This window comes from Triturus cristatus, chromosome 7 (genome assembly GCF_964204655.1).
Source record: "Triturus cristatus chromosome 7, aTriCri1.1, whole genome shotgun sequence".
NCBI lineage: Eukaryota > Metazoa > Chordata > Amphibia > Caudata > Salamandridae > Triturus > Triturus cristatus.
Window position 1 is genome coordinate 243,839,905 of NC_140590.1, and position 72,089 is coordinate 243,911,993.

The following is a 72,089-nucleotide window of genomic DNA, read 5'->3' on the forward strand; positions in this document are numbered from 1 at the left end:
CATGTGCCGCCTCCAGTGTACGGAAGGCAGAAGCGGCATCCATCGCAGGTCCTCTTGAAGACTGTTGTAGCACTAATTCTACATTTTGGAACTAGGGCATTTTAACCTTGTTGTTCCTGCCAGATACAAAGAGAAGATCCTCTGTTATTCAGTGCCCTCGTTACCTTTTCTGTGGGTAGTGGTGCTTGTCACTTCGCTGCCCCGCCGGTGCACACGACTGGGCTCCCCACCTCGTGTACCATCTGCAGGGCCTCTGCCCTCGAATCACTGGTTTCGGTTTCTGGAGTGGCAACATAAACAGTTGCTTCCAAAGGACTAGCCTGAACACTTAGATGAATATTCCCTGCCCCAGCATTCCGCAGAAATTCTTTCCTAGCTCTCGCACGTCGACAACGATGTCATAATAGCACGGCTCCGATTGCAACACCGTATGACATCATAGGAGCCATAAGAGGACCTCGTCGGCGTGCTGACATCAGTTCCACCCATTTTTTCCGTGCCACCGAGATGAACAGGTGGGCCGACTCATTTTCACATGTATACATAGTATACTAAATATATATATGTATATATATTACCTACTGGCGGTCGCCAGTAGGTAGTTATAGTTAGGACCTATTTTCCATAGGAAATCCGCAACATTCTATTCCCAATAAGCCTGGCGCCGGTTGACGAACCTTCGCAAAATTTTCCAAACTTCTGGCCAGATCCGGTCCGCTCCTATCCTGAAAGATTCGTGGTGATTCGTCAAGCGGGGGCTGAGAAAAAAGGGGGGTCCCAAAACGCGTTTTCCCCATGCAATTTCCCATAGGACCTGAAGACGCAGCTACAGTCCGAACTGCTGAACGGAATTACACCAAATTTGGCAGAAAAGTAGACCTTGGTTCAGAGTCGTGCCTTTTGCTTAAATGGTGTAAATCCGTTCAGTAGTACCTGAGAAAATCAAAAGTAAAATCACATATATATCTGGGCGGAGCCTAACCACACATCTCATCGTGAGATCTGATTGGCTGTCAGTACTTCATCCAAGAAGTGTTGGCAGCCATCTTGGCATCTTGTCATTTGAGATGTCATCAGTGATGTCATCAGTGATGTCACTGACCATGTCATGAATGATGCAATATGTGACATCATCAGCAGTGCATTGAGGGCGCGTGAGTTATAGTTAGCAGAACTCACTATAACGGAGGAAATTCTATGGTTTTGTATGAGTGAAATGGGCAGCTAACTATCACACCCCTGAAACCTATGGTTTTTTCTGTGAATATAAATATGTTCAGCTCCAGATGTGTCCATCAGTTGAGTCGTACTCGGCCAGCAGCAGCAAGAGAACTCTCTTTCCATAGTATGGACGGATACCGCTTACAGCCATCAACAGCCTCCGTGTAGGTTTGCCTGACACGTTTCGAAAGCTCCTCAGCTTTCTCTTCCGAGGCTTTCACTGAAAGGATGCGTGCATATGACGTTCCCATTTAAATACGGCACTCCCTCCAATGGGATGGTCATATGGAACTGTGCATTATGGAAAGTATAGTTCGTAATCGATCATCCCCCAAATGGATGCACGCATTATACTCTGTTATTAATAGGTCACATGGACCCCGCAAGCGGGTCCGTCCTAAATCCTCTGCTGTTGGCCCACATAATCGATTTGGTGAATACCTTGTCGAGTGGCCCCCAGTTATCGCAGGGTGGTGCAAACTCCGTGGCAGGACAGCCGCAAATACATTCAGCTCCAGATGTGTTCATCAGTTGAGTTGCACTCGGCCAGCAGCAGCAAGAGAACTCTCTTTCCATGGTATGGACGGATACCGCTTACAGCCATCAACAGCCTCCGTGTAGGTTTGCCTGACGCGTTTCGAAAGCTCCTCAGCTTTCTCTTCAGAGGTTCACGGAAAGGATGCGTGCATATGACGTTCCCATTTAAATACAGCACTCCCTCCAATGGGATGGTCATATGGAACTGTGCATTATGGGAAGTATAGTTCGTAATCGATCATCCCCCAAATGGATGCACGCATTATACTCTGTTATTAACAGGTCACATGGACCCCGCAAGCGGGTCCCTCCTAAATCCTTTGCTGTTGGCCCACATAATCGATTTGGTGAATACCTTGTCGAGTGGCCCCCAGTTATTGCGGGGTGGTGCAAACTCCGCGGCAGGACGGCCGCGAATACATTCAGCTCCAGATGTGTCCATCAGTTGAGTTGCACTCGGCCAGCAGCAGCAAGAGAACTCTCTTTCCATGGTATGGACAGATACCGCTTACAGCCGTCAACAGCCTCCATGTAGGTTTGCCTGACGCATTTCGAAAGCTCCTCAGCTTTCTCTTCAGAGGCTTTCACGGAAAGGATGCGTGCATATGACGTTTCCATTTAAATACGGCACTCCCTCCAATGGGATGGTCATATGGAACTGTGCATTATGGGAAGTATAGTTCGTAATCGATCATCCCCCAAATGGATGCACGCATTATACTCTGTTATTAATAGGTCACATGGACCCCGCAAGCGGGTCCGTCCTAAATCCTCTGCTGTTGGCACACATAATTGATTTGGTGAAAACCTTGTCGAGTGGCCCCCAGTTATCGCGGGGTGGTGCAAACTCAGCGGCAGGACGGCCGCGAATACATTCAGTTCCAGAAGTGTCCATCAGTTGAGTTGCACTTGGCCAGCAGCAGCAAGAGAACTCTCTTTCCATGGTATGGACGGATACCGCTTACAGCCATCAACAGCCTCCGTGTAGGATTGCCTGACGCGTTTCGAAAGCTCCTCAGCTTTCTCTTCAGAGGCTTTCATGGAAAGGATGCGTGCATATAACGTTCCCATTTAAATACGGCACTCCCTCCAATGGGATGGTCATATGGAACATTCTGCTGAATTCAGAGGGAGATGAGTCTAGAGCAGATGACTTCATAACCTGGCTGAATCTCCAGGACACGCTCCTTAAATTTACTCATACTATGATCAGATCTAAATTGGTGTTCCTGGACTTCAGCATTATCGCAGCTAAAGGCACCCTAAAAACAAGCTTTCACTCCAGGCATTTAAAAGACAATCTCTCCTTCGGCAAGTTCCTTAGGTTAAGGAGGAACTGCACAGAGGTCAATGATTTCAGAACACAAGCCAAGAAACTGACAGACAAACGTCTGGCAATGAACTACCCAAAAAAGTTAATGTCTAAAACAATGAAAAGAGCAGTGAGTAATCACTGAGATTCTCTGCTAGAAACACGCCAAAACAGAACACTGTTGAAGACAAGAGACCAATCTGCATAACTACCTTTAACATAGCCTCTGATGGAGTCACCAACATCATTTGACAACATTGGCGTATTTTGAACAGTGGGCAACTTAACATCCCAAAACCACTGTTCTCCCACAAAAGGGGGAGGAATTTGAGAGACATTTTGGTACATACACACCCAAAAACAGGAACCAACTGAGAAAGGAACCAAACTATGTTAGTAACACCACCCACGGGAAATTATCCATGCAGGAATTGCAGTGCTTGCCATCTTACTACCACCACCAAAAATGTGTCCTTCAATAATGGAATGATTTGGGAGTTGCGAAAGCTAACAAACTGTAACACAGCAGGAGTGGTATATCCCATCACTTGCCCCTACAACTTACATTATGTGGGTATGGCCACGAGAAAAGTAAGCACCAGAGTGTGCGAACACTGCAGTAACATCCGGTGTCAGCGCATCACCACAATGATGTCCTCACATTACAAGGAACCGAAACACATACCCAATGATTTGAAGTGGGTTGTCCTTGAACACTTGTGTTACAGTGATAATCTGGAACACAGACTTGTGGAAAAAGAGCAGCGGTGGGTGTAGAAACTCCCCACTCACACCGTGGGATGATAATATCCTGTGGGGCTTCTTATGTTCAAAATGCACAACATTGAGACTAGTGGTGACATCTTTAGGAGTCTCTATAACTAAGTATAATAGCCTACTTTTTTAGAGTACGCGATCACACGAGGACATAACAGTTTGACAACCATCTAACAATAACAATGAAAAAGTCCCACACCAAAATATTGTGTTATACAGACTAGACACTTTTAAACAGTGACCCCCTGCTTGTACATGATTAGTAATACCAGATAACACTGGGAATGTATTATTGAGAGATTCTAACATGCATCTGTCTAACAATGGTACAATTGAGCGTGATAAGGGTGAGTTACTATTCACCGGCAATGCATCGTTGAGAGATCCTTCAGATAACATCTGTCCCATAATGAGACATTTTAGCTGTTAAATAGAACCCACGAAGCAAATGTTAGTTGAAATGTGTATAGTAAAATACTATGATTGAGAGGAACCCCAATGATAAAGCATGCCACCTAGGGGCAACCTTGGTCGGTGAGAGGTCTCTAGAAAAAAAATATTTTTTCTAGACAAGGGTTTACAACAAATTCTTGCTGTATACAATCTAATTCCCTAAGGGCAGGTTTTCTACGATATACTTGATTTTTGTCTAACTACGTAACTGTCGGGAGGATAAACCTAGCCTCTACCTCTGCCTCCCTCTCTACTTTGGCAACCGTATTGTAACTAAACACAGAACACTAGTTTGTGAAATCTGCATAACTTTAGGTGAGCCCAGAGTTCATTACTCTGTCCTTTAATCACTTTTGTTTGTGTGGAGGGTTCTCTCTTTCTATTCTTTGTTCTGATTCTTTGATGGGTGCCAATCCCTTTCATGGTGCATCACAAAATTATCTGGTCCTTATTATTTGTATTTTTGAGAATGATTTCTACATGTCTCATATCATGATTTATATAATTGTCACATATCTGGATTAATATTTGACTACTATAACCTTTGAGAATCTGTATTTGTTTACTATTTATGTACCATGATCTTTTCACTCTTTTAGGTGCTTTACCTCAAACTGACCTTGGTGATGGTTAAATATGTGTTATGTATACAATATATTGAACCATATGTTCCAAAAAAGGTTCAGATGGATCTCATCTGAATCTAGAAAAATGTTCATGCATGCCCTCATGAGTAGCAGACTGGACTGCGACAAAGATCTCTACGCCTGGATCAACATGAAACTACATCACAAGCTGCAGACTATCCAGAACGATGCAGCCAGACTGGTCCTAGACATCTCCCGCCACCACCACATCACCCAACACCTCTGCGATCACCACTGGCTCCCTATTAAATGAAGAATAACCCTCAAGCTCCTCACTCACACTTACAAGGCCTTCCACAATATCAGACCAGCATACCTAAATGACCACCTCTCCCCCCACACACCCAAGTGGCACCTACGATCAGCTGCCCTCTCTTTTGCCACCATCCCACGCATCTACAAGACCAGAGTGGGAGGAAAGTCCATCCCCTACCTCACAGCCAAGGCCTGGAATGACCTTCCCCTGCCACCACCAGCAAACCCCCACACTGCCTCAGTTCAGGAGGTCTGCAAGACCTGTCTCTCAATGGAGTTGCCTCCACCAGCGCATTGAGACCCTTGCGAGTATTTGCACTTAACAAACCTGTGATTGATTGATTGATTGAATTATTGTTCTAGCCTTGATGAGGTCTACTGGTGTAATAAACTGCAGAGATGAAACACGTGTTGGCTAGTGTGTGGTGAAAACAACAGAGAATTACTGACTACTGTCTACAAAAAAAGAACATAAGACGACTGAACAAAAACAAATTAATTAGTGATTGTTTTATAAGTGCTTGAGATCTTCTTTGATCTAGTCGCCCGCCAAAGTCGAAAAATATGACTGGTCGCGTTGGAGTGAGGGTAGGATGCAAAAGGTGAATAGGGCCCGGTATGCTCTTACCTTTCGACTTAGGAATTTCAAAGAAAGGTTTCTGAGAAGGAAAAGTTCAGCGGGCCAAGGCTGCCGGCTTTGTTCGAGGAGAGAGTTTTGTAGTCGAGGCGCTGCTCGACGAAGTCACAGTGAAGAGGTCTACGTTTGGACTCGGTCACTTTCTTGGAAGTTCAAAATTTTTAGCGGGGCGAAGCGGGAGACTGTAGCTGACAAGAGTTGCAGGAGGCCAGATAGCTCTTTGGTGAAGGCCGCTGAACAGGATTTGCTGCTGTAAAGAACGTAGCCATAGCTGCTACAAAGTCAGACTCACTTGTGATGCACCTTGGGTAGATAGCCGATCAGGTTGGTTCCAGTCTCCTCTTGGTTCTCACTTGAGTTTTTAGTCAAAAAATTTCTAGGTTCCAAATTTTGAATTTCGGCTATCTGGGCACCCAAAGCAACACCACCAAGGGTCCAGATGGGGATTAGGACTCACTCAGGTGGGTCCAGGTGTGGGTTCAAGATGGTTGGAGCCTTTTCTGTCCCTGATGCTCTGATCAGAAGGCCAAGCAACTAGCCTTAGTAGTGCTGGGTTCAAGCAATGAAACTGGGTTCAAGCAGCATGGCAGTCCTCTAAGAGTTCAAGGCATGCTCTAGGAGCCAAAGAATTCCTTGCAAGTACAGCAAAGCAGTCTAGTGGAGTACACAGCACACCACAGCAGCAAGCATTCCTCAAGAGTCCTTCTGCAGGTCCAGAAAGTGAACTGAAGAGTGGGTCTGAGAGTCCTCTTTTTATACCTGGTGACTTCTTTGAACTAGGGAAAGTTTCTAGAGAATTCCCTCTCAAGTGCTTGGTTACCAGCTTTTCCTGCTCAGGTTCCAAGTAGGCCTGGGCGAAGCACTACGCTACGCTCGCGTAGTTTGCGAAGTTCGCGCTACTTCGCACTACGCGAACTGCATGTAGCACAGTGCGAACACGCGTAGCGTAGTGTTGCGTAGTGCTACGGTCCTTTTTTGCTTGCTCGCGGTCCTCAACGTCAAGTTGGCGACCGCGAGCAAGCAAAATGACATCCCGGCGAGACTTTTTCCTTGTTCGCGATCGCGAGCATGGAAAATAAACCTCCCGGCGAGATTCCCAACGCGAGGAGGTCAGGTTTCTCATTGCGAGGGGTCGCGTATGCTCGCGACGAGAAACTACCAGTTCGCGTTGAGAAAGCTGCCGCTCGAGTAAAAATCTACTCGAGCAGTAGAAATCTACAGCTCGCACTGTGCAAGATGCCATTTTCAATGATTGCACAGTGCCGGTTGCTTGTCCGCACTGTGCAATCATTGAAAACAACATCTTGCACAGTGCGAACATGTTACTACGCAGTTCGCGAAGTGCTACGCGTAGCTCGCGTAGTGCGAACTTCACTTTGCGTAGCTTCGCGAAGTGCTACTTCGCGAACTACGCCCACCCTTAGTTCCAAGCTACCTGCATGAACAGTCTAGGTGTGTCATGTTTTTTGTGTGAGGGCAGAGCAAAACCTATTCAGTTGCAAGTGGGGCTGTGCCCAGCTCCGTCCTCCAATCTTGCCAGTTGATGACCCACCCAGGCACACTTAATCACACTATTGTGTGGCTTTCTTGGAGAAATAAACAAAGTCCAACTGTCAACTATATCCAGCCATGTGACCCAGTAACAGTCTGCAGGCACCAAAGGATAAGGGCAGGAAAATGGCAACTTTCTAAAAATGACATTTTCAAAAGTGTAACTCAAAATCTGGCTTTACCATTAAAGAGGATTATTAATGATACTTGCTCAGACAACAAACATGAAATGTTCACCTGTTCTCGATCAAAGGTTAGCACTTATAACATGTAATAAGGCAATTCAATGTTATTCTACGGGAGTGGTAAGCCTTACAGTAATGAAAAATAATTTAGGAGTTTTTCACTACCAGGACATGTTAAACTTAAAAGTACATGTCTAACCTTTTAATTACAATGCCCCCTACCTTCTGGTCTACCTACAGCCTACCCTAGGGGTGACTTATATGCAATATAAGTAGGGGTGGGCAGAACTCATGGAGAATTCCGTGGAGTAACATAAAAGCTCCGCCCAACTCTAGAAACATCACATCACCTTCATTCACCTGGAAATAATATGAAGAACAATATGTGTATGTTTATATTGCGCTTCATCTTGAAGATCTGTGGTTCCTAAGTGCCTCAAATAACTGATTTTACTACTATTTCCGCACTCAAATGTTTTCTTTTCTTGACACTTTTATGTTACTTGTCAATATTTCCTAACTCAATAGCTTTCTTTGTATCTACCCCAGGATAACAACAGCCCAAGTTGTCCTGACTGTGATGCAGACCTCTGACCTTCACACTACCCACAGTGATCTGCAGAGGAATCACTTAGCCATTTGACCAGCTAACAACCGGGCTTGAAGGAGAGGTGAATCCACAAGAGCCGGGATTCACACACACCGAGGTGTGTCGACTGCCGAGTAAAGTCAGCATCCCTTACTCCACCGCAAGAAACCAAGGAAGACTCTGATACCTGACTTAGGGTTAGGGAGAGATACCACAGCATCCCTTACTCCACCGCAAGAAACCAAGGAAGACTCTGATACCTGACTTAGGGTTAGGGAGAGATACCACAGCTCACGTGACAGGAACTGTTCGGCAACATAAAGGAGGACCCAAACCGACTGAGCTATCTCAACAGCTAAAGTGAAGAATAAGTCAGGGAAAATCACCTTGGATGGGCTCAATGATTGGGGCACGTGGAATAAAGACCCCCTCGTGACCAAGGCGCCACCAGCCAATTGGGCCAGGCCCTAGGAAAGTGGACGCTCACTTTGGTTTCTCATCTATTCCCATGGTTACCAAGAGTATATTCACTTTGCTTTACCTATTGATGCTGCAAACAGATACTAACTCCTGCTTAATCAGGGGAATCCAAAAACTGAATCTTTACTTTACGCTTGAAAAATATATGTTATTATTACCTAATGATAGTGATTTTATCTAGTTAAGAACTGAAAAAGAATAAATTCTTACAGAGTTTCAAAAAAGCGATTTTCAGGGTGCACAAAATATATGCAACATGTTCTTATCCCAAGGAGCTATCTCACTAGCTAAATTAAGGATTTGAAAAAATAAACTCAGTAGGAGTCTGTAGCCGAGGTAAGTGAAATTGTGAGGCCAACCGGGTGCTTAGATCTGGACATAGTAGTCTTTTCTGATCTTATGTCTCCTTGCTTGTGGCTATTTGAGGGCAGGATGAATGGGAAACCTCAGATAAAATGCATATTTCTTACCTGAAATTGAACATATAATTACTACTTATATTGCTACTCACTGCACTGCCCTGTGAACCATAAAAGACTCGATGGGCCCTGCCAGGGTTCGATCCGGCCTCCACAAGGTTAAACCAGATTGTGGGGTGGATGCATTGGTCTACTGGGCCACCAGACCCGTCACAACTCAACCCAAGGATTATTCATCTTTTTCATCTTCAAAAGAATGAGAAGATGAACGAAGGATGGATATTCGTCAGTTAGTAATAGTAATGTTAGCCCCAAGTTTCCTAGTATTTGTCTTAAAATTTTGAACACGGTGCTAGATTCATACGCTGTAATTTCAAGGAAACTCAGACGCATGCAAGAAAGTTTTGAAAAAAATATTACCTTTTCCGAGATGCCCTGAGGAGCTCTAGGTGACAGGGCAGAGTTCAGATTTGTGAGTGCAGCAAGCAGTGGGATCCTTCATGCACACTCTGAGCACTCATCTTGTAAAGTTGTGCCCACTGAGGGCTTAGTTACGAGTCTGCTGGTTTACGGACCGCCAGACTCGTGGGGGCACGGCGGTGGCAGTCTCCTGACTGCTCTATTACAATGACCGCAATAGGCATGGTGGGACTGCTGCGGTTCCGCCAAGCATCTTCCGAGTTTTCTCTCCGCTGGCAGTATCTTGGAGGTTCCTACTCCATGAACACCGTGGCGGTGAGGAAACAAAGGGAGCTCTGCATGGCCCCATGTGTCTCCGCCATATGTGGATGCATACAGGTGGGTACAAAATGTGCCCCCCTGTGTGCATGCACCCCAGTTCCTGCACAGCATGGACTCAATAATCCATGCCATCCAGGAACTGTTTTTTGTATTCCCATTGCGGTTCCCATTTTCAGGGCACCGCCATGGGAACATCCCTAAAAAAGTCCACCAGACAGGAGGAAACTCCTAATCTGACGGGCGGCCCAACCACATCTTTGGCGCTGCAGCAGCGGGGCGAATCCGGCACTGCACCACAAATGCCATAATCAGGCCACAAATGTCCAGAATGTGCCTCTGTAGCTGTCTGTATGGCACAGGGTCCTCTTGGAAAAAAAGAAAACTACGTCACAGCCAAAGTAGGCCCCCAGAGAGACTTGCTAATGGCTTTTCCGGCACGCTCTGAGCAGTGCCCAGAAGAACCCACTACTTCTGCAACCCGTCGGCAATGATAGAGTTAGGCAAGCTCACATGACTTGTGAATGTGCAAGTTGAATGGAAGAAGGTTTGGCAATAACAAAACGCAAAGGATTACAGTGACACCACTTTATTCATAGCATGAGGAATATCCACACAAGGATATTACAGAAGGACTAACGTTGAGAAGCCTCTGCTCTTGCTGACCATACGTGAAGCAATAACAGTTTTGCCTGATTATACAACGGCAGCCTTTTTAGACACAGCAGAAGATTCGAGTTGGAAGTCACATGACCCTCACGAGATGGAAAGACCTTGCAAAACATCTATGGTCATACTAGTGACCTTGTTTAAAGGATGACAGTTCAGTCTGAATGTGTCAATTACTTAGGCCCTACTGAATTCTGTTTGTGCATTACATTAAAAAACCCCAGTGAGGTGAAGAGCACCAGAGATTCACGGCACACCCTCAGCCTTACCAGTGACCTTCAATGAGAGGTGCAGGATGAGTATGCAGATGGAGAGCACGCAGCACGTTCCTTCCAAGTGCAATCAGTCAGGGCTGGATCAGCACCCCCTGGCACTGATGGAATTCTACTGTGCTTCACTTCCCTCACATGTTTTTTTTTTTTACAAATGGTTGGCTTCAAATCATTAGCTGGACCTGAACCTCAGGCCCAGGAACGGGCATTGCAGGCCCTGATGGGGGATGGCTGCGGTGGCATTAGGCTCTGTTGGGAGGCGGTTGGGTTCGGGTGGGGGAAGCTTCCGTTCCAAAAGGATTTACGGAGGGTGAGGCAGGAGTCGGCTGGGACAATGTTCAGGTAAACCAGCGAAGGGGGTTTGTTGTTTCTTCGATGCAATGCCAGAGCTGTTTGATTTGTGTGCATGCCAAAGATCTTTGAAATTTTGAAAGCAGTCGGGTGGGTGGCTGTGCCGGCATACTCCGCTCTTCCAGCGGTTAGCAGAGCATTTTTTGCCAAACTCTGTGCTCCAAGCGGAGAGCGAAGGGGCAAAACTCTGCAAACTCCACCGGTGGAGTGGAGTATGCCACCCAACCCTACATAAAAGGGGCGTTGAAGGCTTGGCAAGGGATTTATATTGTGAAGTCAAATTAGCAGTTTAAAACTGCATTCAGGCTGCAATGGCAGACCTAGGACATGCTTTATGGGGCTACTTAAGTGGGTGGCACAATAAGTACTGCAGGCCACTAGTAGAATTTAATTTAAAGGTCCTGGTTGTATCATATATCACTCTGTAAGGGACTTATAGGTAAATTATATATGCTAATCAGGTGTAAGGCAATTTTATTATGTTTTGAGGAGAGTGCACATGCACTTTAGCAGCACTGGTTAGAAGTGATATAGTGCACAGAGTCCTAGACCCACCAAAAACACATTTCAGCAAAATGTGGAGGGGAAAGGCAAAGCATTTGGGGGAACCTTGCAGGGATGACCAAGTCCAACAACAGTACCATCAAGGCTTCCTGTAGCAGAGTTGAAGAAGAATGCATGCAGTGAAAATACATTTATAAGACATGATCCAAGGGTAGATACTCCAGATGTTTGTGTTGGAGTTTTTGTAGTCATGAGTTCCCAGGGAGAACTACCAGGCTGAGCTGGGACAGGCCGGGCGTAGCTTCAGTTGGGATAATGGGTCAGACCTCAAATGCATTCTTGGTTCAGAAGTTGGGTCTGAGGGCCCTGAGTTGGGTCTGCTATGTTTGTTTTGGCATTTCTTGTTGTTTCACTGAGAGATTTTAACTTGTTCATTTTTTGGATCGGAATCTTAAAAATATATGATGACTGGTTTACCCAAAGCCTAGTAAATCTGTACCCATAATTGTACTACTTGAATGGTTGCAATTTGTTTACTTTTTTGAATACACAAATATTGGAAGTAGAAGACCTGGAAAGCTGCACCAGTCTCATGTTTCCAGGCATACTACTGGCTATCAAATTTCCAAAAGGTGATCGGATGAATGCCTGCAAATAGTCTAACCAGTGGTAATCTCTCAAGGTCGCATACCAAACCCTTGTTTTCTGCCCATTGTGCCACTCTAGGCAGAGGCCCACCTAATATTCTTCTTTGGAAGAACTTCTGAGAAAGTTCTTTGAATTGCTTCTTCTTAAACCTATACGGTTGGTCTTTTCTTTTTCTGGCATTATGTTCGTTTGAAAAAGAATATGATTTTTTGTTAAATGTTGACATATCTTGAATACAAGTTACATCTGCAGAAGAAAGTTTACATGGTTTTTATAAACTTTTTTTATAAAGGACTGGGTGCTTTTACCTGATTTCCATGTTTTCTTTTTACCATTATTTCCTTTCTTGGCTGTATTTCATGTTTGCAGACTTCTTGGTAGTTCTGCAGATTTCTCTTCTTCTTTTTGTGGTTATTCAATGGGATCGGTAATTGGTTGTAAACTGTATAGAGAAAATGAAAGACAGATAATATTTATTTCCACTTATCATACAGTTATTACTTAAATATTTGTTTATGTTGATGGATTATAGGAAAAACTGGGCCCTACGACAAGATTTAAAATAAGGGCCTGATTTAGATCTCGGCGGATGGATACCTCCTTCACAAAGCTGATAGATAACCCGTCAGCCGAAATATAAATTCCATTCTATCCAGTGGCTCTGTAACCATTGTGACAGAGTAACCTGTCCAACAAGATGTAAATCAGTCCCTGACTACAATTTGGTTGTAGTAGTGTTTCATGAAGAAGTAACTCTTTCTTATTCAAATCAATCCAGAGTCCCTTTTAGACAAGCACAGAATCTCTCTTAACACCCCTGTACAAGTTAAATGGAGGGTGCAAAGGGCTTTACTAATGAAGCCACGAATATCTACGGATGTTTTCTCAGAATAAAGAGGATGTTTGTTTCAGTTCACAAACAGATATCTGTTTAGTGACACTTTTGAAGACAATAAACGATCTGTCTAGAAGGATCCATAAAAACAATGGGCCTTATGTTATCACATTTTAACAGGATGCAGATTATGTATTGTTCAGTTTGATCAGAGAGGGGCTACTTTTCTTATAAGTGTATACAGGCTAAATGGTTCTTTATATAAAACAACATTGCCTCTCTGTTGAGACATGTGTTCATAGCGAAGTCTTGTGAAAAGCTTTACTCAGAACGCCATACCTCTCTAAAGATGTTTTGTCTGAGTGAATAGGGTGCTTCGTTTACTACAGTAAGAGCACCCTATATAATGATTCATATGATCAGAATTACCAGTCTGTGTAGAAGGACTATATTTCAGCATACTATACAGTCTGCACATTAGAGTTTGATCAAACAGTGGTCTAATCTCATCCTACCCTGCAACAGCAGTCTCTCTTAGTGACAGCTCAATAGTGAGCTATTGCTTTGTGTAGTAGACCTTAGAGAACTAGTACCTCCTGTTTTCTTAGCTTTATAATAAGCAAGCTGTCTAGTGATACCTCTAAACAAACTAAACGGAGTGTGTGCAAGGCCTCAGACGAACACTAGCCCCTGTGCTACTACATTGTATCAGGGAGGAGATGGGGGATAGTAAACTTTGATGTAAAAGCAGAGGTTTGTAATACAATTGCATACATAGTGATTGTCTTTTGCTGCCAGAACATTCCCTCTCTACTAGTAAGTCTGTGCTTCTTATTGGTTGGGGGTCAAAGGCTTTAGCGAGTAATCCTGCTCTACACAAAGGCATCTCCTCTGAGAGAACATGGTGTATGAATGGGTTTACTGACAGCAAGATCTCTGCTGATATCTCTGAAGAGAATGAAGGGTTAGTGTACAAGGTTTAAGACACACATAGGCCCTTTCCTACCTGATTTAAACAGAGTAGAGTTTTGCTTTGGTAGTGTTGATGAAAGAGTTACTCCCTCTTATACAAGTCCATACAGAGGGACTTATTCACTTTTATAACATGACACCATCTCTCATGACACCCCTCTACAGGTTGAAAAGTGGGTGTGAAGGGCTTTAATAATGAAGCAATCTATTTAAACAGAAGTTTCCTGAGAGTGAAGATAGTTTTAGTTTGAGGTGAGAAAGAGCTATCCGTCTACTGACATTTCTGGAGAGGATAAAGGATGTATGTAGAAGGATCTATGCAAACACTTGGCCTAGCATTATCACAGTTTAACAGGGCACAGACATTGTATAGTACTGTGTTAGGAGAGAGATGCTAATTTTCCTAAAAGATGTATACAGGCTAAATGCGTTCTTTTTTCATATAAACATAGCCGCTCTGCTGAGGGTTCTATTCAATGTAAAGGGTGGGTGTGAAAGGCTTTACTGAGAAAGTCATCTCTCTGTAAAAATGTTTTGTCAGAGTGAATAAGCTGTTCAGTTCAGTACAGTAAGACCACCCTCTGTAATAATTTCTGTGAGCGCAATAGAGAGTTTATGTAGAAGCATTGAGAGAATAAGTAGGCTATGTGCTTCTATACATTCTGCATGGTACAGTTTCATGAAACAGTGATCCTGCTCATGTTTAATGAAACAGTGATCACTGCGCTGTAACCACAGTGTCTCTAAGTGACAGCTCAACATAGAGCTAATGCTCTGTGTAGACCTTGGAAAACAAGTACCTCCTGTGAGACATGAGTTTATAAACAATAAGCTGTTAAGTGATTTCTCTGAACAGACTGAAGGGCATGTGTACAAAGTATCAAACAAACACTAGACCCTGTGCTACAACTTTGTATCAGAAGCAAGATGGACAATAGTAAAGTTTGATGTAGAATGAGAGGTTTGTGATAGAACTGCATACAGATTGATTGGCTCACTTTCTTCAGAACATTCCCTCCCAACTAATAAATCTGTAGAGGTTATAGTTGGATGTAAAAGGCTTTACTCGGTAATCCAGCCCTGTACAGAAGCATCTACTCTGCGAGACCATGGTCTATAAATGGGTTACCAGACAGCCACTGAAGAGAGAAAAGTGTTAGTGTACAAGGTTTAAGACAAACACTAGAACTTCTTCTATGAGATTTAAACAAGGTACAATTTGGTTGTGGTAGTGTTTCATGAAAGAGTAACTGTTACTCGTACAAGTCCATACAAAGTGAATGCTTCCCCTTTGTAACAGCACGCCATCTCTCCTGACAATCCCCTACAAGTTAAACAGTAGCTGTGGAGGGATTTACTAACAACGTGGACATTCTACTGAGACCTCTCCACATGTTAAGTGCTGGGAGTAAAAGGCTTTTCTTAGAAGCCCACCCCTTTACAAAGACCTTTTCTGTGAGTGTACTGCATGTATGATTGCTTTATCAACAGAACCCTCTCTAATTACAACACTGAATACAACACATTTTAACAGTGTGCAGATTAAATAAGGTGCAATTTGATAAAACCTTCAGCCTATCTCATACAACTTTATTGACCATGAATGCTTCAGATTACTGTCAACATGCACTCTGTAGAAAACATATCTGTACAGAGTGAAACCTGATTGTTAAACAGTTTAGTAAGGAACGTATTTCTTTTGCTAACATATTTACTCTGAGTGACCTGCATTTATTATATAATTCAGTTGTTGCACACTCTCTAATGTGAAACAATCCTGTATATGTCTACAAACTTTGAGTAAGGAAGTAAGCTCTCCCCACACATCTTACTTTCAGTAAAAATTGTTAATAACAGTTTGAAAAAACAGCCTCAATACTTACACATCACTACAGTGTAAAACGCTATGTAGGTTCTATAACCGAACGACTATGCTCAGGCTTTCCAATTTTAACAGGGTATACAATCTCTACAGTACATTTTTCATACATTAAACATTTTCGTACCTTAAATTCTTATCTTGAAAATCTACACAGGGTGAATAATTCATTTTTATGACAATATTTCCTCTTAGCTCACACTTGTTACCTAGGTACCATACCCTTCATTGAAACATTCTCTCCACTTCAAACACCTTTTATAATAGTGAACACACTTTCTCACTGTGTTTAGGACACCCACGGTCCAAAAATATATATAGTAAACACAATACTTGGAATATATATCAACCATTCTGGAGAGACACCTACATCTCAAAACAAAAGAATCTGCATAACCATTTATAAACCTAACAACATATCAAAGATAGAATTAGATAAGGTTCAATAGCAAGCACTGTTCATTTATATTTGCTTTTTAAACATTCAAATTATTAGAACTCTCATAATAAACAAATATTTTTAAACTGGATATATTATTTAAGTATATAGTGGCAGACTTTATCGTTTAATGTCACTATAGACCTCATCGGACAAGCGTCTGACTGCCATCGCCTTGGGCAGGTGTCCAAACGACTATATGTCGACCGTCCCACCTGTCCGATTACCATGCGAACACCTTGCAAGCAGTCGGAAAACTGCTCTTTTACATTGCAGCTTGTGCTGCGGCCCTTGAAAAGGGCCACAGCACAACCTGCAGTGGATAAGGGCTTTTCTCAAACACTCATGCACCATGTGCCAGGCACGATCTGGTGCCTGGCACACGGTGCATGGATGTTTGGGTAGCCACCACATGTACGCCTCTAGGCCCACAGCAGAGGCCCATAGAGGACATGGGCCCTGCTAGGGGCCCCTAAAGTCCATACCGCCTGCCTTTACATGGCGATCAGACTGCCATTTAAAGGCAGAGGGAAAAGGGACATCATAATGTCTATGGCGGTGCCTCCGCAAGCACTGCCCCCATTGTAGGGATTACTCTCCAACCGATACTCTGACAGGCTCCTGGAGCCTGTCGGAGGCGTCTATCGGTACCTCTGCCTGTTGCACTCTGACCAACCAAATCATTATGCGGTCGTCAGACCGCAGCCTCAGATGTCGTACAGACTGCCACCGACAGCCTGTTGGTGGCGATCCGCCGACATCATAATCGGGCCCTACAGTTTTAATTATCTGCAAATAAAGCTGTATATTGAAGGTAGATGAATACATCAATCTCCTTTTCTTAAAAATCAAATGACCTCTGCAGAGCACAAGTCAAAGAGATTACACTTCCTTCTCCTCCAACTCGACATGGGCAATCTCAGGTGTCTGAGGTTCTACAACAGATAGAAGTGTCTGAACCGTCAAGCCTTGCAGCCAATCATGCCATAGTTTTTTAAAAACATTTTGTAGAGGAAATGTCACCTATTGACTGACCCTAATATAACTTCACTACTGCATTCTTTACACAACAAATGTTTCTGTTCCAGAGTACATATACTAAATGTACCATAATCCCCGTTAATGGTTCTCTAAGCATTTAATCTAGCTCAAATATTAACATTCACAACCTCTGCTTGAAGACCTGGTTGTTCGATGGATAGCCCTCAACAGCAGATCTTTCCCCCCTCAGTGCTTGGATAACCTCATGGGTGATAAGCAGCTCTCTATAAATCCTGATTGATTGATTGGTTGTGTTAACCAGTTGAAAGCACTTGTAGTGCAGAAAGATACAATCTTTTCTCTTCTTGTGCAATCAATTTTGTGAGGCTCTTGCGAGATCGAGCGAATACCGCATGGCAGGGCCACTCAGTAAATTTCCATGTAACTCTCGCAAGAGTCTCGCGGGACTGTACGAGCCCCCCACATCGAGCTTTACTTATAGAAGCTTGTAATTGACTCTTGCGTGATCATTGAATGATTTGAAAATCACCCAATAGAAAGACTCCTCCTGTTTAACAAGTGACTCTGCACCATACAAACATTAGCTAATACCAACCTAAGCCACTTTTCTAACTGCCTCCCATCCATTTTTTCTCGTTTCTTGTAAGTCCATATTCCTTCTGAAGCGTACTCATTCTGCTGGGCACTCCTCTTGTGACTCAAATATCCATACTGAGCCATAGTTGGCCTTCTGGGTTTTTGACACAACTTTATCCACTGGGCTAGAGAATATGTCATTAATTGTGGTATTGACAAGAATCTAGGATTTCCAAACTTGGACATCACTTGGATTGGCCATAAAGGTATGAATTTGCATCAGTTGTTACCAATGGTTGATAGCATTTTGGATGGTGAGCATCCAGACCTAATGAGAGTGCACTGTGGTAGCATTGACCTAGGGACAATCACAGGAGTTGCGTTTGAAATCCAAATCAAGGAGACCTCTTCACACATGATGGCTTTCTTTTCTCACACTGCCTTTGTATATTCTAATTTACGTCAAAGAGTTTTGGGAAAAATGTCAATGGTCAAAAGAGTTTTGTCCTAAGATTGAGAAATCCAGGAAACATGTCAATAAAACATTTTCTGCATTTCTTCATGACCATGGCATTGGCTCTATATATCATAACAATATACATTTTGATATGGCAGGTGTCTATAGGGGAGATGAAGTACACATCACTCCAGATTGGAACAGGATTTTCCTAAATAACACCAAAGAATGCATTCAGTACTATGTGTAACTGAACACTACACACTATAATCACAAAGTCTCTTTCAAAGCCACCCTATTCTTGCATCATATTATTATTTGATGTTATAACTCCACTTTTTGAAAACAAATACTGACACCTGCAAGACTTTCGCGAGAGTGGGAGCACCCAAATGCCTGCCTCAACCTGTATATTTGTCTAACTCTCATGAGAGTCTTGCAAACTCAAACACTTAGCATATATCTGATGGATTACAGCCATGTATTCTTGGGTGTGGGTAGTAGAGTGTACAAGCACATAAGCTTCTCTGCTGAGACCTCTCTCATCAGGCAGATTTTCGCTACGCCTCCCTACTTATTTCCGCTCACGCAAGAGGGTCTCGCGAAATCATACATTTCTTTTGTAGACATAATTTACACCCTCTTTTATTACAGTTCCTTAGAGTTCCCACTACTAGGGTATGGGCAGAAAGTAGTCTCTTTACTCAGAGCTTTCCAGATTATGACAGTAGTGTATATTAGCGAGACTAGGCTCTATGATGACACCTCTCTGCAGGGTGACTAGTATGCATGGTAGTTTGTGGGAGGGACTGGCCTCTCTGCTGAGACTTCTTTCTCAGATGATGGGTGACCATAGTAGGGTGTGTGAAAGGACTGCCCTTTTTGCTGGGACCTCTCTTGGATGACAAGTGTATGTAGTAGGGTATTGGGAGGGACTGGCCTCTCCATTGAGACCAGTCAGTCAGATGACAAATATGCATAGTAGGATGTGGAGAGGGACTGGCCTCTTGTTTGAAACCTCTCTGTCAGATGACAAGTGTGCATAGTAAGGTGAGTGAAGTGACAGCCCTCCCCGCTGAGACCTCTCTTTCAGATTAAGGGTGTGCGTAATTAGGTGAGGGGAGAAACTGGCCTCTCCTTTCAGTCCTCTCTCTTAGAAGAGGGTTTGCATAGTAGGGTGTATTGCGGAACTGGCCTCTACTTTCAGACCCCTCTCCCAGATGACTGGTGTGTGTAGTAGAGTGTGTGGAGGGTGTGTAGTAGAGTGTGTGGGCCTCTCTGCTCAGAACTCTTCTGTAATGACAGTTGTGCGTAGTAGGGTTTGGAGAGGGACTGGGATCTTCTTTCAGACCTCTGGCTCTCAGATGAAGGGTGTGTGTAGTGGGGAGTGAGCAGTGTAGGAAGCTGGCTCTGTATATGCTATACCAAAGTAAGGTATAGTGCGCACAGGGTCCAGGAGATCCCCAGTGGTATAGCAGAATCAAAATTAGATAATCACTAACAGTTCTCTTTGTGGTAGTATGGTCGAGCAGTTAGGCTTATCGGGAGAGTGTGTTAAGCATTCATTGCATTCACTCAAACAAGACTGAAGGCACACACTCAGAGACTAAATCAAGACCAATTAGGTAAGTATAAAAAAGATATACTTATGTTTTATTTCTAGAACCAAGCAGGACTTGGTACGGGTAGGTAAAATATATTTTCAAATGCAAAACGTTACAAGGAAATGCAGTTGGGAAAGGAATTGCAATCATTGCAGGTTTGTATTTACCGTAAAATACAAAGAAATTACTCTTGCTTACTTTTGCGTTGCTTTTGGATTACAGTGACTATTTGGGGTGATATGCCTAGATATCACAGTGGATCCTACAGTACACTGGTAATTAAGACACTTTCTGGTTTAAAGAACTGTTGCTTCTGGTCCATACAAAAACAGGTCAACACACATTTTTACGAATAAAATCTTGTAACATTGGTACCTATGGGGAAAAGAGGGTTTTTGGTTTGCAGGTAAATAAATGACCTGCAAGAAGAGTTTTTTGGGGTCAGAACCAAGGTTCCCTAAGGTTCACTTAGGCACTCAAATTGCACCTCCAGCGGCACAAGGGCGGCCAGGTGCAGATTGCAGGGGCCCATTTTTTCACAAATGGGGCTAGGGGGTCTTCGGTCAGGGCCGATCACGTGTTGGAACAAATCTCCTTGGGTCACCCAAGGGCTTAGGGGCATCAGGTGCAGGGGTGTCTTTTGGTGCCTGGTCTTCTTACCAGCTCCAGTCGCGGTCGGAAGGACCTTTCAGGTTGAGGCTGCATGCGTCAGCTTGAAGTTCGAGGTAGGTCAGGGATCACCAGATCCTAGGTCAGGATCGCTGTGGAGACCTCCTCGTGGGCTTGGGCCAATCAAACTCGGTTGTGGGAGTTGATGCACAACCGCAGAGCCGCCTGGGTCTGGGTTCTGTGTTGGAGTCTTTGTTGAGCAAATCCGGTGCTTATGAGAGACAGAGTCTATGAGATGAGTGCAGGGCACGTCCTCCGGGTTCGGGGTGGAAGATGGCTGATGGACATGCTGGGGTTTCTTCTGTAGGCAGGTCGGTGTCCGGACAGGCCAGTAGGACTGGGGCCAAATCAGTTGGTCTCCACTTCTTCCTGGGGCAGAATGGCTCTTTGGTCCCGCTTCTTTCTTCCTAGAATCTGAGGAGGCAAGGTTCAGGGTCGCCCCTGAATAGTAAATTTAGGGGCGTTACAGGGGTGGGCAGGTTGGGACCAATAGGTCTCTTTCTTGGGGTGAGCACACCCCCAATTATGCCACCCTCCAGAGGGAGGAGGCATGAGCCTCTCACTATTTGTCCGGGTCCCCTATTCTTCAAGATGGAGGGGACTGAGATGTGTGCTTCACCTTGCCTTCCCCACCTGAGGGGTGGGGTTGGCAAAGGTGGGCACACCTCTCCTGCTCCTAACTTGGTTTTCCTGCCGATTCTCCTGCCCAACGTAGGGGTCAGAACCGGTGGGAGCCAGTTGCTGGGTGCCGCAAAAGGTAGGGATATCTTACAAAGACAGCAGGCCTTTAAATCTTCCCCTTTGTGGACCCAGCCCATCCTGGGGGAGAAGGCATGACACCTCTGCCCAGGATGGGCATTGTTTCTTGACCCAGAGTTCAGAGGCCCTCTACTCAGGGGTCCAGAAACCTGTCTGGTGGTGTCAAATGGCGGGCAATCATTCAGAAACCACACCAGGGCTGGTCGTTTTTCAGGGGGCATCTCTAAGATGCCCACTGAGTGTATTTTACATTAAATCCCACACTGGCATTAGTGTGGGTTTACTGTGCTGAGAAGTTTGCTGCCAATCTTCTCAGGTTTCAGTAAAGCCATTATGGAGCTGTGGAGTTTGTAATGACCAACTCCCAGACCATATGCTCTTTATGGCTTTACTGCACTTAAACAATGTCAAAGAATGGACTTCGACACTGTAGGGGTACCGTGCTCAAGCAACTGTACCCTTAGGGGGCTAGTGCACCATGCTAAAGTGGTGACTTACCTAGGCCCAAGGTAGTGGGTTCCAGGCATGACGCACAGGTATATGTGTGCTATGTTGACCCCACACTTTTCTCCGCACTAAAACATGTAGCCTGCAATGGCAGTGTGTGAGTGTGAAGGTGCAGGGCTTCTAAGGGTGGCAAAAGAGGTGCTGTAGCCCTTAGAGGCTATCACTGATCCCAATGCCCTTGGTAACCATAGTAACTTTTACAAAAACCTTACCTGTGGCCAGAGATGTGCCAATTGTGGGTACAAAGGTACAGGTTTGGGAAAGAACACAGGTCATGGGAACCTGATTGGAAGGGACCCAGGGCACATCAAGTCAAGTTGCATCAAATGTTAGGCAAATATGGGGGGTAACCATGCATAAATGGGCCCTTTTCTACAGGCATGGACTGGCCTCTCCTTTAAGACCCCTATCTCAAATGATGGGTGTGCGAAGTAGGGTGTGAGGAGGGACTGGGCTCTCCATTTAGACCCCTCTCTCAGATGATGAATGTGTTTAGTAGGGTGTGTGGAGGGAATGACCTCCCTGCTCAGACCTCTGTCTGTAATGACAGCTGTGCGTAGCAGGGTGTGGTGAGCGACTGGCCTCTCCTTTCAGACCTGTCTGTCAGATGACAAATATGCACAGTAGGATGTGGAACAGGACTGGCCTCTTCTTTCAGACCTCTCTGTCAGATGACAAGTGCGCATAGTAAGGTGTTTGAAGCGACTGGCCTCCTTGCTGAGACCTTTCTCTCAGATGAAGGGTGTGTGTAATAGGGTGAGGGGAGAAACTGGTCTCTCCTTTCAGACCTCTCTCTTAGATGATGGTGAGAGTAGTAGGGCGTGAGGAGGGATTGGCCTCTCCTTTCAGCCATCTTTCTCAGATGGCAAGTGTGCATAGTTGGGTGTGGGGAGGGACTGGGCAGACCCCTCTCTCAGATGACAGGTGTGCATAGTTTGGTGTTGGGAGGGACTGGCTTCTCCTTTAAAATCCCTCTCTCAAATAATGGGCCGCATAGTGGAGTGTATGGGGAGCAACTGGCCTCTCCTTTTCAGATTCCTCTGTAAGATGGTAACTACGTAAGGTGTGTGTATGGACTGACCCCTCTGCTAAGACTATTCTCTGTAATGATGGATGTGCATAGTAGGGTGTGAAGAGGGACTGGACTCTCTTTTCAGACCTCTTTTTGAGATGATGGGGGTGCATAGTAGGGTGCGTGGAGGAACTGACCTCTCTCCTACGACCTCTCTCTGTAACAACAGGTGTGCATAGTACAGTGTGGAAAGGGACTGGGCTCTCCTTTTAGACCTCTCTCTCAGATTACTGGTGTGTGTAGTAGGGAGTGGGCAGGGTCTGGCTGCTTCTTTCAGACCTATCTCTCAGATGACGGGTTGTGAATAGTAGGGTGTGGAAGGGACTGGCCTTTCCTTTCAGTCTCCTTTCTCAGATGCCGGGTGTGAATAGTAGGGTGTGAAGAAGGATTGACCTCTCCTTTCAGGCCCCTCACTCAGGTGATGGGTGTGTGTAGTAGGGTGTACAGGGAGGGAGTATCCTTTACTTTCAGACCTCTCTCTCAGATGATGGGTGTGTGTAGTAAGGTGTGTGGAGAAAGACTAGTCTCTCCACTCAGACTTCTCTCTTGGATGAAGGGTATGCATAGTATGCTGTGGTCAGGGACTTTCCTCCCCACTAACAGCCCTCTCTTTGATTATTGGCGTGCATAGTTGGGTGTGGGATGAGCCTTGATTCTACTCACAACTCTTGCCAAGCCAATGGGCATAAATAGTAAACTCTGATAAAGACCATCTCCTGTAAGACTCCTTCCTACAGTAAAAAGTGTATACTACAGTGTATTCAAAGATGACCTACTCCTTCCTATTTTTCATGATCCTTCAAGAGTCTTGCAAGGTTGTACAGTTTAAAAAAACATAACCTTCTATTCATCATAGTACTTATGTCTTACCCACTTCCTCTCAATACCAAGGGCCAGGATATGTATTTCTACTAGTAGAATGTATTGAGAACTCACCTACTCCTTTTTACTATTCAACAGCCTGCGAAAGTCCCACGAGATTATATATATTTTTTTAAACAATGTACATTTATTTTCATCACAGCAGTAATGCCTTAGAGAGACCATATTTCCAAATCTAGGAAGACAGAATGCCTTTCTGCAGCCCTCAGACAGCTGTTTTACTTAATTTCCACAACACCTGCAAATTTTCACAGTAAACAGTAACGGCAGACATTTAATTTCTAAAACTCTAACAGCCAGCCAATTGGAGCCTTTGTGGACTCGCAGGAGTGCATGAAGGCTCACCGAACAAATTGGCCTCTTGCCCAATCACAGAGCTCCATTTTTTAAATTTGTGCTCTTGTGGGATGCTCGTGAGCCGACTGTCCAAATATATATTTTTTGTTTCCCCTATATATTTTTAAAAAGACGGAACAGGTTTACATGAAATCATAAAAAGCACAATGTGTGGATCAAAATTTTGCTTCTTTTCAAATTTGGTGCAATTCCGTTCAGCAGTTTTTGCTGTAGCCGGTCTTAATGAAGTCTGCAGAAAATGCATGGGGATTTTGTTTTTTTTCGCGATCCACTTTTTTCTCAACCCTTGCTGGACGGGATCACCCCCAAAACTTTCCAGAAAGGTGGGAGGTTTTGTGAAGAATGATCAACCGGGCCTAAAGTTATTAGCAACCCAAAAAAGATTCTGTCTTTGGAAAAGCAAAGCTAATTATTACTACGTTATGTTATGTTATGTTATGTTACTGGGTACTTATGAAGCGCACGGCTACTCCATAGAGTGTCTCTGCACTGAAAGGACCCTGAGACAGGTAGTGTACACAAAGGCAGATAGACCTCATTCTACTGTTGGAAGAGCCAGGTTTTAAGTTTTCTCCTGAAGACAAGGAGATCCTGCATCTGTTTTAAAGACAGGAGCAGGCTGTTTCAAAGCTGAGAAGCAACCACTTGGAAGGAGCGACCACCCATATGAGAGCGCCAAAACTTTGGAATGGATGCCAGCTGCTGGGCAGAGGACCTCAAGATCCTTAGTGGGGTATAGTGCTGAATCCTGTCCCTGGTGTAGGCAGCCCCCGAGTTGTGAAGGGCCTTGAAGGCCAGAACTAAAGCTTTAAAATGGATCCTCTTCCGTACCGGCAGCCAGTGCAAGGATCTTAGGTGGGGGACATGTGTGTCCTGGGTGTCACCATAAGTATGGCTCCGGCCGCCGCATTCTGTACTACCTGCAGGCGGCCAAGTTGATAGTCCGGAAGGCCAAGTTACAGGACATTGACGTAGTCCAGCCTAGATGTGATCAAGGCCTAGACCACCGTCTTCCTGTGTTGGACTGGGAGCAAAGGGAGGAAATTCCTCAACCTTTTCAGTACCCCAAAGCAAGTACAGGCCACCGTTTGGACCTGGGACTTCATGGACATGTCAGCGTTCAGTTTGACCCCAAGATTTTTCACTGAGGTTACTGAGCTTGCCGGGGGAGACATATTTCGAGGCCACCATTGGCGCCATTCCTCGCCTGGGTTATGGCCGAAGAAAATAATCTCCGACTTTTCTGGATTACACATCAGTTGGTTCTGTCTGAACCAGGCAAATACCTTAGTCAGATAGGCATTAATCTCACTTCCTCTCAGCGCGATGCCTTTTTCGCAAGTGAACAACAGTACTTGTCATCAGCATATGATATTATTTTTGCACCGTAATCTTCTACTAAGAGCGCAAGGGTGGCCATATATACATTAAACAGGGTGGGACTCAAAATTGATCCCTGTGGGACTCCGACTTTCATAGGGGGGATGAGGGACGAGAAATGAGGGGACCATACTGTTTGCTGGCGACTATCCAGAAAGGAGGTAAACCAACTGAGGACCGTGCCCCCGATACCGCAGTTCTGCAGTCTTTGCAGGAGTCGATCATGGGGCACGGTATCAAAGGCCACGGAGAAGTCTAATAGTATCAGTACCGCTTTTCCCCCTCTGTCGAGTATTGTTTTAATAGTTTCAGAGACTTCCAGTAAGGCCGTCTCTGTACTGAAGTTAGCCCTTGGAGAAGAAAGGTAACAGGTGACCACCAGTAGGTAAGATATATCTAGATCTATATCTATATATCTACACCAAAGGTTACAGGGACAATAAAGTTAGAAATTAGCATTTTTAAAAAAACCTTAGAAATTCACTGAAAAAAACACAGGTTACAAGCACGTTATAGTTGGCAAATAGAATTAAAAAAACCTTATCAAGCTACTAAAACAAAACAAAGTTTACAGGGACGTTATAATTAGGATGACAGTTCACTCGTACAAAACCAGACAAATTCAGCCTTTATAGTTAGTTGAGTTATCTATAACTCACACCCATGCAGTGCACTGCATATGATCTCACATATTGCATCACTCATGACATGGTCAGTGGCATCATTGATGACATCACTGATGACATCTCAAATGAAATCACTCATCAACGGGGTTGTGTGGGGGTGGTGGTCCTCAGGGCTGCAAGGGGGGCTGGAGCCCCACCATGCATTTTTTGTAAAAATAGCCCCTGGTGAGGTGACGCTTCCTGGGGCTGCAAGGGGGCCACGTGCCTGCCACATTTAAAGAAATTAGCCCCAGGGAGGTGGCAGTTGCTGGGGCTGCAGGCACTCACACTATTTTAGATTGCCCCCAGGACCTGGCCCACATGGGGGCCTAAAGCAAACAAAGCACTGGAGCATTCTTTTTTTTAAATTTCTGCCAGATTTGCGGATCCACTGCGAAGTTCGACAATTGTATTTAAAATATGGCTTTTTTGGGGCTTGGGAGTCCCTGTGCGACTCCCTGAAGAGGCCTTGGGGGTCAGGGAACTTCTACCCTTCCCCCTTTTCTTATTTGTTCACATTTTTGCTTTTGAATCGGTTCAACTGAGTCACAAGATGGCTGCTAACATTTCTTGGTTTGAAGTGTTGGCAGCCAATCAGATCTCAGGCACAAGATCAAGAGGGTTCAAGGATCCAACGAGGCCACAGTTGTATATCTGAGAAATGTACACATTTCTCAGGAACAACTGATAGGATTTACACCATTTAACAAAAAGAGTGCTTTCTCGACCAAGAGCTATGTTTTTGCCAAATTTGATGTAATTTTGTTCAGCGGTTCTTTCTGTAGCCTTGCCTAAACTTTATTATGGAAATTAACATGGAGAAAAGAGTTTTGGGACCCACCCTTTTCTCTGCTCCCACTTGACCAATCACCCCAAAACTTTCAACACAGCAGCTGAAGTGAGTGGAGTGTTAATTTTGAAAATTTTGCGAAGATACGTCAAACGATGCCAGAGATATTGGCAAAAGAAAAATGCTTTTCCTATAGAAACTAGGTCCTAACTACAACTACCTACTCAAGCACCCACTCGGTGACCCAGAACATTACTCACACAGCCCCTCACACATCCATACAGCCACTCACACACCCACTCAGAGACCAAGAGAACCACTCATGCATCCAGTCACAGACCCACACAAGTACTCAAACACCCACTCATACACCCACGTACACATCACACAACTCACACACCTGTACAGCCACTCACACACCCATTCAGATTGATACTCACACAGCCAGTCACACACACACTCACATTGCCATCTACACACTCACACAGCCATTTACACACCCACACAAATACTTACACACCCATACAGCCACTCACACACCCACTCACATACCAATACAGCCACCCACGCACCCACTCAGCCAGTCACACATGCACTGATACACCCACCATACACTCACACACCCACTTACATACCCACACAACTACTCCTACAACAACTCATACACCTAGGTCACAGGGATGTTATGGTTAAGAAATAGCATTAAAAAACTGAAGAGGTTCACTGGAAAAAAACAAAGGTTACAAAGACGTTATAGTTAGGAAATATTATAATTTTTGGGGAATCATTTTTTTGATTGTCCGCAACCTAATATTATTAGCTTCTGCATTACAACATATTTCAATATGGATAATACAATAACAGTAGTTTGAATGGCTTGGGCGGGATGCCCGGAGAATTCCTGCCACCGATAAGGAAGGTCCATCATGTACTCTGTGGCACCAAACATGTTCATATTAGAGTGCCTCTACATACAGCATATTTACAAATTTTCAGTACATCAAAAGGTCTTTCTTCAAAACACAAAGCAATTCCGTCACGAATTCACATGCAGGCATCAATGTAAAATAATATATAAAGAAACAAAACTGTAAGTCGATCTCTGCATATGGGTACAGAACAGAGTGTATCTGTCAGTATAGCGTTTCAGTGGGTATCACATTTATAATTATTTGCGCACGGTGTATCACCCAGCATGGGTTTGCCAATGGAGGGGCAATGGGGGGAGAGAGACAAAGGAGGGAAGTCAGCAGGAGGAGAAGGGGGAGAAGGAGGAAAAGGAAAAGGAAAAAGGAAAAGGGGGGACGTTACGCCGCCTACGAGGGGGGACCCGTCTCGGCCAACTTGATCTCAACCAGTACTAGGTGACCCCTCCACTGAGTAAGAGGCTGATGCAGGGGTGCTGGCGCCTGTGAAGGTAGTGCCCGCTGGTTTGTGTGTTCATATACTAGCACCCTCTGGAGAGCTAGCAACCACGAATGCACGCTGGGGCCCGTCTGGGCTTTCCATGTCATGGCTATTTTGAGGTTGGCTAGGCCTAGAGCTAGGTCTAGAAACTTATTCAGACCTTTAAGTGATGCAGAGCGCTTTGTAGCACTCAGTAGTAAAAGAGTGGGTTGTTCTGACACCTGGATTTCAGCTGCTACTGTGAGTACAGAAGCTATTGTGCTCCAATAACATTGTATGCATATGGATGTCCATACTATATGTGTGAAAGTGGCCCCTGGGTCTTGTCATCTGGGGCACCTGTCAGTGGATGTTGGGTACATGTGCGCTAGCCTGTATATCGCGTAAGATACATATGGTGTAGGTAGTTAAATTGGGTGTATTTCAACCTAGCGTTGGTTGAGACCGTTTTTGGATGGCCGAGACATTGTGCCCAATGTTTGTCTGATATAGTGGTTGTCAACTCAGTTTCCCAGTACTCACGCAAGGCTCCAATATTGTCAGATGATCCCAGGAAATGGCCTCCATTATCAGATCAAGAAGATTGTTCTTACCTAGCCATCTCATTGGCCATAGCAACTGTGCTGCAGCATAGTAACTCTAGTAATTTGGAGCGCCCAAACCGCCCTCCAACAATGGCAGATAACATTTATGCAAAGTCACCCTGGCCCTAGAGTGCCCCCGAATGAGGGATATCAAAAGAGATTCCATATCTTTAAAGAATTTCCGTGGCAGGCAATATGGTAGAGTATAAAAGAAGTATAGAAGACGAGGGAGGATCAGCATCTTGGAGATCGCCACCCGTCCCATAGGAGATAAGGGAAAGTTTAACCAGAACGGAAGGGTTGATCGGGCTTTAGTGATAGCACGTCCCAGGTTACCGTGTATGTTATCGACCCCCTGTATCAAACGCCCATTCCAGCAACGTTTGTGGTGCGGCCTGTCTCTGGGTCAATGATGTAGGTGCCATCGGAAACACCACCGATTTAGACCAATTAACTCGCAGTCCCGCCACCAGTGCGTGGTCATTCCACAGGTCCATTATCTGTTGGAGTATCTTGGTTCAGCCGCGTAAATAAATTAAGGCATTGTCCGCATATAGCGACACTATGTGCCATCGGCGGTCTGCAAGCAGACCCCACTCCACTACCCGCTGCCGTAGTTTACACACCAGTAGCTTCTTAACCAGTGCAAAAAGTATCGACGAACAATGGCAACCCTGATGCGTGCCCCGCGATATCTTAAAAACTGAGGAAAAAAAATCGACCTGTCTTCACTCTGGCCTGCTGTCTGTGGTACAACAACTGTATCGATCTTAAGAAATTAGGGCCAATGCTGAACCCCGACAGCACAGTCAACACCTTGTATGCCAGGCGGGCTTGGGCCAGGGAAGGGCCAACTTGAGGGTCGTTAGGGATGAGGGAAGGGCCAACTTGAGGGTCGTTAGGGATGAGTTGCTCACATCTCCGTATTTCTGTCTCGTGAGTCTGAAGTGCGTCTGTCAGTGATTTACAAGCCCCATACGTGGTTTTAATTACATGTCCTCTAAGGACCACCTTGAAAACGTCCCATTCTATGCCTATGGAAGAGGCTGTACCAGCATTCGTGGAAAAATATGAGTCGATGTAGTTCAAGAGAATAGCCCGGTATCATGAGTCAGCTAGCGCGGCGCGTGGCAATCGCCAAGTCAATATGTCAGGACTTTTCGCACCCCAGAACAGGCTTATCGCTAACGGGATATGATCAGATAGTGTTCGAGGTAATTAGTCCACCTGTAAGGTGTTGCATAGTGCATTATCCAAACAGTAAATAATGTCTATCCTAGTGTACAGTGTGTGCAGCGCAGAGTAGTGCGAGTATGTGCATGTCAAAGGATGTTTACTATGCTATACATCATGGACTAGCATGTTAGAGACCCATTCTCTCATGTGTTGTGTCAGCTTGATGCATTGTGCCCCCAGGAGAGGGGGGCGAGAGCGGTCATGGTCATATACCTCGTTAAGGTCTCCACCCCAATATACAGAGACCTTGGGATCCAGGAGCTGGGGCGGCGTAAGTGTTTGTAAGAATAAGGATTGTCCTGAGTTTGGGGTGTATAGAGATTCTAGCACCAGTGAAGATCCGTTCAATTGGCCCTCCATGACAACATATTGGCCCTGTGTGTCCACCAGGGAATGTGTGATCTGGAGTGAGGTCCCCGGAGCCACCCATATTGGCGCACCCCTAGCACATCCCGAGTACTTGGTGCCCAATACCGTGTTCCTCCAGCGTTTACAAAGCAACACAAGTGTTTGTGTGATAAGGTGTGTTTCCTGTAACAATGCAAGCGTGATCTTAAATACTTAGCAGGTATTGGTACACTTTGTGTCGCTTTGCGCAGCCCGCCAGGCCCCTAATGTTCCAGGTCAACAATTTATAACCCTCCATCATTATTAATCAACAGTGAAGGGAACATCCGACACATAGTGGCTCCCTACTGACCAGCCCCCAGCCCCCCAACCCCCTGCTCCCCACCCCCGCACATGACGCAAATAAGGGAAAAGCCCACATTTTCTGCTTCTTAACAACAATAGAAGAGATCGACATATTAAACTCATGAAAAGAAAGTTCTCCAACATCCCACCCCAGGCCAGCTTGCCAATGGGCAATTGGCGATTCGAACTAAGATGCAATTCAAACGTGCAGAAAAATAACACAGTACAAATAGTAACAAAATTGGTGCTGTATCACCTACTTGGTGCTGTATCACCTACTTATCGCTCGCTGAAGGGGGCGCAGCATCGATGTGCCGCCTCTTGTGTCTGGACCTGGTAGCTTGCGTAGGCGTATATGGTGTAAAGTCCAAACAGAGAGAGCCTCAGTAAGGTCCAGAGTGTTCATCCCAGGGCGTCCACAGTCTGTGGGGTGAGGGCCAGTCCGCCCCCTACAGTGCCTCCTGTTGTGGGGCCGTGAGAGGTAATATTTGATGCATTGCTGCATCAGAGTCCGAGTCCAATTTCTGGGAGGATGTGGGGCTGCCTATATGTTCTGCCATCTTAATGGCTTGAGCACACTCCTGCGCCAGCTGGACTTTCGTTAGTCGGCGAATCCGTTTTGTACCACGGCCCCTGCGGGTGCAACCAATTGCCAGGCCTAGCTGGGGTCTGTTGGCGGTGATGATGGTTGCCCGTGTGCTAGACCCTGCTGTTCTATCCATGCCCATACCTCTTCGGGTGTGTTGCAGAACACCGTGCTCTCCTTGTGACGAATGTGATGGCGCGCCGGGTATTGAAGTGAATATTGGATTTCATTGTCTCTCATTCACTTCTTAACCTCCAAATATGAGGAACGATGGCGTTGCACCAACAGAGTGTAATCTGGATAGAAGTGGACCATTGTACTATCAACCTGCCATGGGCACCGAGCCCGAATGACCTGCAATATGTGGTCTCTGTCTCGATAGTTAAACAGTCTCGCCACCACCAGTCTGGGGAGAGCGACGGGGCACGGGGGGCCCCTGGATCCCTGTGTGCGTGTTCTATCGAGAAGAACTTTGAGGATATCTTGTGAGAGCCATTCTTCCTGATACATTTCCATGTTGAGGCCCTTTGCTCGTTCGAGGAGACCCACGATATGTATATTGTTCCCGCATGAGCGCCCCTCCTGGTCTTCCACGCACTCTCTCAGGTATTCCACCTCCTGCTGAAGGGACTGCAACTGGGTGGTCATGGCAGTCACTGTGGGGCTCAGTGTCGCCAGTGCGGATTCGAACTCCTCTACCCTGCCCTTCAATTTCTTATGGTCTTCCCGAAGATAACCCATGTCGATACTCAGTGAATCGATCTTCGTACCGAGGATGGTTTTAATGTCCAGGATCGCCGCCAGTAACTTGTCAAATCTGTGCGAGTGATCATGGCGGTCAGTTGCGGTAGAGGGCTCCAATCGTTCCGTAGGCTTCTCACGGGGGTACCTGCTCCGCTTCTGGAGGCTGAGCCCAGGACTTCTCTATTCTAAGCTTACCCATTGTGTCGCCGGTGAGGGTCCAGTTGCAAAGGGCATACAGCGGCAGTGTGATCATAGCAAGGGTCCAGAGATGCCGGGCTCTTATGCAAGTCCACGCAGTGAGGCCTCGCCCCTGTCTTTTTTCCAATGAGGGTAGAAGGAGTGCACAGAGGAAATGTCGCACGAGGCTGGGATAGGGACACTCATCTGGTATGGCAGGCCTGTCAGGGAAACACACTTCCATGAAGCGATGATGATAGACCCGGAGTTATGTGGCTCTGTGGGATGGTGAACGTTCAGTCCAGTGCCTCATCTCTGCCAACAAGGGCCAAATGAGGCTCCCACCAGCACTGTCGGCAATTCTGTGAAAGTATAAGCCAGGGAGTCAGTGTTGGCAGTGTGGGTGGATCGAAATCAGTGACTGTGTACCGCCACTGTGTGCCAGAGATTAGGCCAGGCCGTGCTGTACAGTCGGGCGAGGAATGGGGCTGAGGAGACAGAGTCGAGTTCCCCACACCGCCCCCTTCGCCACCACAAGGAGGGTCTCAGCGTCTCTTCACTGGCACGGTGTCCCCATTCACCGGCTTGCTCTGAGCTGTGGTATCAGGATATTTGCAGCGGGCTCGAAGCAGAGCTTAGTTCAGTGTGGTCGCTCTCGCCGCCATCTTGGCCACGCCCCCCCAGTTAGGAAATATTATTGACAAAGTAAAGTTGATGTTAACTCAGCAGACTGCCCACATTTCTAAAATACAGAAAAGAACCGTGTCTAAGAAAGTGGCTCCTGTACTAGAAATCTATAACGTCAAATCTTTCGGGGGGGCTTAATGTGGAATTGTTGGGTACTGGGAAGACAAACTGTCTAACCGCTGTTGAAAATAGTTTTTTACGGTCTCTTTTAAACTTACCTTTAAGCATCCCTTTGACCCCTTTATACTTGGATTTTGCCCAGACAAAACTGGCTCACAAGCTTGATTATAAATTGTAAAAGTTCTGGCATCGCTTGTGGTCCAATGAAGATCTAGCTCCATATCGAGCAGGAATGATTGGCCTTTTGCAACATCCCCAGGTAACCTTGATCCCCTGGTTTAGCTATTTGAGAGATCTACTCCGGCGATTAGGGCTGGAGGCTTATTGGTCAAATCCTGAAAGCCTATCTTTAATATCAAAGGCTAGGGCAAAATTGATTTATTGGGAAACAATTGTCGAGAAGGTAACACTGAATTTGGTGGGTACCTTGACAATAGATTTTATAGATTTTAAGCCCGCCGCAAGCTATGAAGAAACAATTGATGAAATTGTCCCTCCTCAGCTCGCAAAATATTTATACAATTTTGCAACAGAACTCTACCAACCAAATTGTTTTGCAGTAAATAGAGCTGCAATGTTTCCTCGGACAACCTCTGCCCATTTTGTAAAGTCAGTACAGAATCTATAGTCCACTTGCTGTTTTTGTGCCCATATTATAAAAAGTTGAACGGCAAGTGGATTTTTCCATTGTGCAGATTGGTTAGCCCCGGACACTATCTTGAGGTGTTGAGAATTTTGTCAACTGATACAAGCAGGACAACTGTATTATGCCTGGCCAAATATTGGTATGCACTTTGGATTAAGCTCGCCAAATGTATAGTATGAATTGTTTTTACACTTTTATTGTATATATCATATTTTATGACTGATATGTCTTGTATGGTATTATTTTTGTGAGGTGCTATGTACTTTTTAAGATATATATGATCGAAATAAAGTTTTTATGATGATGATGATGTTAATATTATTAGAAAACTGTAGATATTCATTGAAAAAAACCAAAGGTTATAGGGACATCATAGTTAGGAAATTTAATTTAAAAAATCTTAGACATTCACTAAAAAACTAAAGGTTACGAGGACTTTATAGTTAGGTTCAGATTTTACACACACAAAACCATAGAAATTCAGCAGTTATAGTTATAGCTATCTGCTGTAGCTATAACGTGTGCCCTAAGGTTACTATAACTCGATCACTTGCTACGTGATGTGACATTACAGTTAGGTGACAATGCCAACCCAAATGTAATATTTTAAACTAAAATAAAACACAAAAAAATCACCAGTTATAGATATTTCAAGGTACTATAACTCTTGCCTGTGCCATACACTGCTTATGACCTCATGCGTTAAATCACTCGTAAAAAAATATATCACATTATTGATAATATCACTACAGCATCTGAAATTACATCATTGGCGACAACACTGTGCATTGTAGGGGCGTGAGTTATAGTTACTTGAAACTATAACTGGTGAATTTTTCTTTTGTTTAAACTAACATTTCATGAAACCATAATGTCAATTTAACATTTTTTAAGCCCCAGAGCCCACACCAGTGGGCCTCAAAGGCTTTCCCCTGGCAAAATTTGGTATTTTTCCATACTCCTGCCAGGCAGGAACAATATTTGAATTTGCAAGAGCACAGGCAGAAAAACAAAGGTCTTCTCCCACCTGGGAGCATTTTAGCAGCATCTGCTGATGGGGCGAGACAAGTTTTATGTTCCCACACTCTTGCTGGCAGGAAAATAATGTTCTGGGAGTGGGCTCCCCAAGGCACAAGTGACCCGGCCCCAGAGGATGGGGTCCCAGGTGCCAAACACGGATTGGAGAGGGTGGCCCTATGCACACCCACCTCACCAAATAATATTATTTACTGAACCTCAGGCACTGCCCACTCAGGGAATCATATTATTTAAAAAAAGCAACGACTGCCATTATTTTGTTCTTTCTCTTTTGCCGTGGTGTCGCAAAAACAATTGTTTTTGCCCTCTGGACTGGGAAAGGGGAGGAAGGCTATTCATACCCTGGCCCCTTATATTGTTTTTCCTACCCACTTTCAAGATAAGGCACTAAGTGCAGATATACAAGGCACTGACACACCTGCATAATACTGATGCATCTGTTGGCACAAAAGTGACACATCGCTGGAATTGCTCATGGAAGTGACGCAACTCCAGCAATGTGCCACAACAGATAGGTAAGTCCCATACAAAAAGCCCTGCATCGTTCCTTATGCCTCGTCTGAGCAGGCGTAGAGATTCTGACGCAGTGAAGGCATAGAGTGAAGCAGTGAAATGTAAATTTCACTGCGTCAGTTCTACATGGCTTTTTGCGTGGGAACGCCTAGCCTGATTACATTATACCTGCAACAGGTATAATGTGATACAAGGCTTTACAATGTGATGCATCTCCCTAGATGCATCACTTTGTAAATTGGCTGCATTTTTTGCGCCGCCATTGCGTCAAAAAAAGTGACGCAATGGCGGCGCTAGGAGGCGCAAGGGGCTTGTAAATCTGCCCCTAAGTATTCAGAGTCCTGTAATGGCTGCCACAACATTTGTTTCCATGTTGCGGCCAGCCAATCAGAGCGCTCACTCCCACAAGGCCCTGACTCCTACTGGAGTGAGGTGAACCTAGGGAAAAAGTCACCTAAGCCAATCAGAATGCTCTATTTTTGTTCTTTGAGCTCATGGGACTCTTGGGAGAGTCCCTCAAAATCAACTGTCCAGATGTCAAAATATTTATGCATGTTTAATCTCTCAAAACATGCTGAACAATTTTCACCAAATCACAAAAAGCATGCTTTCTGGACCAAGCTCTAGCTTCCTGCTAAGTTTTGAATAATTCCCTGTAGCAGTGTTTGCAAATCATGTTCCAAAAAGTGTATGGAAAATGCATGGAGATTTTACGTTTTAAGATCCTGAAACTGTGGGTAGTTCAAAAAATTTAAGTGGAAAGCAACTCTTGGGAACACTCTACAACACCACTGACCCTCTAAATCTGCTCACCTCAAATGTCTGTTTTACTAGCTGAGTTTTTAAGCATGGAGTTAACAAAATGTCATCCTCGTCGAGCTACATAGTTACAAAGCTGTTAGCTGTTTTTACAGCAAAGTTCCTAACCCTAGGATTAGAATGTAGCACCCATACTGAGGTGAATAATGACAAAAGCATTTCACTATTTCAGGCACAGTATTACAGCTTTAGATTGGTAAAATACTGTCCAAGCCAGCCTGGAATGATTACAAACAATCCCTAGCACTAAACTTTCGTTTTTATTAGAGCTCGTCCAAGAGATTGAACTATGTTCAGAAAAAAATAAGCAACCAGTATAAGTCAAAACAATACCTTTTTGAGGCTTAGAGAGCTTTATATAACATGATGCCTTCACATTATATCTGTTTTTGACTCTCTTGTAAAATGGAACATCTGATATTGTTGAAAACTAAAAGCATGGACAAGAATTATTTGTCCTAAGTATATTATAGTCTGTCCTTGCATCACCTCCAATATAACAATGGCTGCATTTCAAAGCACTTTCAACTCTTGATGCTTGTAATATCAATTTCTGGTTAGGACTACTGTGAACCGAAATATACAACATGAATCAGCACTGTGTTGCCTTGCTGACTACAGCAATTATCCTCCTTGAATTACCAAATACCTTAAACACAGTGAGCACATTGTAAATATTATAAAACTTTTTGGCTGTAAAGATTCTATCCTTAAGCTTCATGTAATATGGATCCATATGCTATGGGAAACAATAGTTCATAAATCCCTTTAAACTATACTCATTGTTTTGTTCATAGTTATTGATGAATTTCGTTGCGCGCACTGCATCCCCAAATGCGATGCAGTACAAGCAACGAAATTCGTTTTATTAATTGATATGTTTACTTACCTGTAAACCTCCGTAATCCATACTTTACTACCCCCCCACCTTGCCCCTCCCCCTCCCCATGTCACCGCCCGGCAGCTACTCCCACTACCTACCACGGCTGTCCGCTATTCTCAAATGGTGTGTACGTGCCATAGCAGGAGCCAGAGGATGCAGATACAGCAGCAGTGGTAGCAGGGATGTGGTCCAGTAGCATGCAGTGCAGGCAAGTGAGCTCCCTGGGGGCCAGCCAGCCTTATATCTGTGCTGCGGATGCAGACTCTGTGCCATGTGTCCCAAGTGATAGGTCCAACACGGTTGTATCCTATGAATCTGGCCAATCCATTTAAAAGTACGACTCGTACACGCCTTCCGCATCGTTCAAATCTTCACCTTCATGTAACACTTGAATTTGCAACATTGTTGTAGGCATCCAACTGAATTTCCAGTGCACAACTCGTACAAGTTTTGAATCCGCATCCGTCTCCATCTGTACAACGCGTATTTTGAATATACACTGGCACCCGTCTCCATACGATTCAATGGCCAAGGCGTACGCCTGTCTTGGACTATGCCTGTCCGACGCGTATGCATGATAGTCACCCGCGTCGGACCTCATTGCATTCAATGAAAAGGCGTACGCACGGCTCGGTCATGACCCGTGCAATGCGTATGCATTGTCACCCGCGTTGGACCCCATTGCATTCAATGACAAGGCGTACGCACGGCTCGGTCATGACCCGTACAATGCGTACGCATTGTCACCCGCGTCGGACCCCATTGCATTCAATGACAAGGCGTACGCACGGCTCGGTCATGAACCGTGCAATGGGTACGCATTGTCACCCGCGTCGGACCTCATTAGTGTGACTATTATACAGATGCAACACACATATACTGGCCATGGACACCTGCACACACCTGCCACACTATAGCATTGGCCACACAGTGTCCCATGGCAGGTGAGGCTGCATTCCCTGGGTGTTTGAGGGGGCCACAGCTGTTTTTTTTGTCTGGCACTTTGTGCAGCCACTCCCAGGCTGTTATCTTGTACATGGGGGGAGAGTCCTTTGTGTGGTGTGCACATTAGCACTGTGATGTGCAATTGGAAAGTAATGGGCATGAGTGAAGGCCACAGTGTCAGGTTGGATATGTTTAAGACATGTCACATACACCCTGAGTCCTGGGGGTGATAGCATGTACGTCACAGTGAGACCTGTAGCCCCAATACTGATGAGCACCCACAGTCCGTGTGCATGTTGTGTCTCAGATGTGTCTGATCACATGTTACCAATGGGTGACAGTCTCCACATTCATGTGGTATATGCATCAACCTTGATGGGGTGTGTGTCTAAGAGACATACATGTAGGGCCAGCAGGAACAACAGTGGCCACTACCTGTGGGACTTACGCTTGCCTTGTGGTGTGTACGTGCTACGCCATGTCCATTGCTTTGTTGATGTGGCAATACAGGGACCCTGGGTTTCTGCATGGCAATGATCTGTGATGCCTGGGAGACATGAGTCCTCATTTGTCACTGGGGTGTTTTTTTTTAACATTGCAGCAGCACATAAGTTGGGTGACACAGCCAGATGATTAGCCCTTTGCACTACATGGCACTCATGTGGACATGTGGAATTGAGATGTGAGGTGGTGGTCTTGTAGGTGACATATGTGTCCATGCCCAACAGCACACACCTCAGTACATTGTGTAATGTCATGAACTAGCATGTGATAGTGATCGTGGTCATGGCCACATGGGTGGATGTACTGACAATCTTCCTTTGTGCATCTCTGTACTGCAGGGCACCAGCTGTCCATCGTCCATTCCCAGACCTTGCAACCATGCAGGAACGCAACAGCATCAGATGGTACCGCTTCACTAGGCCACTGATTGAGGAGTTGGCGGAGCAGTTGGCGCCACATCTGCTACCTGGCCGGACATACCCTACAGCACTGACCCCAGACGTAAAGGTGATGGCAGCCCTGCACTTCTTTGCTACCGGTACCTTCCAGTACACTGTGGCTACTGCTGGTGGTATGTCGCAAACGATGTTTAGTCGGGTGCTACGCGATGTCTTGGAGGGGATGTTGCAATTCCTTGACATGTATATCAAGTTCCCGAGCCAAGATGAACTCCCTGAAATTAAGGATGCCTTTTATACACTGGGAAGGATGCCAAATGTCATTGGATCCATTGACGAGACACATGTTGCCCTGATACCACCACAGGCACATGAGCAGGCATACCGGAACAGGAAGCACTACCATTCGATCAATGCTCTGGTGGTCTGTCTTGCTGACATGTTGATCACACATGTGTGTGCACGGTTCCCTGGTTCGGCGCACGATGCCTACATTATGAGGAGTAGTCACATTGCAATGCTGATGTCACTGATGCCAGCTCAGGGTGCCTGGCTTGTTGGTGTGTACTGCCTGTTTCTCATTGTGTGTGTTTGTCAGTGTTGTATTCCGCAATCCTACAAAACTCAGCTACTTGTTCATTTTTGTGTGTGTAGGTGACTCTGGATACCCCAACATGCCGTGGTTGCTGACACCCCTCAGGAACCCTGTGACACCAGCCGAGCTGCACTACAATGAGGCACATGGTCGGAGCAGGAGGGTGATTGAGCGGACATTCGGCCTCCTGAAAAGCCGCTTTCGCTGCCTGGACAAGACCGGAGGGGCCCTCCCATATGAGCCTGCAAAGGTGTGCAAAATAATACTGGTCTGCTGCATGCTACACAACATGGCGGTGCGGAAGGAGGTGCCACTCATCCAGGATGACGATGATGATGACCAACGTCCGGCACCTGTGGAGGATCCCGGCCTGGGCCAAGATGCCAGTGATGATGGTGACGTCCGCTCTCAGCTCATCAACAACTTCTTCACCTGAATATGAGTTTCCAGTGTTGTTATGTGAATATATGGAGGTAGCCTGGAATGTGTTGAGCCAGCTCTGTTGCTGTCTGAGTGTGTCTGCGTGCCACTTGACTGGATGCGTGCTGTGATGTGTCCATTCATGTGGTGTGTACTCCACAATAGGGTAGCACTGCTAACTAGTGTTTGTGTAGGTGTTTTGCAACATGTTTTATGCATGTGTATTGCATTTCTAGCCTGCTCGTCTGTGCTTTTGACTGTATCTTGTCTGTCCTTCCCAGGGTCCTTTGCCTGTTGTGTGTTCAACACTGACCTCCAACACCCAGAAGCCAACACCAGTGTGGAAGTTGACAATTCCCATCAACTGATGTACCACACATCCCTGAACTTCCATTCTCCGACACATTGTGAGCGTGTGTCCACTGTTACGTAGAATTACAGTGCAGCTAGTGTGGAATAAATGTGTTGCTGATGAGTAATGAACCTGTGCTACGCTTTGTTATGTGCTTTGTCTGTCTTCCCACATCTGAGTCACATCTGCTTACCTCATCTGTGGACTTGTTACCACTGACTGGGGTTGGTGTTGTGTCTGTGCATGCCAATGTGTTTCAGGTCAACATCATTGTGTGTGATGAGTAACATGGCCATGGTGAGTATGTTTTGTGTTGCCATAGTGGTGTGTCTCCCTCACATGTGTCACATCCCCATGACTCACCATACGTTGGTCACATTGTTGCAGTATTTGGCATGCACTGTGTTGTGTAGCAGATCGACTTCGCCCTGAACGTGACAAGTTGGAATCACAACAGAGGCAAGTATGGTGTACTGGTGAGTTTATTTACAAACATGTGTGAGTGAAGTGCACAGGATGGTGGGTGCTGTACAGTGGTTTGGGAATCCAAAGTTCACATTGGAGTTGGAAGTGCTGGTAGATGAAATGTCCAGAGTAAAGTCCACAGTTGTCTGCTACATTGGCCCAACATGAACCCTCCATGTAATGTGGGCTAGTTGTGTGCGATTGGACAAGGTGAACGGGTTGCGCACAAAGAACATTGGCCAGAACAGGTTTGGAGGCCCTGGGGGATGTTCTGGGACATCTGCCTCTCACATGTCCTTCTTCAGACGACCCCTCTTCTTCCGGGGGGGGATCCTCATGTGCAGGCCTCTGCGGTGCAGGGGACTCTCCGCCAGAGTCCTTCTCCCTCCCTGTGGCGCTGGCAGATGGTGTTGCAACAGATGCTGTGGGCACACAGGGGGGTGGGGACAGGTTGGTGTTGATCTGGCGGAGGCATTGTAGTATGTCCCAATGCACCGCAGTTAGGGCATCCCACTTTGCCTCCATGCGGGCATGGTGGGTGACCTGCTCGTGTTGCATGTCCTTGAGGATCCCCACTACCTGGCCAAATCCTCCCGTGCTATCCTGGTACGCATCTAAGAAGCGAGCCAGTGGTGGGTCATCATGCAGTCCAGACCCCTCTGCAAGGCGTGCCCTGTGCCTCCCACCCTTCCCAGCACCCCTCTCCACATGGGCAGGACCAGCGGCAGTACGCACAGGTGACACTGGGTGGTGTTGCTGATGGTGTTGGCTGTAGCTTCCGGGGGGTCCTGTGTCCCTGTGCTGTGGGTGTTAATTGTCCTTGGTCTGTCCGTGTTGGCGGGGGTGCCCTGTCGGTGTCCAGATGCTGGAGGCGTGGGTACAGGGGGGGCAGATGTTGCTGTTGCTGGTGCTGCATGATGGCTCACACCGGAGGGTCCAGGTTGGTCGTCGTCATCCGGAGAGGACAGTGAGAGAGTCAGACCAGAGAGCTCAGTGTCCACCAGAGTTTGGGACTGGGTATCCTTGTCATTTGGCGCTGGGTGCCCAGCACGACCTGTGTTTGGAAGAGACACACAATGTGATTTATGTTTCTACATGCATCGTTGGTTTACAAACATGACATTTTCTACTTTTCATACAGATGCCTGCCTGTACACTGCTTTTTCCCAGCTTGTCACAGACAGAGTTTGATCTTGTTGGCCATTTGCCAGCATGCCTTGTGCTCCCCACAACAGAGCCCAGTGTCAGACATCTTGTCAGTCCCTTCCCACTCCCTGTGAGGCGAGTATGGTTCAGGTTGATCTTGCAGGGCCATGTGGGTGGGTGTAGGTTGTCTGTGACTGCGAGTCACATCATACTCTTGGCTACACCCCCCTTCCCAGCATGCCCATGCTTCCTCCCTCTTGACTCTGCTTCCCTGTGAGGGGGTGTGACATCAATGGCATGATGGCTGAATGTGAAATCCTGGTGTTTGTTTGGCTACCAGTCCCAGCATGGCCTTGTGCTCCCCATAACAGAGCCCAGTGTCAGACATCTTGTCAGTCCCTTCCCACTCCCTGTGAGGCGAGTATGGTTCAGGTTGATCTTGCAGGGCCATGTGGGTGGGTGTAGGTTGTCTGTGAATGCGAGTCCCATCATACTTTTGGCTACACCCCCCTTCCCAGCATGCCCATGCTTCCTCCCTCTTGACTCTGCTTCCCTGTGAGGGGGTGTGACATCAATGGCAAGATGGCTGACTGTGAAATCCTGGTGTTTGTTTGGCTACCAGTCCCAGCATGGCCTTGTGCTCCACACAACAGAGCCCAGTGTCAGACATCTTGTCAGTCCCTTCCCACTCCCTGTGAGGCGAGTATGGTTCAGGTTGATCTTGCAGGGCCATGTGGGTGGGTGTAGGTTGTCTGTGACTGCGAGTCCCATCATACTCTTGGCTACACCCCCCTTCCCAGCATGCCCATGCTTCCTCCCTCTTGACTCTGCTTCCCTGTGAGGGGGTGTGACATCTATGGCATGATGGCTGAATGTGAAATCCTGGTGTTTGTTTGGCTACAAGTCCCAAGTGAGCCTCTGTACTTCACACAGCAGCACCCAGTATGGGGTATCTTTTGCTGATATTTCAATGAGGTGTGTGTCAATGCATTGTACCCGGTGAGTTGTGTGGAGTTTGTGTTGGGGGGTGTCTCCCCATGCTGATTAGTATGGTCAGGGCTGTTAGTCCTCCTTCCCATCATGAAACATGCTTCCATTGTAGGGCGTGCAAATTGTCTTTCAGGATGTCAGTCAGTGGTGTCCTGCTTCTGATTTGCACACAAGCCCTAGCAGGGCCTTGTGCTCCCCACAGCAGGAGCCAGTGTCAGCCATCTTGTCAGTCATTTTCCACTCCCTGTGATGTGGGCATGTTTCTGAGGGGTCTTGATGGGCCAATCAGGAGGGGGAGCATTATCTGTGACTACAGACCCTATCATGCTTTTGTCTACACTCACTTCACCTGCATCCCCACTATTCCTTCCTGACAGTCAGCTGAACTGTGAGGTGGTGTGTTTGTGGTGGCAAACTGTCTGGCTGGGTGTATTTGGCTTAGTGCCACTGGCTTGCTCTATTTGTTTGTATGTTGGTGCATGTCATGACACAGTCTCCAGTCACTATGAGATGGCAGGTATTGTGTTTGTGTGACTGCTATACACATCTAGGGTTGATTATCTATTGGTTAGTGTAGCTTTGCTCGGGGTGCATGGTTTCACTGTCCCCTTGCCACACAATCTTGGGTATGTTGTTTGTGTACTCACCAGTCTCTGGGATCTCTCTTAGGCCATGGACGCTCTCTGGTGGTAGGATGTCCAGCACCTTCTCCTCCCAGGTCCTGAAGTAGACTGGTTTGGCAGGAGGGCCACCGCCGGTGCGCTGACTCAAGGCATGATCTTTCTCGATGAGTTTCTTGAACCTCCTGCGCACGTAATACCACTGGTTCTGGATATCGTTCTTTGTGCGCAACATTGGTGCTTGTGCGTTCACCTTGTCCACAATCCTCGCCCACATCTTGGTTTTCTGTGAGATGGGGGTCCTTTGAACCAATGTACCAAACAAATGTGGCTCTACTCTGATGATCTCTTCTACCAGCACTTCAAACTCACTATCTGTGAACTTTGGATTCTTCTTTGGAGGCATGGTGATGAGTGGTGGTGGTGGGGGATGTGTGTGTGAGGGTGCAAGTGATGTTGGGTTGGTGTTAGTTTTGCTGTGTGTATGTGTGTGTGCTTTTGTATGAGGTGCTGAAGGTGTGTGAGTTATGTGATGGGTGAGTTGTGAGTGTGTCTGTGGTTGCTGTGTACTGGTGTTTGCTGCTGGCTGTGTCTCCTGTTTGCAAGGGATGATGGTAGTGATTGTAGACCTTTATATAGTTGGAGTTATGGGTGTGTCTTTGTCAAATTAATTTTTTTAGGGTATTTATTGGCTTAGTCATTGCTTGTTTGGTCCTTTTTTTGTGTTTTTTCCTTTGTGTTTTGAAGGCATGAAGGAGACGTTTATGTGACGGAAACGGACGCTGCTGTTGTCTCTTGCGGGCTTCTCCGCCTCGTTCACGCTGCCTGTCTTCTGTGTTTGGTACGCGTCGTTCACGGCGGTCTCTATTGATTGTGTGCCCGGTTGTCTGTGCGTGTCGGTCGTGCGGTTTGGTCTCCGTGCGAGTCGGTCTAGTTTTACATGCATTGCATCGTACTGCGCTAATTGTACATCGTGGGTACGGGTCGGTCGGGTTGATTCCGGGTTCATGTCGGTCGGTGAAAATCGCGTCGATATTCCGGCCGGATCACTATTGCACGGGTTGTACGGCGCTAGTCCGTGTCGGTCGGTATTCAGTCCGGGCCCGTGTCAGTCGGTTCATTTTGTGGTCGATTTGTGGCCGGAATCGGTATCGACCCCAAAGTGTGTAGGTCTTACAGGACTGATCTGTGGGGAGAAAGAAAGATTTTGATCAGAGGATGCCAGGATTTCTGGCTGTGTTAGGTGGTTGAGGAGGAGAACCTAATCCTAAATCAGAGGGCCACCAGTGGTGGAACCAGATAGAGTTCTGTCCAAACAGTAACACTTTATTTTTTTCACCATTTAGTTTGAGGCAGCTCTAGTTCGTATATTTGGACATGCATTTCTTGAATTTACCTTATGTGTTAATGGGGGAGTTAGAAACAGAAAATGCAAGTTTGTTTTTCATCAGCATAAACACCATACTGAATGTGTCTGACCTTAGTAACTCTGCTAACGGAGTCACATACACATGGAACAAGGCAGGTTTAGAGATGAGCCGCGAGGAACTCCAAACGAGAAGGAAGAAGCTGATAAAGTATATGATCCTGAAAGGACTAATTGGGATCTGTTTGTGAGGGTCTAATGACAAAATATCGCTGAGAAAATATAGAAGTAAAAAATATCGATGATAAAATAAAGAATGCAAAAATATCGACTCCCTACACTTATACAGGTAAGTACCAAAATATCCGGGGGGAGAATTGATGTAAAAAATATCGTTTTGCAAAATATTGAATGTTATATATATATATAGCGATTGCTGAATAAATCTATCTGGTTTATATTTTGAGAGTGCGTCTTCCTTGAGGATTGACAAGTGTGGATATATATATATATTCACTTAAAAAACCATAGGTTTCACACATGTTATAGTTAGCTGGACATTTCACTCGTAAAAAACCAATGAAATTCCCCCGTTATAGTTAGTGCAGGCAACTATCACTCACGCGACCGCAATCCTCTGCTGATGACGTCAGATATTACATCACTGTATTTAGGCACTTATTTACCCATGTCTTCTTCCATTAATCTTTAGCTATACATATATTACAAATATTTATTTTTCATAAAGACACATATGTCATCAGTGATGTAATATCTGACGTCATCAGCAGAGGATTGCGGTCGCGTGAGTTATAGTTGCCTGCACTAACTATAACGGGGTAATTTCATTGTTTTTTTACGAGTGAAATGTCCACCTAACTATAACATGTGTGAAACCTATGGTTTTTTAAGTGAATTTGCAAGGTTTTTTAAATGCTAATTCATAACTATAACGTGTGTGAAACCTATGGTTTTTTCTGTAAATTTGTACGGTTTTTTAAATGCTAAGTTATGTATTTTTTTTTTTTTTCAGGTTTTTCACCGTGCGCGCACCTCGCGATTTTTTTTATAAAAAACAAATTGGTTTTTTTGCCCTTGGGGGTCCTTCTGTGACCCCCTGACCAAGGCTAGAGGGTCAGGAACTGTCCGCTCTGCCCCCTTTTCAAGTTCTCCACCTTTTATTTTAACCCCCTCAGACTGCGAGAGACAAAATGGCGGCCGACACTTCCTGGTTTCGTCCGATTCGAATGTTTACCGACATCGAACAACCAATCAGAATTGCGCTCGCGCACTGCAGGGTGCGCGCACAGTGCGCGCACAGTGCGCGCACGGTGCGCGCGTATAGATATTGACATGCTTTTAAATGCTATTTTCTCAGGATATACTGAACAGATTTACACTGCAAAAGGCACTTCCTTGACCTTATGGTGACCTCTCTGCCAAATTTCACGTAATTCTGTTCAGCCGTTCGGGCTGTAGCTGCGACTAAAGGTCCTATGGAAAAATGCATGGGGAAAACGTGTTTTGGGACCCCCCCTTTTTCTCGGCCCCCGCTTGACGAATCACCCCGAGACTTTCAGGGTAGGAGCTGAACGGAGCGCCCCATTAGTTTTGAAATTTTCGCGAGGATTCGTCAACCGGCGCCAAAGTAATTCAAAATAGAATTTTGAGATTTCCTATGGAAACTAGGTTGTAACTATAACCATCTACTGGCGACCGCCAGTAGATAATATATATATATGTATATATATATATATATATATATATGTATATATATTCCAAAATTCGTCAAAGTATTGGACGCACTCTCAGAGGTCAAGTTACTTCACCATAAGTTTTTATTCTTGTTAACCGCTACGCGTTTCGACACTAACAATGTGTCTTGATCACACGATAATTCAGTTTCTCAAGAATGTGCATAAATAAACATTGAACACAGAAGAAGGACTACAAGATGCATCAGTGTGCAAGGTTACGGTGGCGGCCATATTGAAAAAGGTTTAGTTTCACCTTGATAACATATCTCTATAATTGGAGACAACATGTCTCGTGCAATACATGCATTTTTAAATCTGAAACAGATATATAAACATTGCTGCATGATTTCAAATTGCAGTATTACAGAAGCCCCCAAGGTGCCGTGGGCATCGAAAATTCTGCATAGTATGCCGTCAAGCTAGTGTTTCCCTATTATCCCCCCAAGTGGGGGAAGTATCTCTGGACCAATTGATCCTATAATGCAGCATAATAATGAGATTGTTTAAAACAGTATGTGATCTCATTGTTCTTGTCTCGAGCATTTCAACATAAATCTGAAACATGTGTAAAAACAAAATGCATGATTTCAATTTTCAGTTTGCGAAAGCCCCACAAACTATCGTAAGCATCTATTGCTATGCGAGTTAATCTATATCCCGTCAAGCTAGTATTCCACTACGTCCCCCCAGTGGGGGAAATATTCAGTGATCCTATTATACAGATAATAATATAGTTAGTTGATAGAGCATGGAATCTTATTTTTCATTCAAGATAGAAGTGGACTATACAAAAACCAGTGCTACGTAGCGAGAGAAATTTTTTATATACATAGCAGACAAGTGTCAATGGCCTTAGAAATGTTATCTTCGTGTTCATTAATAAGCAAGTGTTCTACCACAAAAAACTACCAAAAATTAACAAATACTAAACAGGTGCAATAAAAGTTCTTCCTTATCTCACAGTGCGTGCAGAAGATCATTAAGAAGAAAAGGGTGGGGAACCCGTGCAGAGTCCTGGAGCGTGATGGGTCCCTTCCTTTTCTCCTGTGATAAAATGAGATGAGAAAGATATTAAAATTAGATCATAGATCAGATATACTGAGATGTAACTACAATGTTAGACAGTATATCAACACAGTTACAGAATCAGGCGAAAAGCCAGGTCCTTTCTGACCCAGCAAACAAGCAATCCAAAACTGCTTTATCTCTGGTTGTGTCTTGTCAATCAGGTGTAACTTGGTTCCTGAGTGTAATAAGTCTGAATACTGGCAATTGCTCAGTGTAGTATTCCAATCCATTGTTCTTTTGCCTACCATGCCACCTCGGTATGCACCCAAGCCTGGCCAGCTCCTTATTCAGCCGGAACACAAGCAACCCAAGACTGGTTTCACCCTGACTGGGGCTCGTTCAGTTGGGTGTAGCTTGGTACCAGTGATAAGGGGAGCATGAGGCCCATGAGTGAGCATCATTTTTATGTATGTTTTATGTGTGATGACCACTATGCAGAGGATATGCTTAGTCTTTGGTACTGTCACTGTGCTCACTTTGCAATTGGAACGAAGATGCACTCAACTGATGAGTCACAACTAGATTTTGTTTCTTCCGGTTCAGAGAGGACCTGACTTGGCAGTTTGGTCTAGACTCTTATGGCGGTATCTAATCTGAAGTGGCATATTGGGCAAGAAAAACAATGCACTGGAATGCAACCTCAAATTATTCCCAGTGGCTGAGATTAATTCTAGCATCCAACCCATCACTTTTTTGTATTCTCCATTCTACAAACAGAGTGCAACACCCACTTTTAAAATGAAGAGAGAAATTAAGAACTGCCTAGAGCTGAGAACCTCCTGTGATTGCAAGCCACCCTGCAAGATTGCAGTCTGAATCTAATGGGCGTGCTTATCTTATGGTCTCTCTAAACTTGTTAAAACCATCTCACATTTCAAGGGCCACAAGCTCAGTCATATACTGGCCCATAGGGGAGATCTAGCCATTCAACCTACAACCTACTGGCCTGGACCGGCCACTTCCTAGTCATATTTGACTTCTTCTTACAAGGCAAGTGAGAGCCGACACAACTGTTTGTGACTTGTTGCTATAGTGTTGGGAGTAGAATTTTGTGGCCCTAGATTATGTTGTCCTTTCAAGAGCATTGGAGAGAGGCAACTGATCTCAGGACATCGATGTGACACTAACTATGGGTATTTCGGAGCTGGAACACACCATGGGCTGGAGTGCCCTATTAAGATCGACATGGGAACCTTTCGGCATGATTTGGCACCTGGGGTTCATGGAAGCTTTAAAAAAAATGGCATCTTAAAGTATGCCAATGAGACCGTAAATGGCACAGGCATTACAGTCATGAGGATAGAAATCTCTATTAATCCCACCTTAGGCTGTAAAAAAAAGTCTCTATTTAAAGCAAAATCGTAATACCTATGTTCCCAGATTAAGCAAGCAAACAATAGTCCGCAAAATCTATTCAAGATGGTGATAGACTTCATTAATCTTGCTTGTCCTGTAGTAAACACACTTATCTGACGAGCTCTTTGTGATAACCTGGCTACTATTTTTCAGCACAAAATACAAGTCATCTATGATGAGCTCAAAAGCCTTTTTCTGGCAGGGCAATCACCGCATTACTGCCGGGGGTACTCTGGGGCTTCATTTGTTGCAGAGCATCCTTGTACAATCATGTTAAGACCTAGAACAGGCAATTGGAAAACCGAATTGCTAACACTAGAGTGTCGATTTGAGGTTAAATCTGAACCTCAACCTATCATTACTGTGGAACATTTTGTAGGTCCTGTACATGTGACAGATTAATAGTACAACAAGTACCAAATGCAATTGCTTAAGTGGCTTTCTCAAGTTAGTAATCGGAGTTTGAAATGAGTTTCTTATGATGGGATTTGATATTTGTTCCCAGAAAGGATCTGCAGTCTTTTCTCCTTCATTGGTGTTATTAGAGTTCTCACGCAGGACATCCAGGAGTAAGAAAGACTCTATATAGCGTTAAACGTACCTTTTGCTGACCATCTTAGGCAAGAAGTAAAGGACCATGTTGCACAATTTCCACACAAGCAAAAACATATCATCACAAACCACAAGGCATACTGTATTCAATAAGTCTATGAAGAGAAGGACTGGGGGCAAATGAGGGTCCCGCATACACCCCCCTCCCCCCCCCAATTATACGAGTCAAAGGTATGCAGTTCCTGAGAAAAGGAAGGGGAAAAGGTTGGTAGCCCCTGAGGTATCAGATGAGGGGATCTGACCCATTGGAGCAAGAGCCCTCACACCCCCTGAGGGGTGTGATGCTACTTTATTGGGCAGCTTCTTGTTTGGCTGGTGCTGCAATGCCCAATGGGCCCCGCAGGAGGGCTCTTTGCCGGAGTTCTCTTCTGTTGCCAATGTGAAGACTGAGGTGCACTGTAAGTGAGTTGAAGTGAGTAGGCTGCTGGGAAGTGAGTTAAAAATAACTAATGCCAATCCAAAAGTACATTTAATTTCTGGATCCCTTTGTTCTAATACAAACAAGTGATGGCCAGGAGTGGACATAATGGTCCACGGTAGCTCAAGGAACTACATGGAGGTCAACATGTTTCTTGCCTTTCTAATGTCAAAAGATTATCACGGCAATTCTTCAGGACCAAACAAAAGCTAGACTACTCAAGGGTGGGTCGGACAGAGTATGTTTTGATCCAAAAACCGTACCCTACACCAGTCATTGATATTATACATTAAAAGGTAAGAAACATGTTGACCTCCACGTAATTCTGTGAGCCAACGTGAACCATTACATTACAAATTTACCCAACCTCTTAGAGCCCTGGCTAGGCCTAAACTTCAGAAAAACCCTCGTTGGAATTTTCAGAGTACTATAGCTGTCTGGTTTTACAAATCCTTTCTCTTTGGCACAAGACTAGATGGTTGCCCTCAAAGTCTGGACATCTGTTCCTACCATAGACTTGAATGTAAAACGGGTATTATTTTCAGCTTGCACTCAGGAAACAGGCTGACCAAGAAGATTTTCAAGGTTGACGACTGGAGTTTGGGCCGTAGGGATCATATGGGCCTGAGGTAGGGGTCTGATGAGTACCTATTGCCTGTGAGTTGTCCAGGGCTCCCTGACTAAAATCAATGCATGCCCACCCATTGCTGGCAGAGGGAGTCCTAGACTAGAGCCTCTCTCAACCCAACAGGCAGGGCCTAAAAGAGATCTGACCAAGAACCCAATCAAAGCATTCCTCTATGCAGGATCTGGGGAACCTTTCCTGTGATTTCATAACCCCATCCAGGGTATTTTGTGACACCATAGGCCAGTGAATGGAGCCCAGGGCTGCTGCACCCCGGGCCTGCCAGCCGTTTACCTGGGGAAATGATCAGAGCTTTACACCCTGCTGGAAAAGGAGAAGCCTAGTTGATGCTATGGAACCCTGTCCTGGGTATTTTGTGACGACACAGGCTGACAAATGGAGACAAGACCTGTGCCTGCTGGGACCTTGATGAGACACCCAGTGAGAAATGAACAACCCACTCAAGGAAGGTAATCCTCCCTGACACTGCATAAATGTATCCCAGTAGTGCAGGATACTAAAGATCCGAGCTTGCACCTGGGCCTTCTATATTTTAAGGTGCACCTCCACAATTTGAATTAAAGGCAAGAAAAACCTTTTTTGGAGGACATAAATCATAGCGAGCTTTTCCTTTCCCCAGCCACAGGATAACTGACTCGGATAGAATCCCGCACCAAAAAGATTCTAATAATACCTCACAGCATGACATGGCGAACACACTAAGGCCCGAGTACTACACCCCCTCCCTTCTACCCAACAGCAGAAACCAAATTACAAATCAATAAAAGGAAAACAAGGCAAAATAAGAAATGTATACAATGAAATTTAAAAAAAATAGAGCATAACCCTTCAGTTATGACACAAAATAACCGCCAACGCCAGCAGCATTGTTTCTTCCCGCACCTGAGGCCTCACGCCGTGGCAGAAGCCAGGTCTTCTCCCACACCGCAGGGGACTCAGAGTCCCGTGATCCTCTGCTTTGGGGGACGCGCTCAGAAAGCACCAGCAGTCCCGCGGTGCAGGACGTGTCCGGGCCGTGCCTGTCAGAGCCCGGAGGAGGCTGGGCTGGGCCACCCCTCTAACCCTTGTCTTTTCACGCCACCAGGAGCCTGCTTCAAGATGGGTAAGAAAAAGTTAACCCCTACTTCTAACTCTGGGCTAACCATCTCTACTATTGACTCATTCCTAACCAAAGCAACTAATGCCATCTCCAGGGAGATAGCCCTTACGGAGCGCAGACTCTCTCTGGGGGATGGTGCCCATGGTTCCAACAATCGCTATCTACAAGCGAACAGGATCCCTACGAATAATTGTGTGCATCTTACCACCACTAATAGATTTGCTCTTTTATTGGGTCTGGATTCACCTGACTGACAAACGGGTGATAACCAGATGTCTTCCTGAATACCGCTTGAAGGTCCGGAGTTAATGGATGCCTGTCAGCTCTTGCAGGGGGAAATGGAATACCAGGACTGTATTGCTCCACACATGTCAGCCTCCAGCCAACAGATACATTTAGCTCTCACTAGGGAACACAGAACTTAAAATATTCTTTAGTATCCTGGAATATAGCTGGTTACAGCAGTAAGAGTAATAATGAGGAATGGCTTTCTGTTCTGTCCAATTATCAGATTATCCTCATTCAAGAAATTTAGGAGACCAACCCAATATACATCGATGGGTATAGGTCTTTCCAAACTTAGGCCCTACCATCTATAGGGGGTAGGCCCAGGGGGGGGGCTTATTAACACTGATTTCCAATGTGGTGGCACTAAAAGTCTTCAATTTTATAAATACATCCCCAAATTTTCACATTCTGATTATCAAAGGATCTGACGCCTGGGATCTATTACAGGTAAACTACTATAATAATACATGTTTGGACCCAGTAGTGGTACCCCAGTCTTTGGATAACTTGTTAGAGGATCTAGTGGAGTCCCATCATAAACCCCTATGTGTAATCTGGTTAGGAGATTTTAATTTGAAACCTTGCTCTCGACGTTCCGGGGAGTTATGCGGAATTTTGGATCACAAATGTTTTTGTATCCCCCATTTTCATCATGTCACTCAGGAGGATGCCCTTAACACCATACTAATGAATTGATAACTTGTGATCGTTAATGCTATAGATCCACATACAGGATCTTTTTTCCAACTTTTCAGAGAGGTGAATATTTATCTACTCTAGATTACATTATTTCATCTGAGACCCTTAGCTCAAGGCTTTCAAAACCAAAAACCAACTTCACCAAATTTAGCGATCATGCTACACTGTCTAGTGCCTTGCTATGGCAGGTGCATAAGCTCCAAAATGGTCCCAAATTTCCCAAAACAATTTTAAGCAGATCCAATGGTATCATTCTGAAATGGGAGAAGGTCAATGTGGAGACTTTTTTTCATGAGTTTTGTTCTGGCTAACTCGGAGGGCATAAAAATTTGTATGGACCCATCTTTAGGCCAGATCTATATAGTAGAGGCATTTAACATGTTATTAATGCACCCAACATCATAGTTGATACGCCCACCCTCTGTGAGAGATCCCATACCTCATCTGTGGTTTGATAAGAATTGTATGGATGCCTCATCAAACCTGCGTAAAGTGCTCAAATGATCACCTAGGATCAGATCTGCGTGCTGAGAAAAACCTACAAGCTAGCCAGGGCAAGCATGTTAATCCAGTTGAAACTAGAGGCATGGGACAATCTAAAGAAAGCTTCTTCCTTTCGTGATAGTACAGCCTTCTGAAAAGTCATTAATACCCCCTTCCTGAATGACAACAATGGCCCATCCTTAGATACCCATATTGATGAAGATTGTTGGGTAAAACACTTTTAGGACATTTTTCTTGAAGTAGAGGAACCTACACGCGTAAATGTTAGCCTTAATATTGATTCTCCCACATGCCTTTTATTTGACCTTGATAAAAATCAAACTTGCCCTGACTCAATCTCCATTTGGCAAAGCACCAGGGCCCGACAAGGTCCCTATTAATGTCTTTTTAGTTAACATCCCTTTTTGGTCTCCTCTTTTAACTGTGGCTTTCAATGCCATAGCTGAGAATGGTCCCTCTCCCTCTTGGAAACAACCAGTAATCATTCCTATAAATAAGAAAGTGGATGCTTCCGTCCCAGCCAATTATTGTCCCATTTCTTTGCTTGATAGTTCGGCCAAATAATGGGTCGGTTATTGTTAAACAAATTAGAAATCTGGGCTGAGGAAAGGAACATCCTCACGGAAGTTCAGTATGGGTTTAGACAGGGTAGGGGAATATTGGACCAATGTCTCAATTTGACCCTGACAATTGCCAAATACGCTAGAGCGAAAAACGCCCAAATTCGTCTGGCATTCATAGATTTGTCTAAAGCCTTTGACTGCGTGGTTCACAGCAAGCTATGGGAAATACTAAAGGAGATGGGAGTGGATGATGCTATCACTTTCTTTATTAGGGAGCTATATTTGGATGCCACCGCTATGGTACGATACGGGAGAAACAGTGAATGCTCCAAACCATTTAAAATCAAAGGCAGCAATATGGGGTATCATCGATGTAACACCACTTCAAATACAAGAAGATAAATGTATTAAAAGACTGTTGTCAATTTCACAATCAAGTAATAATTTTATAGCCCACAAAGAAACCGGCATGCCTTTTATTATGGATGCCATAAGATTAGCGCCACTCTCTCTCTGGCTATCCATTTGGAAAAGGGATACTGTGGGTTTAAATCTTAAAATCCTCAAAGACGTCTTGAATTTGGACTATGCATGCAGAATCCTCTGGATATCATATGTCAGAGAAACCCTAATTTCTTTGGGTCTTGGCTTTTTGTATGACGCCCCGCCTCTTTGCAAACATTTCCCCAAATCAAGACTAAAGGCGATCTTTTTAAATCAAGTCACTAAGGCTCGGTGGAATACCTATAAAGGGAAACAAACTATAAATTTTTATGAATCTATTCTGCATATATTAAATCATTCATACTCATACTTATGGATAGTAGAGAATAACCAGCATCGATTCATTCTGACTAGATTCAGATTGAACCTTATTCCGTTTATGCTTGGTTGTCCAAACAATCAATTCGTCCTTAAGAACCTACTGCCTTGTCCTTGTGACATTAAGATAACCCAATCGACTTTATATCTCCTCCTTTTTTCCCAGTATATCTAAAAGAGAGGAAGGTTTTTATGGTCCCGCTTTTAAGAAAATTTTCACCGTGAACTGTAGCTTCGGCCCTCTTTTTATTTTACTCATTAGATACCCCATTGGCCTGCTTTGCATTAGCCTCCTGTTTATTGGCTGCCCTGAGAACTGATAAGGACCGTAGCACTTTACTTACAGCACTTTAAGATCATTTTTCCCATTGTCATATTATGTCTTTTTATTTATTTGTTTATATAGTTTTAGATTTAACCTCTTTATGTAAAGGCTATCATTGTGAGCTTGGTACTGTTCTTAAATTTCGTATTTATTGCATGTCTAATTTTAATGTATGTTTTTTTATGCCATTTTTTATTAATGCACTTTAATGAAGTGCGAAATAAAGTTGAATGAGGATGACACAAATTGTGGCAACATAAGCAAGGGAAAACAAGTAGACTGGCAAAAATGTGTAAATAATCTCCACACACAGTTAGCGCCCAAAGTGTAAAACACCTTCACACTATTTGCATGTAATCTTCCAAATATTGAGGAGGTCTGCGAAGTCTAGTAGAATTAATTTCTCTGGTCCCATCATGAGGAAAGAGGCCATCGCGACTAGGAGCACAGTCATCACAAACCACACACTCCACTCGCTCACCTCCAGCACCATCCCTATTGCTAGTCAGCTCTTCATCACTCATCAACATGAACCTGTTCAGCCCCACACACAGCCCCACACAATCACCCCTCATCACTTTATTGTCCACAACCCCCTCTCTCTGGGACAATGCCACTTTGCATTTATTACTATTTGCCAAAAGAGCATAACTGTCAAATACTTCTTTAACTTTGAACGGGCCCTAAAATTTAGACAGCCCTTTGCAAAGCCTAAAATACCTTACCTTGACCTATGACCCTGAACACACACTTTCACCACCACCATGACCTCTTCTCCACCATTCTTCTCATGCCAAGAATTTGTAAGCCAGTCTTTGGCTTCCTCCCACACATTTTCCTAAAAGGCGAAACCCTGGCCACACCATGTGCTCTAGTGCAATAGCCCACCCCGTATCATCCACCATTGTCTTGACATCTTTCCCACTCTGGATGGCCATGGATATGGTGCCCTTCACTAAGCCGTTGGACCGCTCCACTATGTCATTGGTTTTGGGTTTGTAGAGTGCTGTGTGATGTTGGGTAATACCACACCTATCCAGAAAATATTTCATTTGATGTGAAATGAGTTGCACTCCATTATCAATTACAAGGACACGAGGCAATCCTTCCTCCAGAAATACACCCATCAATAGCTCCACCGTCCTTCTGGTGGTCACATCAGGCATACATTTGACAGTCAACCATTTAGAATGTATGTCCATCAAAACCATGGCATTTATAGCATCATCCAGCATTTGCATAGGCCCAATAAAATCCAAGCATACCATACTCTATCAATCAATCAATCAATCAATCATAGCATTTTTAAAGCGCACTACATACCCGTGAGAGTCTCAAGGCGCTAGTGGGGGAAGCTGCTACTGTTCGAAGAGCCAGGTCTTGAGAAGTCTTCTGAAGGTCAGAAGGTCTTCGGTCTGCCGTAGGCGGATGGGGAGGGTGTTTCATGTCTTGGTGACGAGGTGGGAGAATGATCTGCCGATGGCGGTCACTCTTCGGATGCGGGGGACGGTGGCGAGGGTGCGGTCTGCGGAGCGGAGCTGGTGGGTGGGGGTGTAGAGGCAGAGTCAGCTGTTGAGGTACGCTGGTCCGGTGTTGTGGAGTGCCTTGTGTGCGTGGGTGAGGAGTTTGAAGGTTATCATTTTGTGGACAGGGAGCTAGTGCAGGTCTCTCACTTGGGGTGTGATGTGGCTGCGGCGAGGGATGTCGAGGGTCAGGCTTGCGGAGGCGTTCTGGATGCGTTGGAGCCGTTTCAGGAGTTTGGCCGAGGCTCCTGCATAGAGGGTGTTTCCGTAGTCCAGTCTGCTGCTGACGAGGGCCTGGGTGACCGTCCTTCTCGTCTCGGTGGTGATCCACTTGAAGATCTTGCGAAGCATGCGGAGGGTGTTGAAGCAGGAGGAGGAGACGGTGTTCACCTGCTTCGTCATGGAGAGGGAAGAGTCGAGGATGACCCCTAGGTTGCGTGCGTGGTCAGTGGGTGTTGGGGGTGTCCCTAGTGCAGTAGGCCACCAGGAGTCGTCCCAGGCCGAGGGGGTGGATCCGAGGATGAGGACCCCTGTCTTGTCCGAGTTCAGCTTCAGTCGGCTGTTCCTCATCCAGTCGGTGACGTGTGCCAGGATCCTTACTATGTCCTTGTGGAGCTTTGACACCGGTCTTAAGCATTTTTTCACCCCCCAATACACCTCACAATTCACCACCCATGACATAATGTGGTCATCCATTCTCGGTCACCAAAAGTTTTCCCTCGCCTGTTTCTGTCATAGTTTGCACTAAGTGGCTTCCTGGGCTAACGTAATGATTTTGCGCTTCAAACCTTCAGGTGGTACAAATCTGTCATTCCTCATGGGAACTTTTGAGTCACTCAAAATCAACTCATCCAGAATTTCAACAAATGATCTCACCACAGGAGCTACTATGCTCTCCCTTCGCTCACCATGCACCACCATTCGCTCAACACTTTTAAGGAATAAATCCAGATCCATGCACTTATGCACTTATGTCACTCGTCAACTAAGAACAAACTACCAATGCACTCTTCCATATCGTACAATGAAGCCACAGCCCCTTCCTGTTTCCAAGCAGAAACTCTGTGCCCATTTTCCCCTGCACATTCCAAAGACATGTGTGAAAGGCAGCTAGCCTGCACTTTCTTCCAACCAGGTATGCGAGCAACCAGTCACTGACACTCCGGAAGTCTAGAAGCCAGTTTAGCCAGCCTAGCCGAGCCCTTACCAGTTCCACCAGAACTCAAAACATTGACAAAATGTAAACCCAATAAAAATGTCCTAAAATGTTCGACAGACCAGGCTGCTTCTAGGGTACACGCTCTATGACAGAATAGTTGCTCTCACATTCTGTCAAAGAGCGCAAGGTGAAAGCTATATGTTTTTTTAGTACCTGTATGTGCCTGAGATAAGACTGCTCCCAAACCACACGCACTGGCATCCACTGTTAAAAATGTTTTGAGTTGACTGCCAAATGGTGCAAGAATACTTACCTCACAAATGTCCTTGCTTACCAAATCAAATGCCCTCTGACTATCATCACTCCAAACAAACATAAACTCCTTCCGCAACAACTTTCGGAGTTCTTCAGTTTTGCCTAAATTTTGTATAATAATACTTGATCAAGCCCATAAACCACGGTAACTGGTCTTTATCACAAGGAACAGGTGCAGATCTGATAGCCTCAAACTAGTCAATTTTGGGTCAGACACCCTGCCTCAAAATCGTGACAGAGGTACTCGATTTCCTCCAAACATTTCTGAATGGACTCTCAAAAACCAGAACATCATCCTGATTTTTTTTTTCCATTTTCCAAACCCCAGAAAATCTCATACATGATCCTTTGGAAAACCCTTGCAGCCAAGGATAACCTGAAAGGCATCCATGGTGATAAAATCCGTAACATTTCTAGAATGTTTCTAGAATGATCTGGTGGTAAGCACTTTTTAGGTCAAGCTTAAAACCCTTAAGCAAACAGTGCCAGCTCGTTTGTATTGGGGAGGGGAAATGTTTCTGTTACCACATATTGATTTAAACTGCGAAGGTCCACACAGACACCTGAGCTTGCCATCACCCTTCTTGATAATAACCACCCGGAGAGACCTATTCAGAACCCTTGACAGGCTCTATGACCCCTTCTCTAAGAATGTCATCTAGCATTTTTTTTACTTCGCCCCTCACAACCACTGGCACTCTCCTCAATTTGTGTTTAACTGCGATGGTACCTTTTTCCAGAACAATCCTGTGGGTGTACTTCTTCATTTCACCCTGCTTCTCACTGAACACGTTCTTCATCTTAACCAACACCTCTTCAGTGATAACATCAGTCAGCCAAAACCTAACCAGAGGCATGGGGATCAAAAACAATATGCAGATCAAACTGATGCCCCCATCTCAATGTAGGTGGTCTATCTTCAGCCACGTACCTTTTTCCAGAACAATCCTGTGGGTGTACTTCTTCATTTCACCCTGCTTCTCACTGAACACGTTCTTCATCTTAACCAACACCTCTTCAGTGATAACATCAGTCAGCCAAAACCTAACCAGAGGCATGGGGATCAAAAACAATATGCAGATCAAACTGATGCCCCCATCTCAATGTAGGTGGTCTATCTTCAGCCACGTAGATCATTAACACGATCTGCCGTGATTTGAACTCAATGGAAGACAAAAAATATCCAAATACATTTATCCTCTCTCCCTGGTACCCTCTAAGATTAATGTCTTTAGACAAGAGAAAAACTTGTGGCCACTCTGTCATCCACATCTTCTTCAATATGATTGTGTATAATGAACAAGAGTCCACCATCAGTTCCACACATTTGGCTCGATTACCAAACAATACTTTTGGTCGAACCTTTGTAACACATTTTTCAGGAAGGGAACATCAACCCAGGACCTTCATTATCATCCTCCCAGATGATGTCTTCGGTAACCACCAGACAAATTTTGCAGACTCTTTGCCAACCTGGGCATAATTACCTTTATGCCCACATCTTATACAATCCTTGTTTGAAGCAAAGCACCATTTGGAATCACTGGTATGGTATGCTCTACCACACCTGGAGCAACCCTTTCGCTTTAGCCCCCCTATGTGCCTCTTCTTTTTTTCCAACAGCTCCAAACTCACCTTCCACCATCTCTTTACTTTGTCCATCTCCTTCATACATCTCTCCTATTCATCAAATACCTTGGCAATAGAGATGGCATCATTCAAGAATAGTTTTTATGCTGCCCAGAGGCGCTCTTACATTTTCTACTATTACACTGAACAATAAGTTGGTCCTTGATCAACTCATCTGTCATTTAACTGAAATTTTGTAGTCTGGTATAAAACCTACACTGCAACATTACAATGTTCTCCTCCTTGGTAAATCTTTTCTCCAAATGCAACTTGACCTCCTTGAAAACATCCCCGACAGGTTGATTGTCAGTACACAGCATCTGAGTATTTCAAAATATGATGAGTTTCCTTGCCAATGGTGCCTAATAACAAAGCTTTCTTTCTCTCAGGAGTAAATTCCTGGTCATCTAGTGCTACAAAGTAATTGTCAAAAACATCTATTCACCTCTCCCATTGAAAGGATTGTTGACCTTGCTGGTCCAAGAATAGAGGCAGAATCACATTTGAAGACGCTGCCATAGTTAAAATGTAAGAAGAGCTGTGAAAGAGTTAAAGGTGAAAGGCATTTTCCTCTACTAAGAAGTCACCACTGCAAGCATAGGAAAGGAAAAACCGGCTAAGGGTCTTTCCTCAAAATAGTCACAGGGGACTCCTCCTTCCCAGCCAGGAAATAAAATGAGGCGCCCTTTGTAGACATGGGGCACACACTTCTACTGCCAGTCTCTGGCACTGTCCTCCACACGCGACCACACGCTTAAAACTGGGGCAAAACAGTGAGAAGTAGGGGTCTGCAGTACGGTGCGTGCCTAGCGAGGCGAACTCGTTGTGTTATCTAATGGGTAGCGTTGACTGCATGAGACAGCGGACCCTCAGGACAAAGAGAGGTCTAAACCAACACAGGGTTTAACGGGCACAAGCTTTACTCACTGGGCACTCCACCTTCACCCGCTTCGCCAGGGTGTCATAGGTTTTCAAATAGTCACCAGTTCCAGCTTTTATGTTTGGGAAAGAGGGGGGGTGGGGACAAGCCGACACGAGACCCATTTTTGTGTGTGTAAAAGGCTGCTTTATTGAAACAGGTGCATATCACAATTTCATCACCTTGGCAACTGCCTTACAAACTAAAACCTCCCTAAACATGAATTACCTGACCCCTTGTTCCCCCCCACCCCAACGATCCCCACATCATATTCCCCGCCCCACAAAATACAACCTAACCTTCCATAACTAATATATTACCCAATCCTACACAATCTAGCATTTACCAATCCTAACCTACGTGACCCTAAACCCTACCTGCCTTTGTGCTACTGTAACTAACCAACCTCTAATCTAAACTTATTCTACCTGGTTACCCTTTCCCTGGTCCTGCTCACAAACTAGCAACATATAACAACAAACTACAGCCAATCCTGGCTAACTGACACCACCCCGCCACCCAGAAAAAGGCGGGAGGGTAGGCGGAGACGCCGCCACCCCCCTTTTTCTGCCCCCCCACAACAAAAAAACCCCACTCCCTACTCAACGCCTATGAACGCCCAGCAACCTGGCCAACACCTCCCTCAATTCCAATAAGCACAAGTCCATACCCAGCCGGGATAAATGGACCCCGTCATCTCTGAAAAATTCCGGCGTGTTATACCTGATATCCTTATGCGCAATCCTACAAATTCCCACCTGCCGACAAAACCTCACCATTTCTGTATTCAGCTTGCGCTGGGCTTTATCAACCACACCCTGATTAACCACCCCTCTCCAAACCCTACGCGGAACAAACTCCGTCCAGACAATTGTGCAACCCGCCTACTGAGTCTTAATCAAAGCCAAATCCCGTTTGATACATCTCATGAGTGCCAGGCCCTTCTCCCTTACCATGTCGTTCTCCCCTAAATGCAGCACCAAAACATCGGGGCACCTACCAGCCACCAAATTTCTGTTGAGAACCTGCAACAACTCCTTTCAACGCATGCCACCCCTGCCCCGCCAGCCAAAATAGCTGGAGCGGGCCTGGAATTGCGCCTGCTTCAAAAAAGAATGGCCGACAATCCAAATGGACATCTCCCTCGTGAGGGGACCCATCACCCGAACCTGAAACGAAAAACAGAAATGAACAACAGGAAAAAATGGACAACCGCGCTACATCCCCACAGGTACGCTGCGCACATACCGCTGATAGCAATTAGAAGACCACCTGCCCAACCGCATAATGTCCCCTCGTCCCCAACCTCTAGTGTGCGCTTCCGAAGCCGCCCCAATCCAAAATGAATGCGTCCCAAATTCCCTCCCTTCAATCCCCAACATACCTAGTGCTTTCTGAAACACAGCTAAAAGCTGTGAAGCCTTGACACACCTTCCGTCCCCATGCCCAAACACCAAATCCCCAAAACCCCCTGCAACAGACCTCCACCTCAAACCCCACTGATAAGGGCAAACCTGCGAATCAACCCCTTTTTGCAAAGAAACCCATTTTCCCTTACCCCTCTGATCCGTATTTGCTTTCCTCAGCCATATGTTGACCCTATCGCAACTAAAAGACACCTCCCTCCAAGACAGTCCCGGCGTATTTTTTGTTCCCAACAACTCCAATACCCGAAAAGCCCCGAAAAACATCCAAAACATCAGTGTGGAGAAAAGCACAACTTCCCCCACATCAAAACAAATCGCAGGCAGCACCCCAATCACCCTCTCCAACAGCTCCCAAGACAAAGGATTCCGCACTCTGCTGACGCGGCCGCATTCGCGCGGCCAACCTTCCAAAATGCGCAACCCCAGTTCCCCCGCGGATGGGGCATAGCCCCACAATAATTTCCCAACAAAAGCAATCCCCACCAGCTTACCCGCTATCGTGACCCTCGTAAGACCCTTCTCAACCAAGTCCAATATAAACTGAATCACATCCTCTTGTCTAGCAGCCAGAGAGTCCCGCTGCCGTGCGCCGGAGCACAAAAATTCCTCCTAAGCCGCCCGATACGCTACCTTCGCGGAATGAGCCAGGGAACCTAAAACCAATTGCAACATCTTGTGTTGCCTACGTACCACAAATGCTGAGGCATTCTGGTCGGGGTCTTGTCCGCGTCCTTGGCGAGCCCACGGAATCTCCCCCACTGTGAACGAGACAAAGCATCCGCGATATCATTGTCCACACCTGGCACATGCACCGCGCGAAAAGCAATATCATGCTTCAAGCACCCTAAAACAAAGACTCTCAACAACTTCAGGACCTGTTCATCTCGGGCAGACTGGCGGTTCACAATGTGCACCACCGCCTTATTATCACTTCTGAAAGTGATTTTCTTGTGCGCCAAAAGTTCCCCCCATAATGTGATTGCCACCACCAGAGGGAAAAACTCCAAGAAAGCAATGCTCCTGCCCCCCTCCAACCACTCCTCAGGCCACTGCTAGGCACACCACCTCCCTTGCCAGTACAAACCAAATCCAGTATTCCCCGCCGGGTCCGAAAAAATTTGAACATCCCATAACATGTCTGCCTCCCTCATCAAAGGTATGCCATTGAAATGTTGCAAGAAAAACTGCCACATCCTCAAGTCGTCCCGCACCCCCGCTGACAGTCGTACATGATGATGCGGAGGCCTCTGACCCGCAAGTGCCCTGCACAGTCGTCTACAAAAAGTCCTCCCTACTCTGACTACCCAACAAGCAAAGTTGAAGTGCACCAGCAGCACTTGAATGTCTTTAACCGTGACCTTATGTTTTGCCAACATTATTTCCAGCAGCCCCAACATTTGCTGCTTTTTGTCTGCCGGAAGTCGTGCCTCCATCAACCGTGAATCCAATTCAATACCTAAGAAGGACAGGGCCACGCTGGGTGCCTTAGTCTTCTCCGGTGCCAACGGCACGCCCCGTTCCCTCATGAGCTCATGGAAACTGTCCAGAGTCATCCAGGTAGTGCGTAACTCCTTGGTGACCCGTCTGTTCCATAAACAACCATTGTAGGAACGTGCTGAAACAATCAAAAAGCGTGCATGACATAGAGCAGCCCATCAGCAACGCTTTGTCCACGTACCAGTGACCGCCAAACTGGATGCCCAAAAGATCCCAGTCATCCGGGTGAACTGGAAGCAGCCGGAAAGCCGACTTTATGTCGCACTTTGCCATCATTGCTGTTGCACCCGTGGTCACTACCAGTGACATTGCTACGTCAACAGATGAATAAGAGACTGCCGTCTCCCGCTCATCAATGAAATCGTTCACCGAACCTCCTTCCGGCCACGACAAATGTTGAATGAGACAAAACTGACCCTGTTCTTTTTTAGGCACCACTCCAATGGGTGACACAATCAAATTAGGTAAAGGCCAATCTTGAAAGGGACCCGCCATGGGGCCCTCACGCCCCTTTTTATCCAGTTTGTCTTGCACTACCTGCGAGTGCTCTTTTGCTGATTTCAAATTGTCCGCCCACCGTCTCGTCCTTGGTCTGTCGTACCCCAGTCTGAAACCCTCCAAAAAACCCAACCACAAACGCTCAGCAGCCACCCAATCAGGATACCCTTGTAAGGCTGCCACCAAATTAGCTACGTTAAGCCTTTTGGCCCAGGCCCCTTTGCTCCTCGCCCCCCTCCCGACTGCTGCTGCTGCTGCTGACCCCCTGACTTGAACCCCCCCGCCTGCCATTGTTGGGAGCCCTGCTGACCCTGTCCGCCCCAACAATTGACCAGCGAATGTCTGCCGCCGCACCCTGAGCAATCGTGCCAGAAACGGCAGTTCTCCCGGGTGCACAAACCTTTGTTATAGTCCCAGCAAGCACCTTTCACCCCTGGCTGGCCTCTGTCTGCTCCCCCCACGCCCCCTCAGGTGGGGCCACCTCGAAAGGGCCGATAAACAATCGGGAGCCCACTTGCTGTAAAAATGGTTTTTCCAGACCCCGCTAAACCCGAAGGGCCCGATTCACAGAACAAACTTAAGACTAAATCCTAAACTTAGTACCATTCTGGTATTCACAGAATGCACTTAGTACTTCTGGTATTCACAGAATGAACTTACTACTTTTGCTATTCACAGAATGAACTTAGTACTTTTGCTATTCACAGAATGGATTTACGACTCCTAAACTTACGTCCGCACTCGGGCCGGAAATTCCGGCCCGGAGGCGGAGCTTCCGGCCCGGAGGCGGAGCTTCCGGGCCGGAGGCGGGGCTTCCGGGCCGGAGGCGGAGCTTCCGGCCCAGAGGTGGGGATTCCGGCCGATTTAGCTATGGCTGAAATCTCCACCTCTGGGCCGGAAGCTCCGCCTCCGGCCCGGAAGCCCCGCCTCCGGCCCGGAAGTTCCGCCTCCGGGCCGGAAGCTCCGCCTCCGGGCCGGAATTTCCGGCCCGAGTGCGGACGTAAGTTTATTAGTCGTAAATCCATTCTGTGAATAGCAAAAGTACTAAGTTCATTCTGTGAATAGCAAAAGTAGTAAGTTCATTCTGTGAATACCAGAAGTACTAGGTGCATTCTGTGAATACCAGAATGGTACTAAGTTTAGGATTTAGTCTTAAGTTTGTTCTGTGAATCGGGCCCATAGTGTGCTGCCACAAATTCGTATCCAGCTCTCCCCATTTTGCCTCCGGGTCCCACGCCATGCTTGCCCAAAACTCCTCATCGTATTGCACCCAGGCGTACCTTCCCCCGTGATCTGAGCCTTCCTGATCACATCCATGTATTTAAACATGGCCACAGACCTTTCAGGGTATTTTTCGCAATAAACGCTGGCATAAATAAGAAACGCCACCGTCCAGTTCTCAATAGTCAATGGCACCTTCGGCCGTTTTGCCAATTCAAATTCTTCCTCCTTTGATCCCTCCTTCGCCCACATCTCCCTGTGAAGTAATTTAAGCATTTCTACATATTCTCCCTTCCATATCCGCTCCTTCGTGGCTAACATTGAATGAGCGCCCAATGGCTTTCTAACGCCCATATATGGCAAAAGTTTAATTTTCAACTCCTTGCTCTCCAATTCAGTCTCTACCTCCCCCGTCTTAAGCTCACCCGTCACCTTCTTGTCCGTCACACCTCCAATGTCCATGGATGTCTTACCTGTGTCCAAACCCTTACCTGAGTCCTCAGTTCCTACCCCGACATCTACCACGTAAGCACCCTTGTTCAACCTACCTCCCGTCCCTTCCCCCTTGTCCGATCCACCCACACCCACAGATACCATCACAGGACGCAGGCGCAATGACTGTTTACCTGTCGCCAAAGACTCCGTCTGTCCGCCACTCCACCCTGTGTCCTGGCAAAGGGCTGACCTCTCCTTCCAACGTGATGTCCGACCCGTGGGCTGAGCCTGGCGTTGTGACACCTGCAACATACTAGGCACAACATTACTCGGCCCCCCTCTCTCCCTTCATCAATATCCCACACCTCCCCTTCCTCCATACTCTCTTCATCATAATCCAACTCTTCCTGCCTCACACCCCCAGCGCTCCCCGCTGGAGGCGCAGAATGCACTCGTCGTGGAAAACAAAATTCCTCCTCCTCAGCACTCGGTCTGCTGCATTGTCCCCCGGGGTGTTGCGACCCCGTGGGTGTTGGGGCCGGTGAGTGTGCTGGGCCTACCTCTCTTCTCTCTCCCATCCCAACCCCTCTTACTTGCGGCCCCTAAAGTGCTCGCTACCCACGCCCGCCCTACTGCACTCAGGTCCACCACCTCCTCCTGCTCCCCCCCAGACCCCTCATCATCGCTCCATTCGAAACCCCTGGCCCCAGACCCCCCCGAAATCTTGGCCCAGCCTCCTCCTCACCCAGAACAGAAACCGACCGTCTTTGCACCCCCCCACTAGACAACTGCCAAGACACCCTCCCACTGCCCCCCCAAAACCCCCACCACCCCAACCGAACCCCATCCGACCCCATACTCCCTGAGCCCCAGACACCCCTTCAGCCCATGACTCAAAAATACCCAGACCAGCCCAATTGCGCTCGCTCCCCTCTGAGTCTATTAAGAGAGCCGAAACCCCCCCTGCCCACCCCACCCCCCTCTTGATCGATACCAGAGAGTACCAGGTCCCCAACAGCGCCTACCTGCCTCCCCAAACCTACCCCCCCCACTGAAATGGGCCTGCTCTCCCATACTAGAACTCCTCCCCCTCTCTCCTCAATACATAAAGCTAGAGTGCCCTCACTCCCTGAGGATACCTGCCCCTTGTCTGCCAGTTTTATTGTGGCCTCCCCCACTGCCCCAGAAAATTGCCCTACATCAGAAATCAGGGGCGCTCTCCTCATACGCGAGTGCCCCTGTCATTCTGAGAGCGCCCGGGGGAGTTACGAGACGCGCTCCCCCGCCGCGCTCCATTTCCACTAAATGCTCCTGTCAGATAGCCTTTCCCCCTTCCACCCTGCCTTTCTCAATCACCCTAGGCAGGGCGCTTCAGCTGTGCGCTGCCTTGCCACTCATTCGACCTACCAACACATGGGCCGCTCCAGTGACATTTGAGCGGCCCCCAACGCAGTGCGATCCCAGTGGGGAGACGTGAGATGTGCTCCCCCGCCGGGCTACACCGCTGCCTCGCGCCTCACCCCCGCACTTCTCCGCCCATGTCGACATAACTGGGGCCGCGCTCCTGACATTCGCGCGGCCCCCGTCACTCACCTTCGCCACTCCAATCTTCCGGGGAGGCGAACAAGCAGCGACGGCGGCCGCCACCCCAGCTGACGCGCACCTCACCAGGCGCGATGACGGCAAAGCCTCCGGAATCAACAGATCTAGACGACCCGCCTCATTAAGAAGCCTCATCGCTTCAATAACGCGATAATCGCCGTTCGACATCGTCGCTATGCTAATCACACCAGCACTAACCAAACCTCAACCTGACTGACAAGCGCTCACAGCCACCAGGTCACCAAACCTAAAATGGTGGCTGGGGGGGCACGAAAACTGACTAAATAACCTTTGGGCTACAATTGGGCTAGTCCCAATGTAGCCCAAACCTTACAAAATGGCCGCTCGCCGGCCAGCCCCCCCCTCCCAATCTGCCCGGGGGGGCAGACCTCGCTGTGCTCGGCTGACCCCCATTGTGCGCAACACACACTAACGTAGCTCGGGCCCAACACTGCACATCCTGTTCACACTACTGGCAAGTCTCACTGTCACGTCGTGTGGCAGGCGATCGTCGCCAAAGTGTTGCAATGAGACATCCACAACGGTATTATAGGCAAGAAAGATCTTTATTTGGAGCACGTAAGACATAGCGTGGTTCTCCCTTCACCACACATAGTATAACTGACTTGGGTATAATCCTGCACCAACAAGATTCTAATAGCACCTCATCGCATTACATGAGGAACACTCTTAGGTACTACACTATTCCTGTGACTTGGATTAGTTAGAGTGGAAGAGGTGTGGCGCCGCGGCCAGCGACTGACTCCGGAATCTGGGGATCACGGTTCGAACCCCGGCGCCGGTGGCAGATTAGCCCAGCACCATGTGACTCTGGGCAATAGCTTGCTTAATCTTCCTGACGGCCCCCAGCGCCTAGAGACCCTTAGGGGTGATTGTTCGTGGTTTACAAATGTGGATTATTATTAGAGCTTTCAACCCTCACGAGCAGATCCCTGTCCCGGTTATGGAAGGATGCTTCTGGTCGGCAACCCTCATGGGGCCAAAAGTAAATCTTGTCATGAGAAAGACCTGGTTGGCTCTGTAGTCTCATTCTCCCCCAAGTAATGATCTGGGGGAAAATGACTATGGTTTCTTGTAATCTGGAAATCCAATAGGAGAGAGGAGGCTTCGAAGTGGCGGCATCCTACTTTATGGTGCCTTGAGAATTAGAACATTTCAAATTTGCCCTCTATTTGACGTCCCGGGCAACACAAAGTTTTAAGCTTAGAGTCCCGTTAATTTTTGTATACAAACGGCCACTAGTGACATTGGCATGACACAAATGCACACCCCGGTCTGTGCTTGACAAATGCCGCACAGATAACATTTTGCCCATCTCGACTCTTGACACACCATGGTATGAATCTGAATTGACCACAGCCCATTCACAGGTCAGATTTTTTAAACGAATTTACTCAGAAGCAGTACCAGCAGTGATATTAGTTTCCACACATTGGAGCTCTCCTACTGCGCCTGTTGTCAGCCCACCCTCTGAAATAGATTAATATATTCATCCTCCACAAAAAGAAACATGAAGTGTACTCAGATTCCCACTTCTTACTCCCACCAGATCCAGCTGGCAGGCCAGCACCAGTTTCAGAGGTGGGGGGATTCTATATGCATGTTCTGTTCATCCTTCTACTTGCTGATTATGAACGTGTGTATTTTATCATCGACTTTGCACAGCTATCTGAAGCCCCCCCCGCCTGTAGATGGGGAAAAGCCTCCTTCCTGTAAATTGTGCAGACTATATCAGTCACCTGACAGCTGACAAGAGCATCAGGAAAGAAACTAAAAGGTGCACTTTGTCTTTAAAGTGCAAGGGCATTCATCAGAAATGTATGTTGTGCGTTGCATAATTAGCTTCCAGGCCATCTGTTTAAGCCTATATAGAATTAAACACCATCCAGTGTCTCTGACGGGTTGTCTTCTACAGACAGTTGTTACGTAAAGTAGCTGCAATGTTCTTCTAAAAGGAAACAAGCAGAATGTCCGAGTTGCTATATCTTCTAAAATAGTGTTAGATTTGGGACATATCTCAGTCTTATGCAGAATGAAGTTCTTAATAAGTGACTGGTGTTTCCTTGAAATAATCCACATTTCAGCGGTTTTAGCCAGTTGGGAATTCTCCTCCTTCCATTTGGTCCAGGTTGCTATCCAGCACTTTACACTTTAGGAGTGTGCAAAGTTGCATATTTCGAGATCTTGAACCTGTGAGATATATTATTTTTAACTAGGAGAGCTTTGCAGGGTGGACTATCCCTCGTCGGTCTTCCCCCCAACTTTTTGCCTTCCTCCTCCATTTCTGACCTTGATTTTGCTGGTATTAGGACTCTGCGCACTTTACTACTGCTAACCAGTGCTGAAGTACTTGTGGTCTATCCGCAAAATATGGTAATATTGTTTCATACCCAATTGGCATATTTAATTACTTATAAGTCCCTAGTTAAGTACACTATATGTGCCCAGGACCAGTTAATAACTGCTACTAGTGGGCCTGCAGCACTGCTTATGCCACCAACTTAAGTAGCCCTCTAACCATGTCTCAGGTGTGTGCAGTTTACCTGGCAAACTAAACATTTTGTCAAGCCCAAACCTTCCCTTTTCATACATATAAGTCACCCCTAAGGCAGGCCCTGGACAACCCAGAAGGCAGTGTGCAATGTATTTAAGAGTCAGGATATCTACTTTAAAGTTTTACATGTCCTGCTTGTTAGACATGGCTCCTTTGCGTGGTTTTCCCTTACTTTTTGCCTCTACATCCTGTATTTTTGAATGTGTGCTGGATTTCGTCATGTTTGCCATTGCCACTACAGTGTCTGCATGCGCAGTTTTTAACTGGCATTTCGACCTGGCAAGTGCACCTACTTGACAGGCCCTAACCTTCCCTTTTCTTACATGTAAGTCACTTCTAAGATAGTGCCAATGGGTAGGGTGCAGTGTATGTGAAAGGTAGGAAATGTACTGGCATGTTTAACAGGTCCTGATAGTGAAATAATGCCAATTTCGTGTTTCACTATGGAAAGGCTGTCTTTCCCAAGGTATCTCATTGGAGAAACCTTGCAACATTTTACAAGTGTAACTTTCAATTGGGGCAAGATGGAGGATTGGCGTTTGGGTTGCCTGAACTCAGAATTTTAAAATATATATTTTATTGAAGTTGGTTTCTAAATTGTGTGTTTGAAAATGCCACTTTCAGAAAGTAAGCATTTTCTTGTTTAAATATCTAGTGCCTCTGCCTGCCTATGAAATCAATGTCTGTTTTTTAGCTGACAGGGGCTGAGTTGAGCATTCCCTACAGACACTCACACAAAGGGTGCTGAGGTGTGCCCTGCATATGCTGATGAAAAGTCCTGAGTTAGATTGGTGGGAGGAGTTGTCACTAGCACCTGAATAGGCTGTGGCTGTCCTGAAAAATGCAGTCTACACCTAATGTAGTGTGCCTGCACAGGACAAGAAAGAACTGGTTCTTGTGTGCAAGAGAGGCCTTCTTTTTTGCTGACTTCAATGGAAAAAATAGTATAAGTATCTCAGAATTTTCAGAACAGTTCTGGCTCAAGAGCAACCTCTGCAAAGGAGAAGAGCTGTGAGGAGGAGTACTGTCCCTTTGTTGCGCTTTGCTTGGCTGGGTTGGCCTGCAGTTGCTGCTTTTGCCTTAAAGAAGACAAATACTTGACTTTGTGTCAAACTTGCTTGAGAAGAGTCTCCAAGGGCCTGATGTAGCTCGTGCCCCCTGTTAAGAAGTCTCAGGGACACAAAGACTTCACCTACAGCAACCTTGAACTTCACTGCTGGGAGTTCTGAAATGCCTGGTGGTGCCTAATCCAGTTTTTGGCCCCCTTGAGGTTGCTTTGCTGACTTTCCTGGTGAAAATCCACGCATCACCCTTCTAGCACCGTTTTTCCTGCCACAGAGTGCCATGCAGTGCAAAAACACACACATTGCCAAAGTGCATCCAAAAAGATTGATGTAGTGCCTTTGTGTGGCCTGAGACATTCCCGCAGCCCAAGCACAGAGTTTCCGAGGTCTAAAACTCCTGCTCTGACTCCAACGCAAGCTTGCCGTGTGCCTGAAAGAATCGACGCATCAACTGTCTGTGGCTGCAGAAATCGGCGACGCACCTGGATAACGCCACATTGATTTTTCCACGCATCGCACCGGTGCACGAAATTTGACATCAGCAGACCTGGACCATCCAGAAATAGATACTTCACTTCCCCTTACATTCACTTCTCCAGCGTACAGCAGAACAGATGCCTTACCTCCCCACAGACTCAGGAATAGATGCATCCCTGTGTTTTCTCGTGCCTCGCACATCAGCGGCTGCTTTGTTTGGTGGATTTTGATGCAGCCTGTAGTATTGTGTGAAAACACCCACATCCATAGTTTTCTGTGGACAGAATTGCTAAATATTCTAATATATTTCGATAAGTGTATGGTGTATTTTTGTCATTTTGGTCTTGTTTGGTTTAGAAAAAGATACTTTATTTTTCTAAATTGGTGTGGTGTCCTTTTGTAGTGTTTTCACTGTGTAACTGTGTGCTTGGATACAACTGTTTATCACATTTCATCAGAGATAAGCTTGTCTGCTCATACCAAGCTACCAAGGGGGTGAGAAGGAGTTATCTAGGTGTGTGACTCCCTTATCCTGACTAGAAGGATGGCTCCCTACTTGGAGAGGGT